The 72,089-nt window shown below is 43.4% G+C and overlaps 1 protein-coding gene across 2 annotated transcripts; it reads right to left on the reverse strand.

Moving 5' to 3' along the window:
* Positions 1 to 21,965: 21,965 nt before the first annotated feature.
* On the reverse strand, positions 21,966 to 54,370 carry kitlga (kit ligand a). 2 transcript variants are annotated; one of them, XM_068704537.1, is made up of 11 exons: positions 54,289 to 54,367; positions 53,996 to 54,092; positions 35,236 to 35,346; positions 34,499 to 34,555; positions 33,925 to 34,077; positions 32,055 to 32,235; positions 28,780 to 28,836; positions 27,743 to 27,834; positions 27,336 to 27,445; positions 26,695 to 26,763; positions 21,966 to 26,585 (listed from the first exon to the last, which is right to left on the reverse strand). In XM_068704537.1, exons 2-10 carry the CDS (start codon positions 54,008 to 54,010, stop codon positions 26,733 to 26,735), a joined length of 807 nt encoding a protein of 268 aa, XP_068560638.1. In that variant the 5' UTR covers positions 54,011 to 54,092; positions 54,289 to 54,367; the 3' UTR covers positions 21,966 to 26,585; positions 26,695 to 26,732. The 2 variants fall into 2 exon arrangements, with proteins under 2 accessions (XP_068560638.1, XP_068560636.1); XM_068704535.1 differs by having other exon boundaries at positions 53,996 to 54,370.
* Between the last annotated feature and the right edge of the window lie 17,719 nt (positions 54,371 to 72,089).

The following is a 72,089-nucleotide window of genomic DNA, read 5'->3' on the forward strand; positions in this document are numbered from 1 at the left end:
CGATAAGGCCTGGCTCACAGGCGGCATTCCAATGCATCCCAAAGGCTTGTACTGTGGAGTAGAGCTTAGGTCAGCTAGGTCTCTCCCAACCCTTTCACCAGGCAGGAATGCATATATTTATCGTGTGATATTGAACAATCCTGGAAAACTCTTGATTGCATTTGTTGAAAAGTTGTTTTGTCACGTTGAATGAAGTCCTTACTTTCTGTGATGTGTAGCACAAGGCATAAGCTGAGGTTGCGTTTGTGTCCAGTAAACTGTTTATCGTGTGGCTGGGTCTAGACAGGGGTTAAGTAGGGATCTGTTATGTTCGGGGGGGGGGGGGGGGGGGGGGGGGGGGGGGGGGGGGGGGGGGGGCTGCGGTTTGCGGTGGTGGTTTTTATAAATAAAAGCTCTATTTCTATGCTTTTTTTTTTTTTATGCACTCTGGCACTTTATTTACATTCAAAACACATGCAAATTGTAAATTGTGTAGCACAAAAACCTTCCAGATTAAGTATAAACTGTGATGTTAAAGATATTAGTAGTTGTTATTAGAGTATGGAGTTGAAACTAAATGTACCGCAACTGCTATTGCATTTATTGGCAAGAGTTGGAGAAAAGGTTGTTGATGGATACTTATCCAAATGATGCAATAAAGTTTGTATACATTAACGCATAGCCCTTCTGTAAGTATGCCACCAAAAGTTAAAGTACATGCTAATGCTATTTGTACTTGATGGACTAATGGAGCAATATTTTGCATGCAGGACGTTTAATGTTTAGTAGTATTACTACTTTTACTGAAGTAGAGATCTGAGTACTTCTTCCACCTTATATTGACTTTAATTTGAAAGGTTAAAAGGTTTTTCTTTCACTCATACAGGTACAGTCCACACAGCGTACTGCTGTTTACCTCTCCATTGTCTGTCTCTCTGTCCGTCTGTCTCTCCATCGTCTGTCTCTCCATCGTCTGTCTCTCCATCGTCTGTCTGTCTGTCTGTCTCTTTATCTCTCTGTCTCTCTCTCTATCTCTCTGCCTGTCTCTCTGTCTCTCTATCTCTCTGTCTGTCTGTCTGTCTGTCTGTCTCTCTCTCTCTCTCTTTGTCTCTTTATCTCTCTGCCTGTCTCTCTGTCTCTCTCTCTCTCTCTCTGTCTGTCTGTCTGTCTGTCTGTCTCTCTGTCTGTCTCTCTGTCTCTCTGTCTCTCTATCTCTCTGTCTGTCTGTCTCTCTCTCTCTCTCTCTCTCTCTCTCTCTGTCTCTTTATCTCTCTGTCTCTCTCTCTCTGTCTCTTTATCTCTCTGTCTCTCTCTCTCTGTCTCTTTATCTCTCTGCCTCTCTCTTTGTTTCTCTCTCTCTCTCTCTCTCTCTCTCTCTCTCTCTCTCTCTCTCTATCTGTCTCTCTCTGTCTCTCTCTGTCTCTCTGTCTCTCTGTCTGTCTGTCTCTCTGTCTCTCTGTCTCTTTGTCTTAGATTTTGAGGTGCCGATTTATCCCATATGAGCACAATTTCAGGGTTGATTATCCGTTTTATCGCTTTCAGGTGAATTAGGGGTCCAGACCGCACATCAACATGAACTTTGGAACGGACATCAAATCACCACCTGCAGATTTAGGACGCGTTTGTGCCGAGGAAGAGTTGGCAGCTTCAACAATAACATGGAAGAGTAGTGGAAAGACAGAAAGTCTGTCAATAGCGCGGTTATTAGAAGCGTATAAACTATAAACGACGGTGTCGACACTTGTGTTGGAAAATGTCCTCGCTCTCATGCTTAGCGTTTCGTTTTTGTGTGCACCTGTGCAGCGTAAACACATTGAAGTCCTGGATTTTAACAAGCACAACATGGGAACACATGTGGACAATTGAACTTGAAAGCCACATGTGATCGCTAATACCGCTTTAACAGCCTGGACTCTTCCGAGAAGTTTTCTTTTGGAGCCTGGCTACTGAGATTCGCTCCCTTTTAGTCACTACAGTCAGCCAATGGTGTTGGGCGACAAAGCCTGACTCACAGGCAGCATTCCGATGCATCCCGAAGGGTTTTGGATGGGTGGAGGGTGGGCCAGTCAAGTCTTTCCCAACCCTTTTGTCATGCAAGAACGTGGAGCTCCATGGGTGTCGGTATGGGGCTGTAAACCAGGCTGTTAATATCTTTATTCCTGCTGTAAAGTTGGGCATTTCAACACGGAGGTCTATTTTGGTGCCAGCCTTGAGGAACTGCAGTTTTTGGCAATTTGTCATTGTCCTCATTTTTGGGTTTATTCACACACACAACGTTGTTGTCTGAATCGATTTCAATAAAACATGATAATAATAATAATAATAATAATAATAATAATGATATCTATATAATAAAAGGAACCCAGACGGTGACATTTGAAAGTTGCCCAGTAATACCTGGTGTTTCAACACAGTAGTATCATTTAAATACAAGTTTCTACCGTTTAAATTAAGGCCTCACACACTGTAAAAAAAGTACCCAGACATGTAACAATGACTCAACATGTGGGCCGACGTAACATTTTACGACCTCGTGGCGGATCAGTGTTTACAGTTAGTATTTTAACATCTGTACGGAATTGTTTTGTTCAACAATGGTTCGTTGGTTCGTACCGGCTCGCCTATTGATACATAAAAGCATACGGTACGTCGCCCATAAATATACTTAAAATGTTTTGACTTACATGGCATCGTTAAACGCGCACAAGACACCACCCCCCCCCCCCCCCCCCCCCCGCGCCACACAGCACGTGGTGATCAGACTCAAACTTTTATCGGCTTCTCACTGCTGAATGCAGAGCGCCTGATATATATATATATAGTCTCTGGTGTTTTCAAGTCAAAAGCATATTCAATCATTTCTTCCCTTCTTTTTTTTTTTTTTTTTGAAGCCCTCAGCCCCACGAGGGGGTGAGATAAAATAAAACCAACCCCTTTATGATCACAAGTCTGACAGCTTTATGAATGAAGCCATTATTTAAAGCCAAATACTCGACTTTTACTCAAAGTCTCTCTGGAGAAACATCTCAGGTCAGGCTTTTAATACTGCCGTAAAGATTAGACGTGTGCAAGTCTTAAATCTATACGAAATACTGTTTTGTTGAAGCAAATTAAATCTGGGAGGGTCTGAAATCCATATGGTATGCAATCTTCTGGTCTCATACATATAAATATACAGTATATGTCCATGATCCCATGATAAGATTACAAGACGTCTCTCTTTCCATCCCACTTTTTTCTGTTTTATTATTCATCATTTTTTTTTGTTTCTTAGTTACTCAGATCACATAACAAAAAGCAACGATCGTCTGACAGTGGAGCACATGTTTGATATTAATAGATAGAAATCTGGATCGAATGATTCAACTCGTTTCATCCTCCTGTGACTAATGGGAGGACGCAGCAGAGCACGTCTTTCAAGTCCCGTCCCGTTTCTGAGATTCATGTTCTGTTTTGACAGATATCTGTTGATCGCATTCTCCAAACATCTCAGCCATCCCGTTTGGGCACCGAGTTTTTTTCTTTTCTCACAGCATTGTTTTGCCATTTTCACTGCCGTTGATTTCTGAAAGTGTCTTCCTCTCGCCTTTGGGACGATGCGGAGACAAAGTATAGACTCATTCAAAGAGGATCCCCGTCACTCGTGACCCACTGTCTGCCCACTGGCAGTGTCATCTATCTTCTAGAGCCTTTGCCCCCCCCCCCCACTCCCCACCCCCAGCCAATAACAGCACACAGGGTGTGTGCAGTGTTCAGGTTAAAATACCATCGCTTTTGTCAAGCTTTTTTTTTTTTTTTATGAGCAGCACTATGGCGTCTGTCTGCCTCGAGCACTGGATGCACCGCATGACGGGAGTCACAAGATTAGCGACGGTTTAAAACAAGAAGACTACAGTATCTTATTCTTAGGAGCCCATGGCGGTGGTCTTATAGCTCTGCTGCTGTGAGCCATCATTTCATCTCATTCATTTCCTATGTTGCAATCTCTATAGAATGAGCTTGTTTCTAAAAATAAAAAAAATAAAAAAAGTGGCGCCTCAACGCCGATATCTGGCCGATTCTGGCTCAAATAGCTGGAGTGGGTATCTGTACGTTTTCAAGATTTGTTGGTGCACGATTCTTTATTTTAATAATTGACTATTTAGTAGATATATAGCTAGGTATTTATTTGTTATTTGTTTTAAAAAACAACCGGGTGACCGTGGCTAAGTGGAGAGCAGGGGGTCGGCGGTTCGATCCCCGGCTCCTGCTCCGCTAGTCTCATGTCAATGTGCCCTTGAGCAAAGACACTTAACCCCGAAAATGTCTCCCGTAGCTGCGTCTACGGTGTGTAGATAGACACTGAATTGTAAGTCGCTTTGGATAAAAGCGTCTGCTAAATGACTGTAATGTACTGTAAAAAGGTAGGAAAGCGATGTTTAAGTCAACCCTGATGACGGAAAATAAAATCGTTACGAGTCTCTTCGACGCTATGAGGAACACAGCTCATTTATTACACAGCGGTACCGGATCGGTACTCGGTATTCGGCAGATACCCAGCGTCTGACAGTAACTGACGTGGCTCCTGTGATGACCTTTCCTTGAAACCAAAAAAAAAAAAAAAAAAAACCACTCCCATCCACAAATAGGAATGTTTCCAAGAGGAGGTGCTGACAAAACTTGAATGAGTACTTTACTGAAAGAAAGACACTCATCAATTCAACCTTTTCAATCGTCAACGTGTTTGAGGTCTGCTCTTTTTGCGTCCTCGTTTGCGCCTCAGGACGGTGCTTGAAGCGATCTGTGGCGAGGATCACAGAGGTAAAGCATACCAGGCCACCCATCAGGTGGACACGTCAGTCATCGTTCCGCTGCCTAAAGGCGCTGTCGCTCGCTAGTTACTGTACCACATGAGTGAATGATGACATGTCGTGTCAGAACACTAGGAAAGCATTATGCAAATACGGTCCATTTACCATTTTAACCATGTGGAGATGTTCTTTCTTTTTTTTCCTCTGTAGGCATCAAGTCAGCCACATCCAAGTGAAGCCATGCATGCTGCATAGATTTTTTTGCTGAATTGCTCGCTGTTAAACTTCTCAAAACCAGGGGGATTCCCACGAACATCCACAATTAGAATCAGAGACGTTTGTACTTATGTTAAACAAAGTATCATTTATTTTTAAATCAGCAAAATGCATATCTTTAAATCATGATTTAAATAAATAAAATGTTAAAAAAAATAGGACCATAAATGACTAAATCATCTTTCAGATGGAGGAACTATTCATTGGCCTGAGGCGTGACAGCCAAGAATGAAACGGGGCGGCGCCTTATGTAAGTGACACGCAGGATTGTCACACACTTGCAATGAATAAAATGCAATGAAAAAAACAAAAAAAAACAAAAAACGCAAAAGGCACCACGAGCGCAAAGACGAGGAAAAAAAACGAGGCACGAGACGCGACGCACAACCCCTGCACTAAAACAGCTGTGACCTCCTCTGTGAGAACATGACGTACAATACGGAAAAGATATTGTGCGAATGAAAAGTCCTCTCCAATTAAAATCCAAATTATAGACGTAAAGCTGAGAAAAACCCTCTCTCTCTCTCTCTCTCTCTCTCTCTCTCTCTCTCTCTCTCTCTCTATCCCTGGCAGATCAAACACATCTAAGACGCATTGCTTGAGAGTTTGAGAGAAGCACCTCACTTATCTTCTCCATCCGTCGACGCCTCGGGCAATTAACCATCACTGTCAAAAGTCGGTCTGTTATCGCAAGGACTCATTGGCTCCACGGGGAAGCTCTTCTCGCGTTGTTAAGCGATCCCCGCTGTTAATGTTGAATTATTCAAACGTGCAGGAGATTTAGGCGCGTTCATTCTACGTCGGCCGTCTTTCCCCCGAACTCCTCGGCGTGTCGGTCGCCTTCTTTTCAAACGGAATGCAAAGTAAGCTGTGATGGAGCAGCTCAGCTGATTGCGTATGTTTTCACTCAAAGGGATTTCCATAGAGTGCTGGGAGACCGTATACGACCGCCAAACTAACAGCCGATCGGCTTTAGTTTCACCTGACGAGTGCAGGGGACAGAGAGAAAGGAGACGATAGCCAGAGAAAAGGAAATATGTGTCTTAAGTTACAATAAAACATCTCCAATTAGCACCAAAGGGTTTCTGGCTTTCCCAAAACATATGAAAGGGAAGCGTCGAACCGTGAAGCTCTGTCAGCGCTGTTGCTGCAGTTAGCAAACGTTAGCCGCGAGCCGCCGGCTCAGTCGTCGCCATGTTGAGAGCCATATGGAGATGTGCTTTGAATTAGGTGTTGAGCACTTTTAAAAAGCGTTCCTGTTCGGTGCAAGCTTTGTACCACCCACATGTGAAGACGATAAAAAAATGAAATAAAAAGCGCGTTTTCTGCTCTCGTTTTCATAAATCTAATGGAATACGTACGATGAAACACGGCCATTATTTAGCCCTGTGACAGCTAGTCACACTGTTTCATGTTACTTGGAATTGAACAGGGCCGCTCGGAGATTGTCCAACAGATGACGTCAGTTTGGATATACGTCGGTGGGGAAAGGGGAACTTGAAAGGTGGAGGAGGTCCAGCTGTGGAGCAGACCAGCAGGAGGGGAGCAGGGTGTGAAGGACAACAGCAGGTCAGCGAAGGGACAACACGAGGTTGTTCCAAAGACGGGATGCACGGTAGGGAAAGAGCTGCAGTGCCGGAGGAGTTTGACACATTTCTTTTTTAAAACAAGGAGGCCTGTTTGATGAAGTGTTGCACGTTGTGCCGAAGACGTCTGCTCATTGTAGAGACGGGGGGGGGGGGTCTGATCCCAGACCAGGGGTTTGTGCTGGCTGGATTTGAGTTACTGCGACCGCTGACTGGCTGAGACGGAAGAGACGAAGGTGAGGGTTAATCCAATAAACAAGAATCTCAAAGTGAACACTGAGACTGAACTGTCCCATTTATAGCAAAGGTATGCTTTAGGGCGGGGCCACCTTGTGACTGACAGGTCGCTACCACGGCGTTGTCCGGTCTGGGAGTCGTCCGTGTTTTTTTTTTTGTCCGTCTTACAACTTGAATCCTTTCGCAGTTTGTTTTCAGTTCATGCAAGTTCATTGTAACATTTCGGTCGCCTTGCAAATGTCGCATTCAGCGTTCGGTTGTACTTAGCTCGACCCTCTCGTGTAACTTCTGGTTGCAATGAAACAAAATGCCGACAGCTAAAAAACCAAGATGGCGATGGCCAAAATGCTGAACTTGAGGCCTAATCCGCAGACCAATGGGTGACTATGTCCACTTAGAGAGTCTATATTAAAAACAGTCATTTGCTGTTTTGTTTTATAGTCCGTTACTAGTGTCTCTAATGTACATTTTTTTCATTGTTTTTAACTTTTTGCTGTTTTATTTTGCTGCCAGGATTCCCTCAGAAAAGACATTTTAAATCTCAATGGGACTATCCCAGATGAATAAACGGTCAATAAAAAAAAATTATCATAATAATAAAATAAAAAATATCAGCTTCAGGCGCAACAGATAAAAGTTTCACGCGACTTGAAACAGAGCTCAACAAATATCTACCACATGCCAGAGAGATGAATATTTGAGTTGTAGTTGCCTGACGAGTTTGACGATATCTTGTCAAAACTGATTTATGAGATCGTAAAGCATTGATGTACTAAGAGAAAGGAACACCATGTTCATCATGGGAAGTATCGGTAAGCACACAAGTAATTAATGTTGATGCTTTTTGGATTTTGGCCATATTACTTCGGTGACCGAACAGGTTACAGGTTACATCTCTCATCTCTCATCCCCGTAGGTAGACTTGGTTTGCAATAGAGAGCGAGGCATCCATCAGTCGATGGGAGCCGTCCTTTAAAATGGAGCTGGTTGTCCGTTGCAACTGTCTGGTGTACAGGGACTCCAAGTTAAGCTGTGACTCACCAATCAGCCTGCTGGACCACTTCACAATTTGATACGGAAAGGTTCTGTTCTTTAAAGAGAGGTTTCCAAACCACGACGCCAAAGAAAAAGATACAAATCGATTCAATAAAAGCACGATAAAATAAGGTCTTCATGGTTTTGATAATGTGGATTTAGGACAGTTTCCTCAAACAAAACAAACGCTGGTGCCCCTTTTTTGGACACGGCTGCACAGTTTGCTTCGAAGTTCACTTTTGAGTCGATAATTGTCCCAAGATATTTGTAAGATTGTTCACATTGCTCCGATTCTCCGGGCCAATCTCACGTTCCATTGTTCCCTCACTCGCGAACAAGACCCCGAGGTACTTGAACTCCTTCACTTGGGGTAAGGACTCATTCCCTACCCGGAGTGGGCAATCCAATCGGTTTCCTGCTGAGAACCACGACCTCAGATTTAGAGGCGCTGATCCTCATCCCAACCAATAAAATCAAAGGTATCAAAACGAATATAAAAACGATTGAGGGCATTAGCAAACTCAGTATCTGAATTGAAGCCATCCAAAGTGACATGACCGCTGTTCTTTGGATTCCCGAGGCCTGCTATAGTTTTCATGCTAGACCAGGCTGAGCCAAGGTTGTTTTCAGCCATCGTCTTCTCTAGTTCAGTTTTATAATATCTGTTTTGCTTTTAAAATGTCTATTTTCAGCTCTTTTGTAGCTCTATGCAGACCAGAGCCCAGCGGGGGTAGTGGGAGTGATTTACAAGCGTTCTTTACTGACCCATAACAAAGATCTAATGTCTTATCCCGCTCGGTTGGACAGGAGACATATTAATAAAAGTTTATAAGGGTCTTTTTAAGGGAGACATGGTTAAAATCACCCAATAAGAAGTTTGGTGCATCAAGGTGAAGTCGACTGCAGTTTTTTTGCACTGCATCAAAGGTAGCGCTGGAGGCAGAGGCAGCATCTGCCCTCGGGTCGATGTACACCGTTGTTATAAAAAGTTGTGGAAACTCTCGGGGCAGGTAGAAAGGACGCAACGATACAGATAAAAGGTCGACATCTGGCGTACAGATGCTTTCTCCGACAAGTCACAGAGCTGCAGTATTGTTTGTTTAAGTATAAACATACCCCTCCACCTTGAGTTTCACTTCAGCCTTTCGATCCAAAACGAAAAGGAGCTCCAAAACCAGGCAAGCAGTAGATATAACAAGATCCTCAAAGCGGCAGGATATAGAGGATCCATTGTAGATTAGATTAGCAGCACTAGAAGCACTCAATCATAACGACACGCAAACGATTCATTTTTTCCTGGTTAAATTTGTCCAATACAACAGCTAATAATCCTGTAAAATGTCTTTAAAGTCAGCTGCCCTTGAACAACTGTTGCATGCACCCTAGTCCAAGAGGTGGGACGTCTACCCAATGACCTTTTACTGCATGCATTCTTTTTCTGCATTACAAAAAAACAACATGAGAGTAAGACATGAGGGACTGCCACTAACCTCCACTCACACACACACACACACACACACACACACACACACACACACACACACACACACACACACACACACACACACACACACACACATGCACCACAGTGTCACCTGTGCAGTGAAATTTGAAAGAAAGCAAATCAGTGTGCGATTCTCAAACGGATGTTGTTGCACCGTCCTTCTTTCGCCACTTCTTGCAAGATGTAAAGAGTTCTGACTCGTGTGGACCGCCATGTCCAACTCACGTGCTCTTGCAGGCTTGTACTTTCCATGGCAAGCTACACAATGACGAGGCTCGCAGTGCGTTAAAAGTAGTTTAATCCATGAAAACATTCTGCTGGCAATAACTTAAATACAGTCTACAATCTGCTCCATCGAAGCTTGACTTGCACTTAAAAACCCACTTCAACCGAAGTCAACCAAGAATTATCCAATAGCAGGACAGACTGGAGCTTTAACCTGATACGCATCAAAGCACATCTTGCAACCTTAATTCTATTGTATGCGTAACATTTTAAAGGGCGTTACCCACTCATTACTTTTGCAATAAAAGTAAAATACAAAAAAATCTGTTAACAGTTTAACGTGGCTCTTACAGGGCCATTATGTCAGATAATGCACATATTGTATATTTGATTGATCAATACCAGGATTGCATAACGCAAGTTTGTGCAACCATGCAACAGCAAATTTTATCGACTAGTGAAATAGTAGTTTTATCTTCTGCAACAAATTCAAATCAAACAAATAACACAATTATGTTTTTTACATAAATTTGCATGAGGTTAAATGACCGACTGATCAAACTGGCGCTGACATTCGTGGGAAAAATAACTCCTGTACTGTTTATTTGATTGATGTTTGAAGGTTGCCCAACAGTACATGTTATTGTAAGTGTATTGTGTCTTACTCTACAACAGTCTACAACACCAATACGAGTTTTTCAAGGAGTTCTTGCCAAGGCATTGCTTATTTAATCTCCTGCGATGTAATCCTCTGCAGATTAAACTGCTCTGATCTCTCGATGATGGATTTAGTGTTTCGACTTTACTGGTTATTCCTCTGTGCTCGTGCATTGTGTTTGGGGATTTGCGTTTGTCATACTGTATTGTAATTGCCAGCTACTGCTGACTCACCCACTGACTCACACTAAATACCTGACTTAAAAAAAAAAAAGGTTTGTAGCCCCAGGTGGTGAAAGTGAAAATGTGGCTCCCTTGCTCAACAGCTGTCAAAGCTGCACGGTGGCAAACAATATCGAGAATGTTGAACTGCAGCAGTGTGACAAAGGATATGTCCAAGAAAGATCAGCAAATTGTCTAAAGGCACATTTTTTGTATTAATCTTTTATATATAAGGAATGGCAAATCATTTTGTGTTTTAAAGTTTGGCTAAATTAGGCAAAAAGTTTTGAGTTGAAGCCTCGCGGTCATGTTCCAGATTACGTTCATGTCTGTCCAAAATGTCATCACTTCATAATTCCATCCGATTAGACATTTGTGTGAAGTTGTCATAATATGACATCTTGAGTTATGGCCAAAAATAAGTTAATTGTGAGTTCACACTGACCTTTGACTTCTGCTCGAGAAATTCACTCTACGCCGATGTAAAAGTCATTATCACATGGTAGTTATTCTTGCAAGAAGGAGACAGAGGTGAAACACATACAAGTCACGCATCAAGGCTGCTCAGAGGTCTGTCTCTGAGTCTCTGATATTTATACCGCGGATAACACACAAGTGCGCCGACACGGAATCATTTGCATAAAGCTACGTGACCCGTCTTGAACTCGTTCTTCTCGCCTTCCGCACAAGCAAACGTCATCTTGACGTTTAGTAAGATATACAATCGCCCCTCACAGAAGGTCACAGCGACTGCAAAACAAGGAACATCTGAGGTAGCAAGTGTGAAGAGAGTTCACACAGGAGCCACAGACTTCACGGAGCCTTGTGTGTTAAACAATAAGAAAGGATCATTCTAAAAGTAATTTTTTCGCCCAACAACTTCCAAATTCGAATCACTTCAATCTTGATTGCAAGTGGACGTTTGTGGCAAATTTGAAGAAATTCCTGAGGTATCACGAGACCAGGGTCAACCTGACTTTTGACCTTCCAAATTCTAATCAGTTTCGTCCTTTCCAGCCAAATTTGAAGAAAGTATATGGAACTACGATACAATATTTTAACAACATGATATCCCCCCTTTGCTTCTATCTATTTAGGCTACTTTCTATTTGTTTGACATTGTTCGTTTTTTTACCAAGAGCACCAACGGTAGGACGCTTGCCAACACAAACGGCTCGATCTGACAGCCGTAACGGTAGAGCAAGGAAAGATTTTCACCTTCAAGCGCTCAGAGCGGCACAAAACAGGCGTAGCGCTGAGAAAACAAAAGACGCTGGGCGCAGTCGCATACACTCATCGGGAACGAGTTTTAAAATTGAAGAATGAGGCATTGTCTTATTTAATGTGGGTTAATTTGCAGAACAGGAATCTGAACATGGAATAAAGCCAGGTTCAAAAGTCCTGTTTCGTTATGTTGACGTGTTAGAGTCAAAGGTTTTCACAGAGGACATTTTGGATATCTCTTTGTATTACTCCATTAATCAGAAAATACTGTCAATAGACATAAGGAAAAAAAGAAAATGAAAGTGTAAAGTTTGGTGGATGTCAGAGCTACTGAAGTGGAGATTTCTGGATTAGAGTCTGAGAAAAAACTAATTTAGAGAAAATGGCCGTTAAAGAGACGTTTAGTTAAATAACATATATTTTGAAGACACTACAGGTGAATAGGGTAAACATACTAAATATCAGCATTAAACTTCACCAGCTTATCCCATACATTAAGACAATCATTACAAGTTATCTAATACTTTATGATGACATGCGCACGTGAGTTTTGGCGCAATCTACAGACGCAAATGAACAAATTAGTAAAATAAACATTTAAATGTATTTTGGATGTTTTAGTAGCTACACACTGTACGTGAACAATGACGTTTTTGCACGGGGTGTCTCTGTTTTTTCGTCTCTGATTATTTTGGTTCCTTTGCTTTCTGCTCTGATCACGGTGTTTCTAATTTGTGTTTGGTGAAACATCCTCATTTGTCCTGTCTGCTTTGTCTCTCAAGCATGAAAGTATGCGAGCGAGCTTCCCATGCGAACACAGAGAGTCTGGACCTGCGTGTCTAAAAATACATGATGAGAAAAAGTTTGAAGAATTCGTTGGGAGGGAACGTGTCAGAGGGCAGAGTCTTAAGTGCCTTTAAAAGTGCCTTTTATCTATCACTACTCTCATTCCAGAACCAAAAGGTTGAGCTTTTGACACTGAATGCTGTCGTTTAGACATAAGACATGGGCATTAAAAACTAATCTTTGAAATCAAGATTCACCAATACGAGTTTAAAAAAGTTCACCACGAGGGCTAATATTATTTTGTGAATCCCCAATTTGTTCCTCAATTGCCAACGCCAAAAGATATATATCGGGCGAACTGAACAGAGTAGAGTTAAAGGAGACTTGCTGGTGTTTGTGTCTTGTAGCCCAGAGTCATTTCAAGCCTCAGCTCAGTGGCTTGGCACTGAACCGGTGATACAGACACAGAATTCCCGATTCGTCGCAAGCGGTTCAGGCCGTGAAGCAGCAGAACATTAGTTCAATTTGACCATTGTCACTGGGATCCTACCCCAAACTTGTTATTCTGTCGGATGCGTTGATGGATTTTCTACAGTTTCTGCTTTTAATTCATCTTTCCGTAGAACGTTGTGCCAATGCTCCAGAGGATCATCATGTGCTTTTTGGCCAACATGAGACAAGGAGGCATTTATTTTTACCAGGGAGCAGAGATTCCCGCCACTGCACCAGGAGGAACCCAAGGCCCACAGCACCAGGAGGAACCCAAGGCCCACTGTACCGGGAGGAACCCAAGGCCCACTGCACCAGGAGGAACCCAGGGCCACTGCACCAGGAAGAACCCAGAGCCCATTGCACCAGGAGGAACCCAAGGCCCACTGCACCAGGAGGAACCCAGGGCCACTGCACCAGGAGCAATGCCAACATTACACATCAAAATGGCCGACGCTTTGACCACCCAGCGACGTTGATTTGAACGGGAATGTTCCGTCTTTTCTCGTTCTGTCTATGGCCTGGAAGCATTGTATAATACAGTATGCCAGACGTTAGCGTCTCCGAGTCAATCTCCCAGATGATGTGCTTATCTACGGTGGTATTCATTTCATATTTTTTGTGCCACATCTGAGAAAGAACAGGTGTCTTTCATGTCATAATACTAAAAGAGGGAGGTAGCTTTTGTTTGCATTTTTTTGTCAGCTAGCTTTCAGTATTATCACGTTACCTCTTTGAAATCAGTCAAAGGGGACACTGAATAGGGAAGCGGCGTGTTATTCAAGTCTAGATAATATGGCAACACCCATCCAACTCCTTTTGTTGACGCATTTGCAAATAAATTGTCTCGGGGGAGACGTTTGGTTTTGGCAGAACAATTTCATAGTTTAAAAGTTTGGAAAGCGAACAAATAGGCATTCCCCTGCATTTTGGGTTATTCAACATTGTTCAAGACCTTTTAAGGACAGAGTACAGGCCATGACTTTCGCCTAACTTGTACCTAAACATGCCTAAAGATGCGTGCATGCATATTAAGTGTGAGGGTATGTCTGTGTAAATCCATATACAGGGGGTAAACACAAGATTAAAGCCAGTGCAAAGCATATTGTGCAACGGTATGGAAGCTTCTGTGTGGTTCATTAATCCCTCTCTGATTGAAATAACAGCTCACCAGATGGTCTGATCAAACCTACGGCAGGCCCTCGCGTGGGGGCGAGGCGATGACCAATGTTCCCTTCGGAGCGGAAACACGGCCGCATGGAAACGGGATCCTCTCCAGGAATAAAAGGCTGAAGTTAAGTGATTCATCCTCGAGCAGAGCCGAACGGGCCTGAAAGCGGCATTCAGGAGCCACTGAGTCACACTGTGGAGGGGGTGACCTTAGATCAGATGACGGGGGCTGGAATAGCCGCGCGCTCTCACTCTGCACCGAGGTGACACCGAACAAGAGCTCTCAAGGCCCCCTTGTCTGGTCGATTCATCCACACTCCCCCCCCCCCCCCCCCCCCCCACACCTCCTCCCCTCTGTCGCCTCCTCCCACACAGGTGATCCATCTTCCTCTGTCACTGTCTCTCTACAGTATTCTGTTCAGTCTTCATTCACTTTTGTTAGATTTCGTAATGCTGTTCCAGATACATTTTTTTTTGCATTTAGTGAAACCAATGATGTTTATACAGTATATAACATTTTTACTTTTAAATGTATTTATTTGTGAGGGACTATGGGCTAATTAGAGCTGGGGTGATCTTCTATCACCATATAAGTCATTTTATATCTATATAATGATATATTATATAGAATAAATGAAGTCTCTGTATTAATTACGACATGGTTTTGTGAATTAAATACTTGACGAATGTATTTTCTCATTTAATTGAGAACTTTTGTGCAAAATAATCAGATTCTTCTGATAAATTGAATTTAGTGTGTTATTGTTATAATCAATTAAGTCGATGTAATTAGGTACCTTGATATCTCGATATATGATTTCATCTTATTATGATTCCATTGAAAGACGAGAAATGATTATCGATTAGGCTAGTGCTGGACTTTATGTCTCACATTAATATCACATCAATATTAAAAAGAAGGTTCTCCAATATCGATGTATATCACAAATTACTTATTTTGTGTAACAAACTTGTTTTAACCCAAACCACAATCTTTTATATATATATATATATATATATATATATATATATATATATATATATATATATATATATGGAGATATCGTGATACACAATGATGTTCGATCCAAATTGATAATAACATGCATATACTAAAACATATTTCTCAGAAAAATTCTCAGCACAGAGTATATCAAATCATGTGGGTATTTCAGATAATCTTTATTAATTGAATTACCATAAAACGTGCCGTATATTGTGATATAGATTGTTATCGAGGTATGAAATTATCTATATCATGATGGAAGATTTTGGCCCTATCGCCCAGATTAAGACTATGAGGTGCAGAAAAATAAAAAAGTTCGTGGACCTCGAACAGGGATTCTTTTGTCAAATATACATATCGCTCATTTTATCTGCAGTCCCTGGTGAGATCAACAGCGCTACATACACACAATGATGTACGAGCTCTCAACAAATAGGAGGCGACGCACAATTCAAAAGCTGTCAGGTTTGCTTCCTCACGCAGATCCCCCGGCTTACATTCATGACAAAACTACGATGCATCGGCGATATCGTGTGCAGCATCTAGTCTGTCTGAAAAGGCTTCTCAAACATTTACTAAACGTACAGGAAATAATGCTGCTTGTAGTTTAAACCCCAAGTGAACTTTAAGTCCAGCAGCAGCATCGGTATGAAGACACACTGTCAGTTTGAGGATGTGCTGCTGCTGGTTTGCTATTTCCTGCTCTGCATATCCTTCATCTCCAATAAATTCCTGTCTGAATCAAGCCGTGAACTTGAACGGCAGCCACCCTTATCTGCAAAAGAAACTAAACGGTAAGTATGTAGCTCTTATAAGTGTGTGTATATATATATATATATATATATATATATATATATATATATATATTACTCCAGTTTAGATTCCCGTTTAGATTCCCTATAATTTAAACTCTCTTTCATGTCTTGGTTTCTCATTTGTATTCTATTTTTCTCTTTTTGATTTAATGAGCACAGTACAGTTGAAGGTAGCACGAGATTGAAGAGATTAGTTATTGCCAGTGACTGCTTCTTTGTAACAGTTGCGCATTCGAGGAAACAGAGCTCGAGTCCCACGCTCATTAGTTAGCAAATTGAACGTCAGCGGTTCACATTTCACCAAAAACATGAGCGCGATCAAACCAAATATGGCATCAGTGCGCGCGGGAATCTAAATGATTAAGACAAGAAAAGTAGACGTTGCACAATTTCCTCTCTTAAAAAAATAAATGAATGTTTAAGTTTAAACTATACGTAACCACACTCTTACTCAATTCAGTGAACCAAAGGGGGCTTTGCCCTCACAGCCTCACTTGGCCCGGTATAACCTGAGGCGAAAGTTACGACGCGGTTTCTCTCGCTGTGCTGCTGTTGCAAAATTGTTTTGGCAGCTCGCGGATACATTTCACAAACATTAAAAGAAGTTGCTGGTGGGCATGTTTGTTGTTTTCCAGCTTGCGGTTTCCTCCACTCGCTCTCGTTGAGGGCGCTTAATGACAATGCGTCACTCAATAACACGGTGGGGAATGAAGACGAATGAATCGCGCCTCGGCTCTGATAATTGAATTTGAGGCTGAGTCTCTACGTCGCAGAGGCCGGGGTTCGAATCCAAACTGCGGCAACTTTTGCTGAACGTCTTCCGGTCTCTCTTCTTCCTGTTTTCAGTCTGTCCGCCTTCAATATGTCAACACTATATGGTTGCATGGTAAATCCTGCAATTGTCACTTTTGGCCACAGTGGCTTCTGTCCGGCAAAGGTTACACATTTTCAATTTATGATCAAAAGAGAACCACTCATTTAAAAAAAAAGAAAAGAAAAAAGGAATTTAATTACTTGACAATATCTGTATGTCTGTATGTAATGAATCAGGCTGTTCTCACTCACTGTGAAAAAAAAAAAAATGTATGCAATGTAATTAGTATACAACCCATGTGAATGTGAATGCTGGGACATGCAGGAAGTCAGGTGATGAAGTATGAACAAACACAGGACTTTCTCCCAGGAGACCGCTGCTCCTGAAAGCAAAAAATTCAATGCCGACTTTGTGCTCGTTAGGAAACAATGTTTTTGTTACGTAACGTTACATAAGTAAGTCATCTAGGGGCAGTTGTTATTCAGTTACGCTGGTGACACTGTCGCGTTATTACGTGGCATTGTTACGTTAAACCATGATGCTTTTTTCTCACTAAAACCAAGACGTTTGTTGCCTGAACCAAACCAATCATTTCACAACATTAACCATTTTTTTTTTTTTTTGCAATCGTGAAACCAGGCTCATAAAAAACATATTTTTGGTTCAGAAACTCTTTTTTATTTCTTGTGCCGACTGGGTTGGGAGACGTTGAATTAATTAAATTGACGGGTGTGGCCAAGACATATTCTGCCGTCTTGTTTATTTTTTTGGCAACAAAGGGACTCGATCTCACGATAGCAAAGGTCGGCGCGAGCAGCCGGGCAACAGTTCAAAGACACAGTGAGGAGGACAAAAAAAAAAATCAGTGAGGAATTCAGACCACACCGGCTGTGACCGGATTAACTTATTAATAGTCTGTTGTGGATGATAAAGAGTGATTGCCCTTTTTTTTTCTTAGTCCGCAACCTGTGTGTAGTCAGTTAGCTGAAAATAGTCCGCGGTCACCGGGTTACACAAGAGCTTTGTTTACGTACATCTTAACCTCGTCAGAACCAACGGCTGGGTGCTCAAGTCTTCTCTGTGTCTCTCGCTGTCTGTCCCTCTTGCTACCCCCCCTACACTTCTCTATCTCTACCTGTCTCCTTCTCCTCCCCAGCTCCAGTGCTGCTTCTGAGGGGGGGGGGGGGGGGGGGCCTTCTCGATTTCCCTCCTGCCCAGAAAAATCAATATTGGGAGGCGGCCCGAAAGACCTTTCACAGGAGTATTACAGCACAGCCCGGCGCTCCGATAAGCCTCCTGTTACGTCCTCCCGGGACGGGGCTGGCAATGGCCGCGCTCCCCACCTGGGGGGGAAGGCATTCTCCTCCGGCCGCGGGGAAGAGCGCCATAAAGGGCAAGACGTGGATCACAAGTCTATTGGTGTGGGCTATTAGTAACCTTAGATCCCCTGACCTGTGACTAGGGTCCTGTGCTGATTCCCACACACACACTCACGGGCAGAGAGTGGGAGGGGACAGGCACAAAAAAAAAAAAGAAAAGACAGTTCATGACGATAGAGAGCTTTGTCATGCACTCAAGAGAGTGGACGTTTTTGTGTGTGTGTGTGTGTGTTGTTGTTAAAGCATGTAGCAGAGCACGTAGCAGAGCATTCACAACCTCGTCGTCATGACGCCCTTTCACCGCATTTACCTGTAATGACTCTGTTGTTGCCTGCCCTCCCTCCCACACACACACACACACACACACACACACACACACACACACACACACAAACACACACCCACGCACACACACATTAGTCACACATGCATGCAGACTGACGTTGATGGGTGGCTGATAATTACAAAGGTGTTACAATTACATGACGGCAGTTATACAAGTCCGACCGATCGATCGCTCACATTGCCCTCCGGCTTTTTTAAGAAGCGTTCGCCCCAAAAAGAATTTGCTTTTTAAATTTAAAAGTATCTGAAGCTTGTAATAAAAAACCCTGTTTCAGTCAAGTATGTTGCAAAAATCCAGTGAGGCAACACAGTCTCACTGGAGGAAGATTGTCAGTGGAACTTGAGCAACAGTAGTCGGCGTGTCAGATGCTGAACCCAAAGTCTACGTCACCTGGGAAAGAAAAGAAGAAATGTGAATTGAGCACATTTTGGGATTTCCATAGAATGGACTGCTTTGGAGCCATAGACTGTACATCACTCATTGGTTTGTGGACTGCAGCTTTGAAGTCTCGAGTTTTGGTATTTTGAACGTCGCCAACTTGGTTTTTGGCCGTCGCCATATTGTTTTTTTGCAGGCAGTGAACGAAAGTGACTATATTTGGACTGCAGAGGAGTGAAGTAGAGACGCCGTATTGTAGCGGCAGCAACATGTCAATCACAGAAAGCCTAAAGCACATCCTGCTTTATGGTCTGTTTGACTCTAAATGGACCATAATGTACTAAATGAACATCATGCTGTATTGAAGAAGACTGTAAACTAGAGATTGAGACCATAAACTCATGTTTACAATGTTTACTGAGGGAATAAATCAAGAGAGAAGTAGAGTCATTTTAGACTAGACTTCTATACAACCAGAGGAGTCGCCCCCTGGTGGACACTAGAGAGAATGCAGGTTAGCGTAGCTTGGTCAGACGTTTGCGCTGCAGGCTTGCAGGGCTGTAATACGACACTAAACGAAATAGAAGAAGTAGAATTTGCAAACTGGAAACAACACAGGTGGTTTGGTTTGAAATCAACCCTTTCTGGCAGAATGCCCGGGAGGCAAACTTCTCGCACGTGCATTAAATGTTCGCCATGTCAGAATTTATTTGACAAAGGTGTTTCCGTAATCTGATTCGCCAAAGGCAAAAATCCTCAAGCAAGTGTGAAAACTTTGTTCGCAGTTTAGGAAATGTTATGGAATTTTTGTCGTTTCCATGCGGTTTTTCTAATGCACGATAAAAATATGCAAATGGAAACACAGCGTAACACATTTTTATTGTTATGGCTTAACAATACCATTATCATTACTATTAATCCAAAATGTGTTCCAGAAGGAGCGCATGTTGAAGCTGTACACTTGAAAGGTCATTTTAAAGACATGTCTGAGCCTGCCAGGCATCGGTGAGACAACGTGACAACGTTGGTACAAAATAATTAACCTGAAGTAGAAGTATGTGGCATCGTCACAGCTGAGCCTCGCCCGCTCCCAACCAGCACGGGAATCTTGAAGAAAAAAAAACACAAAATACAGTAATGTCTCTTGTGAAATACTGAATAACTGTGGAAGAAATGTGTGTGTTCATCTCACAACAAGGCTGATTGAGAAATTAAATGAGTTTCTCTGCTCTGTAAACTACTTTCGCATCAAACCGATCCATCGGTTGTGTATTATCACATACGTTAATATTCCGGGACCACATAAACACCCCGGATCGTAAACACAATGAGACATTGTCCCACTGCTCAGACTCAGATGTCCATAATGTTGTTTGCTACCACTCCACAGTTGCACTGCTTGTTGTTATTTCTGGATACGACCCACAGTTAAATCCTTTTCCAGTGACTCCATTTGAACTGCTGTCAGAGACAGTCGTTTTGCTCTTAATTCTTTTCAGAACTCTTATCTAAACCAGAACCGGTGGAGAAACTCGAGGCACATTTGTCTTCGCCTGAGACAAACCACAAACAGTCCCCCCCCCCTCCCACCACCAAAAAAAAAGGAAACAAACCCCCTTTTTGAACTCGCATCCAAGTCGCATTCATGATTACATGAGGGACAGATCTATCAAGAGCACTCACACAAAGAGACAACACACTGTGGTCCAAGGTCAGCTGGCTTGCAGTCACGAAAAACAAAAAAATAGAGAGGTTTGGTTGCCTAACGGTTTTCCTTCATCAATTTGTGCAGCTGGGAGCCGTCTGAGGGGAAGGATGAAAGAGCTCCTGGCTGTGAGGTGGAAACCAAAATTCCCAGATCGCCGCGGTCCGGTCTGCTTTCCTAGAAGCCCACGAACCCACAACATTTATGAAGCACTATGTTTTCATTTTATATCACATGCCGAGCATCGCACGGATTCTTGTTCATACACCTGTTGCCATGGACACTAGCTGTCTTATTTCGTCAAACATTTTCTCCCTCAAACTCTGCTGATATAATCTGCAGTGTTTTAAATATTATCGCTCAAGGCTGAAGTTGTTCTTGTTCTTTTTTGGTCTTTTTTTTTTTTTTTTTTTTTTGCCGCGCTTCCTCGTTCTGTTTCGTCGCAATCCTGACCTCCTGACCCATGAATCTGTAATCGGCCTCCTCTTATAGCACCGGGGGGGAAAAAAAACCGAAGTCATGGAGCCTGCGGTCGCTGCCAGGACGTAATTATTAAAGAGCAATCGAATCACTCATGGTCATGGGAGTGCCCTTTGAACCAATCATTTGTTCTGTGAGACTCTCTAAACTGGAACGGCATGATGTGGGAGACCTGTGTGACCCTGGGAAACATTTGAGCCACATGCCCACATACACGCCACCGGCTCAGGTCACTCCACTTGTTTATGTCACGTCGCACACAGCGACTAAAGGGTTGCTTACACTGTGCTATTCACAACGCCACAATTGCTCGTTCGTCTATACGTGTCTGTGAACAATGGACTTTTGCCGGACTTCCTGTCGTTTCCTGATAGCGAAGACGAGATCGTAACGTCAGTCAGCGTGATGTATGTCCTTGGCATCCACAAAACAGTTGATAAACCAAATCTATGGAAGTCCAAAAGCACCGGCCAAGTAAAACAAACATGTGAGTCTGAACAAGAAATGTTGGCATTGTTACGTTTCTTTAAACCACTTTATTTTTATGTAGCCATTTTTGCATTCGGGCCGAGCAAGTGACATACTACATTACTTGCAGCAATGTATGTAAAAATATGAAATATGAAAAATTAAAAATGCTTTAAGGAGATGGAAATGTTGCCCATCTGTCACAGGTAACTGCAGGGTAATTACTGTCACCATTCATTTTTGCCCAAAGCAAATGTCTGAAAGGTTTAGTGCACCCCCCCCCCCCCCCCCCCCCCCCCCCCTTCAAAGACAAAGTAAATTCCCTGCTCATGGGTTGTTAAAAAAGAAGACGCACAGAGAAATTCCTGAACAACAAAAACACAAAAACAATAAATAACAGTTGAATACGTGTACTTTATTCATATCTCATATATGTTTCTTTACATTTATACAAAAATACAGAAAACAGTAGAGTTTTCACCCAGAATACCAACCGGGCAATAATTACATTTGCTTTTTGGCACCCAGACTTATTTCCTGCCTAGAGCCATTTGATTCACCCACTGAAGTGGGATGGATTGGATCCCTCGAGCCCGAAAGCACTGTTCAGGATGTAGCTCCGCTCACTCTCAGACCACACAACAACCCACATAGGAACAGTATTTAAGGGCAGTCATTCTCTCGACTAATGCATGAAACTGCTTGGATTCTGGCTTCCATGCATCAGACATACGGACAGTTTGTGGCTCTCGCATAGACAGGAAAATGGGAGACCATGTTGTTTTTCTTTTTTTAGTTTTTTTTTTAGTTTTTTTGTTCACAGCTTAGACCTGTTGCAGCTCATGATATTCATATACTATGTATAATAAAAAAAAAAGAAGCAACTTTTGACCGAGTATACCTTTGTTTTGTTAGTTTGGTTGTGGCTAGACTAGCCTGTGTCTCTGTCAGAATACTGGGGACTACGCGTAATAGTCTTCATGTAGAAAAGCGAAAACCTAAAGCTGAACGAAGTGAAAGTCTCAGGTCTAGACTGCCATAGATAATATGCTCCGATATTGTTCAAAAAAATGCATTTTTGAATAGAAATATTCATCTAAAAGCTTTTAAATTACTCTTACGTTACCACACTGCTAATTTCAGAGATTCCTGCTAAAAGTATCGTTGTTGTGGACTATATTAACACCAATGTGGTATACTTTTTCTACCACAGAACCTACACTGCCATAGGAGAATATGGCACAGTTAATAATGTCGCCAATAGGGTGTTCCTCAAAAATGCATTTTTTGATTGAATAAAATCATTTTGCAGTTCAAAACAACAAACAATACTTTACCACAAAAAAAAAAAAAATCCCAGCTATTGACGCTGAAAGGTACTGTTGCTCTGAACTATATGAAAACCAATGTGGTATACTTTTTTTAATCTTTTTCTTTTCAAAAACAGTTTTCAATTTTGCACAAAATACTCCTCCTAAGTCCCAAATACACGTGAAACGAGCGGTTGAACTATTTCCTAAAGGTTACAGAGGGTAAAATGGAAAGAAATGTCACAACCAGCGCAGTTTATTCTGCTCGATAAGAGTTTTCACATACTGAAGCAACGCTTTTCCAGAACACTGTCTTCCGAAATCATAACTGGGCACAGGTCAAGCCAACTAAACTGTTATGAGTTTTTAAAAAAGAAGAAGAGAGAGAGAGAGATTGGGGAACATATCTGTTGGGGGTATCTTAGTGAGATTATTCTAATCTGCCCTGTAATCACCTCACCGCTTTCTGCTACCACACAGAAACAGAGGCTTTTTTTTTTTTTTTTTTTTTTTTCTTTTTTACATCAACACACGGAGTCAATCACACTCATTAAACAAGGCACAAAACCAAAAAAAGAATGGACATGGTACAATGTAAGACCACAAACATGATAGAAATATTTAAACTAGATCTAGAAACGGATGCTTTGTGTCCTGCCACTTGGTCGAGGTCATCTACCCCGCAGCAGGGGTCGGCCTGATTGGAAAGGTCACAGCCAGCGTGCCCTGTTCACACTCCTACCTCTTCACTGATCGTCATGCGCCATATCTTAAATACCTATAATCCATCATTGACCTACTTTACTTCGGGCAAGGCTTTGTGGGAGTCAACCCGTTTGGTATGGCGAGCCGTTTTTTAACATTTATTTAGCTGGATGTTCGATCGCGATATCTGCAACGTCAAAGCTCTGCTTCCAACACATCCTCGCACCAGTGGGTCACATAACGCAGCTCGGTCAGTGGCACTAATCTTCAAACAACAACAATGTACATGCATTGTTTTTTTTTGTATTTAGGGATAGGCAACAAAACCACTTAGTTAAATCTAGGAAACAAGCCTGGTGGACGATAACTTGACTGACTAACAACCCGACATGTTAACTTTGATTTTACGTTAGCGGGGGGACTCCAACAGCAGTCTCCTGAATGCAAGTCCTGTGTTTGTAGTATGTCCTGCTTTTCATTTACGTGATTTGATTTGTATTACCCTGTAAAGCACATTGAGTTGCCTCGTTGTTGTATGAAATGTGTATACAAATAAAGTTGCCTTGCCAAGATGTAATTCAGATGTCTACAATTTAATTCTGAGAAGTCATGATTCCAGTTTAAGACAACTTTAATTGCCCTCACATCAGGCTATGTTATGTGTGTGTGTAAGGGCTACTGAAGTGGAGATTTGCCACTCAGAATTTATAGAAAATGGACTTTAAAGCTATGTATGCAAGATTCACAATGAGCTGTTATCTAACTGTAACTTCAAGCGAATTTAGGATAAATCCTAAAAAAAAAGCAAAATAGCCCAAAAACCTCAAATTTGACCGGCGCATGAAAAAACTTACGTTTTTGCTTGTCTCCCTTTTAAAAGCCGTCATGTTAAATCCGGAGACTCGAACTTAAAGCTAATAAAAGTTTAACCGGCTTGCCATAGTTTTGATGTCTTTGAACCCGTTGCCTTTCCCCTCACAGCTCTGATAAGATATCACTGAGGCCGACAGCACCCTCAGCGCCCAACTGATCAGATCTGAGAGTGCATAAAGGAACGGAGGCGGGGGAGGCGGCGCATTGATCTAACATCGGAATGAGGCCGAGGGCTTCTTCAGCTCTTATCCCTGGATCCTTGTGAATTGAACAACCTTACGCCAACAGCTTGGATTTGACAACCAGCAAATGATTTGCTGCCCTCGGATCTCTGCACACCGGAGAGAAACAGTGCGCCTCCTTTAACGGTGTGTTTTAACGGTGTGTTTTAACGGTGTGTTTTAACGGCGCAACTTTAAGGCAAAATTGATATTTAGGTCTGCGCGGCATTCCCGCCGCGTGGGCGAGCTTTGTGGATTGCGAGAAACAACCAAGGTTCATGTCTGTAAAAACAGTGGCATCGTCCTCCAGCACTGCATTAGCATTTGAATCTCGATGAATGCACTAACTAGCTTTGTCGGATTGTCTGTAATGTGTCATATTATGCAAGCACAACACTGATACTGGACAAAGGCAAAATTAGTAAGAGCAGATCAAACCATACGAGTGAACAGTCCAGGCTAATGGGGTGGATTTGCGAGTATATTTGGTCATATGGAGTGAGCGGACAGTCAGGAATGGATAGGTTTTTAAAAAATGTTACATTACATAGCAATCGTATAATCACTCTTATTATTTCGCTCTCTTTATACAAATTTTTCGATTTAGTTTCTTTTTCGTCCATCGATGAGAGGCCATCGAACATCTCTGTAACAGCTTTTTTTGCTTTGCAAGCATAAAAGGTGAGACAATTCAAAAACAATAAAGGCATTATAGAGGTATCGTTAACTATGGGAGGCCCGTCGTTGTCTTACATGCTTTCTGAATTCACCTTTTTTTTTTTTTTTTTTAAATTCAAAATAAATCCTGGATCCACAGAAGTCACCCCTGATACTCGTTAGCAGAACGTCATTGCAGATTTCAATGGTCTAAATGTAAGTTAGTCAAAGCAGCATATCTTTGTATATATGTGTTTTGTTCTCCATAATATCCATTCACACGACCTAAATCACCCGAGTCATATATACCATATATAACAGCAACAACATCATACGAGGAAATGTAACTTGTTCAGGAATGGGGGGGGGGGGTGTTGGTGTTTTTTTTTGGGGGTGGGGGGTACGATGTGTTAGTATAAAGATTGTTCCTTAAATGTGACCTACTAGTAGAGGTGCTCTTAAATGATTGCTTGAAACATCTCAGTTGTAATCAACAGCAGCAGCTCAGTGCTGACACCAATAAATAAATACATCATACACCCCCGTGGAGTACATGCCTAAACCAGACAACGTGACTACAAGTTGGAACTACAATGTTTAACATTATATATTCTTGAGGGGAACCCCCCGGACTGAGAGGAAACCGCAGAGCTGTTTGAAGACCTGGTTAACGCGAGGGTCACCGGAGGTAGTAATTCATGCCTCAGTTCATACAGGAGATAACCAGCGTCAGTCACTCTCTGCACCGCTGGTTGATGAACTGGTGGGTCCAAAAAAAACAACAACAGAAAAAAAACCCCACAGGCAGACTGTTGCAATGTGCTGAAGGAGTGTGTGGGGTGGGGGGTGGGTGGGTGGGGGGGTCCTCTCCCAAAAGAGTTCATGGAGCAGCAGGTTCTGGTGGACGATTTCGCGGGAGCCAGAGAGACAGTCCAGTTGGGGTGGGAGGGGGGGAGGGGGGTGGGGTGGTGGGGTGGTTATGCTCTGCTTAAATCTTAGTCTTTGTCAGAAGCACGGGGGTTAATGCAGTCTTACAAGAAAGGCAAGCTTATCCATATGGTAGCAGGCGTGGTTCCTCCAGACGAATCCCGGTCACGGCGACTGTGACCGTTAATTAGGAGAGCAGTCAAAAACAAGCCGTTTACCTTCTGCGTTCAGCGCTATGGAATTCAGCTTCATTGTTTTGTTTTTTTGTTCTCCTCATCGCCCTCTGGACACCAACGGGGGGGGGGGGGGGGGAGTAGAGCCCTGTGAGAGAGAGAAACGTGTGTGGAGAGAGGTTTCAGAGCTCAGCTTGCCAGGTAAGGATTTAAAGTAGATTTGCTTCTGATTTTCAAAAGGGTACGTGAAATCTCACCAATTAACGCTGAAGGACGTCGAAGGGCAGAAGCGGTGTTACACTATTTCGATGACGTTCAACATGTTTCTGTAATTGGACAGAAAAAGAAATGTCAAGACGGTGAACTTCACTTCCCACACGGCTGATTAATCAGCAGGATGCTCTAAATTCTAAGCATACGCAGGGCCGGAGTAGCCTGCCGGGGAGCCCCCGGGGCTAAGGTGTGATGTGGGACCCTTTTTAAAAAAGGGGTGCAACTGGTATTGAGTATGTAAGTTCGGGGACTCAAAAGAGGGTCGAAGGGTCAAAAGAGGCCGAAATATCCTTAGTTCTGGTCCCTAGTATGGGTCAAGTTTGGAAAAGAAAATGTAGGATACAACAACAATTCCCATAATGCAACTGAGTACCATGTTTCTTTAGGCTCCCTCCTGTCTGCTGAATGGCCCTTTTTTTCCCAAATTTTTGTTAAAAAGGCGCAGGATTTTTGTTAAAAATTTTATTGAGCCTCAAGCCCAAACACCCTGATGACATCATCTGGGTTATTCTGGATATATCCACTGTCTGAAGAATGCACAGTTTTACTACTGAAATAAAGTCTACACTGCATTCATATTCACATTTATCTAAACAATCGATCAATGTCAAAGAGAACGGCTCACTTTTCTGATATTTCAGCATCTAGTGGAGGTGCAGTGGCTTCTGTTCCTGTGAAGAGTCCACCTTCTCCAGGATTTTGTTGCAGATCCTCCTGGTTCCTACATGATCGGACCTGTTTCGGGAAATAACTGTTAACGCCAAAGTTCCAAGTCTTGAAATCAGTTACGGCTAAAAATCAAGATAACGCTTTAGAGTTATCTTGATTTTTAGCCGTAACTGTGGATCTATAGTCTAGATCCACAAAGTCTGCACATCCTCTGCAGAAAGTTGAAAGGCCGACGCCGTCTCGTCGTAAATTCAACGCAACAAAGCGGTATCTCCCGACAATAATACAGGCCACTAACAAACCAGGAGTGCCTCGGGAAAGCAACCCCCGTCAAATAGTGACGGGGGTAAAAGGTCAGCTCACCTTCCACACAAGCAGGAATATGAGAGCTAGGAGTGGAATGAACAGTAAGGAGAGAAGGCTTCGCTCCACCACATCAGTCAGGGTTCCAAAATCTGGAAAAAGAAACAAACAACATCAAAAATAGTAGTTATCCCTTGACAATAATTAGACACAAACATGTAAGGTTGGAGATTTTGGGGTCGTTTTAACCTCATTCTAGTGTCACTTTCATTGTTCGTCTAACTTTTAATGTCTATATTTTTATTCCTTTTCCGCATCACAATTGTACAACGATTTTATTGTCAAGTACGTTAAACATGCAGGGAAGCCAAATTCCTTGTACGCGTCGCGCACTTCGGCAATGAAACCGTTCCCGATTCCGATTGCGTTTCTGTGAATCTCATGTTGGCGCGATTGCCGTCCAAAAAATGGTTCAGATGTCACAAAGCCACGGCGGTGAAACACACGCGTTAAGACACGTGAGTGGAGCGCGGAAAACGTACATCATTCAAATCATCTAGGAGAAAAGAATTTCAAGCAGAACACCTTTTTGAGTGGAGGGGGTCGGTCAAACCGTGTCAAGTGACCATGTACTTGAAATCAATTCACGCCGTCAAAACCAAGACACCAAAAAAATACTTCAATGAACCATATCTTCCATCTCACGAGGCAAAGTGCTCAGCCGAGCCATCATTGCGTTATTCTAACGGCTTCGCAGTATTCTGAAATTCCAATAAGCATACAGTATTTTTGTGTGAGTTTCTATGTAAATAATTGACATTATTTAAAAGTATAAATGTGGCGAATTGCAAGGGCCTCGGCAAGGTGGGTCGAAGGGAAGCCAGAAATGAAATGAGACACGCAGTGATGAGGAATTGGCCCCAGCAGAGCGCCATTACTCAAGTGACAGCAGCTCCGTGGGCAATGGGCTGACTTTGCTGTAGAATGTGGCGAAATACTGTCGCCGGCTTTGACACACCAGCTGGGCTGGTTTTGCCACCGGAACACAGAACCTGACACTTGACTCGTCTGAAATGCAGAGAATTGCAAAAACTCACGTGGTTTGCAGCTTGTTGTTTCACACTCTGTGTCTTTACTGCTGGACGGTGGTGATACTAGAGAGGGGGGGGGGGGAGAGAAAGAGGTGGGTCAGTGATTGCCGTATGGTGAAAACATTTCATTGTCAGGTGCTAAAAAGTCGAGTCAACGCTGCCTTTTTAACCCTCCCCCCCAACACTCCCACACACACAAAACATCTAATCCGACCACTCGGTCCAAGCTCTTGGGAAGATTGGAAGATTGCTCTGTAATCAACACGTACACAATCGGGTTTCGGCCCTTTTCTTTCCTCTTCACTTGTGCTACCTGGGGACACCTTCCCCTCGGTCCTGTGACTCAGTCGCGTCTCAATGGGCCGTCTAAGCGCGGAGACCGTTTTTCAGTTTTTATCTCTTCACAAGTTCTTGTGAAGAGATAATGGTTCCTGGACTGAAAAGCTTCTCGGTGCGGCCACCAGAGATCTGTCCTAAATGGAGCCGTGTTCACAATAGACCAAAAGAGGGCGGGGGGGTTTACAGGGTGAGGTCAACTGGAATGTGGCTGGTTTGAATTTGTAGACCGGCTCATAAATAACGAGAGGGAAGTGTGACCTAAATCGTCAACACGGACAATAAAACACTTGAAAGGTCCAGTGTGTAGGATTTTGCGCGCAACTGGTGGTGGGGTTCCAACTGAACGCACCTCCGCTCGCTCCGTTAACGTGGCGCGCCGTCTCTCAGGACTTTCACCTCGCCTACTTTAGACGCAATGAATTTGTTTCTTTCAAGACCTGGTGTTTGGTTTGTCCATTCTGGGCTACTGTAGAAACATTTTCGGTCCAACCAATGTAGATATAAACGGCTCATAACCACCAACGGTTCTTAGATATGGATGATTATACAGTCATGAAAACATATTACGTTGCTACCAATAGTTCCCTCTTAGTCCTACACCCTGGAACTTAAAAAAACAACATATTGTCTCACTAGCCTCAGATTGCTGAGGTTTTGGCCTCTGTCTTGGCATGTCCCCATCTGTCATGTGTCTCTTCTCACCTCGGTGTTAAGACATTTTCTTAGAATTTTCCCTATAAAGCCGTTGACAGTGAGGTAACAGATACATAACAGTCAACAATAATTAGCAACATAATATGACGCCGTTTGTAATCTTTACTCAAGCTCGATGGAAAATGATGAGCTTCTGCTGGTAACAATGCGACAACAATGTTGCGCAAATGTTCCCAGAATTATGTATTCAACCGTTGCAAATCGCATGCAGGACGTCTTGTTGGCAGCCATTCAAATGATCTTATCTTTCTCCTGGCAGGTTTGACACGCGATTCCAAACCCATCTGAACTCTCTTGAGAGAGATCATCATTTATGTGAAAAAAAAAACACAACAAGTTCTGACCCAAAACGGGGCTCCATCCCATCCCGCTTATCGGCACCATGTAGATGCCAGTGTTGATGTTGAGTCTCCGCCCCCTCCCAAGCCACATGAGGAGAGAAATCCACACTCGAGAGTCTCTGCCAGAGAAAGCTTGGACTGCCTGTTATCTTTTACCAGTCTTGTTATTTTTACTGTAGCATCCCGTGGCTTACATCAAACACCAGATGGGCTCATTGTACGGTTCATTGTGGGGATGAAACATGTCAGATAACTAGATTATAACACCCGAGATTTGCCAGTTCTCAACAGTTTATGTCGGAGCTTTTACTCCCCGAGAGTCAGAAATCACAGCTGTGTCTTATTTGTGTCTTAGCTGTGTCCCCCACCCCCCCCCCCCCCCGGCTGCAGAGCTGACAATTTTAAACCAAAAAGGTGATCAAACGTGCAAACGAACGAGCATCTATAAACCCAAACTGCCCGGTTTTATACATTAAAGTTGGAAATATATGTAGAAGAGTTCTGCCGTGTGCACAGTAAAGCCCTCAGTGAACAGATCTAGGCGGTGGAAATGATCTGCAGCTGATTCTGGAAGAGGCCATGGGGTTAATAGTGGCGCCAGAAACAAAACTTGCTCTCCCCCAGGTTGCAGTCACCAACAAGTCTGCAACTTAATCCATCCATCCATAAACAAAGCTGCAAGCACACAGAAGAGCTGCAAGTAATGGCAATTTAATCGTTCTTAAAAAGGTAGCAACTTCCTTGCTTTGTCCAACCAACAGTCCATTTTTTTTAGCATTGATTTAAAACTGAAAGAAGCTGCAAATTCTGACGGGTCCAAGTTACTTACTGCCCCTTTTATGTCTGAAGAGCACGACTGCTTGCTCAGCTTCGACATGCTTTTGAATCGAATCTAGCTACCGTGCGATCTCTACACGCGTCGGCTATCGGTCTGACGACGGGGTTTCCTGTGTAGCCAGCGGAGATCTGGGCCGAGACTTAGTCTAAGACTATAGTCAAAACTATACAGATACCAAGATCTTTTCCACACATGGATGCAGAATCCGTTTACAGAGATAAGCCACTGTTCATCGTAGTGTCATTGGCCAACGTCAACATACATATTACCCAGAAATCATCTTTGTGGTTGGGCGATATGGAGAAAATCAAATAATACAATATCTTTCGATATTGTGGAGTTGACTACTACAAGTAATGGGACAGCTAGAACGGGCTGGTAAATTGACAACCTTTACTGTGGTGCAGCCTTTAAAACAAGGAAAAGACAACACTTATGTCACGTTACAATCCATATCCTAAAAGAATATTTAAAAAAAGAAAACTGTGAGGGAGATAGGTTTGCCTTTTTGAGGCATTGAGAGCAAATGGCGTCATTTTTAATTTGACGTGAGGTTTTTTTTGAGGTGATAATCCGAATCTCTCCCAAGAGCACTTTCTCTGTCCAACGCATTTGTGGGGCCCACTCTCTTTACAGCCCCCCCGCACCACCCCCACTCCTGGGGCTACCATTGCGGCACGTCTATATTTACTTCTCTGGTTGATTGATTTACAATTTTTACAGTGAATATACCCAAAACGATCTCGTCGTAGTCATTTAAAAGATGATCATTTAATACTCATGTTTCTTTCTTATTAAAAGGAACTGGATCGGTAGAAATGGTAGAAAAAGCCGATTGCACAATGAAAATGATTCAGTGCTTAAGGATATTGAAAGATTGATCGTCATAACCAGATGCATTCCGAGAGACACACAAACCTGCTGTACGTCTTTGATGTCACACCTCAATTAAGTGCCACCGACATGCAAAGTCGCCAAACTACAAACTCTGTTAACGAGCACAAAGAGCAGGCCAACATATGTAGATACTGCGTATAATAAACATTTACCAGTTAAATATCCTTCTGTTGTTGCTGTGTATGGTGTTGTGGGACAGGAAGAAGGATCACAGTCGTCTGAATCTTCTTTATTCTGTGCGGCTATAAGGAAATCTTTGACGAAGTCAAAGTACCGCGCTGTCTGCCACCGCTCCTCCCTGTAGTGACACTCAAAGTCATACATGATCGGCTCCTGCGAAAGAAACAGGTCAAACAAAGAGACGTTTCAACATTAGTCACATCTTCTACACATAATAAGAAAAACTCAACAACAGGGTCTAAAACTCTAGGGTCATCACTGTGTGTAAGGGCTGACATTATAGTAGTGTAGAGTATATATATATATATAGGTCAACAGTGTAACCAAGTATCAGCGAATTGGAATTTATAGCAGACTATACTACTGGTAGTAGTACACTGACCTCATCTAACAACCACTAAGCCACTATGTTACGCATTATGGTGAATGTTTGTCAGTCATGCTAGCTTCTCAGGCTCCATCAACACAACTACGTTGCTGTTTTAAGACTCATATCTTTTACAACGTTTGTTCCCACCCTGAATTTAAAAACCCCCCAAAAAAACAGAGGCAATTCAAAACGCTACCGACGGCGTGTTAGTTTGAAAACTCCGGCGTTGCGTCGTAGTGTGGACGGGCAGAAACGTCAACCTTTGAAAACGATGCCGCCGGCGTTCGCTACTTGATTGTGTTTCAACGGTCACGGCGTGCCAGAAGAAAACAAACAGCGTTTGAAATCTATACTCAAGAATCCTGTATCTCCGTGGAAAATGATGAGCTTCTGCTGGTAGCAATGTGACAACAATGTTGCGCAAATGTTCCCAGAATTATGTATTTAACGGTCGCAAATCACACGTAGAATGTCTTGTTGGCCGTGTAGAATGTCTTGTTGGCGGCCATTCAAGCGATCTTATCTTTCTCCTGGCAGGTTCTTCACGGGCCAGTTCATTCCAAGCCCATCTGAACTGTAAACTCGCTGTCTCGCAGACATAGTCTGAATTGAATTTGTGAGATCATCATATATGTGAAAAAAAAAACCCACAGCAAGTTCTGACCCAAATCGGGGCTCCATCCCATCCCGCTTATCGGCACCATGTAGATGCGAGTGTTGATGTTGAGAAGAAAACAAACCTTCATTACCGATCGACTACCGCTGGTTAATTCAACACGGATAACGGATTACAGGCGTCGTCGACCTTGTTGTCTATACTAGCAGCTGTTGTGCAGTTAATTCCTGCATATTCTAATGCTTCTAGTGTCGACATGCGGAGGAAGCAAGCTATCAATGCTTCTTTTGTTCTGCACAACTATTGTGAAGTTCACGCAGAAACCGTCAACGAACAAAAGCCTAAATGCTCTCACATCAGAGCTCCGAGGGAAAAGACAGACGACAACGAAAACCGAGGACACGAGTGAGAAACGCGTTGACTAAATCTATTGACCCATAATCTCGTAAAACTTTGATTTGTAAGTGTCCAATCTACTTCCTGTTTACACCGGCACCCGCATCTCCCAGTGTATGCGAATTGTCATGTGATGTTCATGTTCAGGTGTGTTAGTATGGCCGGAATTTTTTTTATAAAACGGTGCTGAAACAGGGTTTTAAAACAAGAACGTATTGGTGTGGATGTAGTCTCAGCCTCATAAAGCCAAAGTCTGTGTATTTGCCCTGCAGGGGATCTATTTAGGATCTCGCTGCTGAAAAGGACGACAATTTATGGATTTCACCTTTTTGATTTTTTCTCCAAGCAAAACTGTAGTTTCAAACCTTCCAAATTTGTACTCGGCAACAACAACAGACTACGTATTTCCCCTCTGTTATTGGACATGTTTAATAACGGTACGACCACAATATGAACTCACCACAGACCCCATGTTGAGCCGCAGTTCTTGGAACATTTGGATGAATATGCTAATATCTTTTCTGTTGGATGAAATGTTTCCAAACTTATGCGCTAAACCCTTTAAACTCTCCTCCAAGTAGAAGACGTTTAATTTTACCCAACACATCCCTCCCTGGAAGAAGAAGAAGAGCAGAGACATGGCATTAATGGAGCAATTATTGTATCATCATTGAACGCATACAGTGTGCTAATCAGGTTTACCAAAACAACACCAACAAGGACGCTCTGAGTAGACTGCGTATCCACCAAAGTCAAATAATCCTCCCAGTCAAATGTTACTTTTGCAGTTAAGACTCCACTTGGCAGATGACTCAATATTTACACAGTACATTTGTTATGAGGTCAGCCAAAGTTTGGCGTCAAGGTGTAGCTGAGGAAAAGTTAACCGGAGGTTTCTTGCATGTATAGTTTGAGTATGAATAATGGTCAAGGACATCTGCTCATTTGCAAATTCAAAAGGTTTCTACTGTAAATTGTGAAAATACTAAATTTAACTCAGCAGATTTTGGAAATGTATTGCCACAATATCTTACCTCTTCTTTTGGAACGTAGTGTACAGGAATTTTGTAATCTTTAGGAATATTTTGCCTCTGTAAAAAAAAAAAAAAAAAAAGTACAAAAACATTAAATGGCAGACAAATTGCATTTTCATTTCTAAATAACAGCAGACCTGCAAGTCAATTGTGCAGCATGTGGACAAACTGTCACTTAATCTTTGCCAGAACAGGACGAATACTTTCATTCCGGAGAGCTAAATCCACTTACTTGTTGGAGCCGTTTACATTTATTAAAAAGGCAGAATGATTAGGATTTTTCTAAAAAAAAAACAATGTATGAACTCACACACAAAAATAACCCCTCTCAATCATCACTGTTGACCCACTAGAAGTCCGGGACATTTCTGCACGCCTCTATACAAATAAAGCAATTAGGTGCCAGATTGTGAGCAAGTATCCAAGAGGAATCTACAAAAATGGCTCACATGGCGCCTCAAAAAAATGCGATTATAGGGAAATGTAAAGCAGACAAAGCTAATTCTAATAAATCCTACTCATTGTGCCTTCAAGTTGATTTTGTTGTCAAGATGTTTTTGAGCTCCCTCTCTTTTTGACCTTTATTCATGTAAACTTTGCCAATAAAGCAGATGGCAAGAACATGGATTTTAACAATATCCTTCCAGATACAGAATTGATTTAGTAGCGACAGACATGATTATGATCTGATATATAAAAGCGATAGTGTTCATAATGAATTACAGCATTGTTCTTACCAAAACAGAGAGTCTAGAGATGTCATCTGTCACTGGGTTGACGTCAAATTTACTTGAATGTACCCCAAGCGTGATGAACAGCAGTATATGGACACAGACGCGTATCCAAATCTGCAGATCAAACACAACACAAGACAAAACACAAGATGTTCGGACAATTAGTCACATCCTCTCAACATGATAAATAACAACATGTGACACGATTGCGTCTTCTTCAGATGATAATCGACTCATTGTGACTGGCATGTCGGATGCACTGCGAGGTTCCTCAAAATGGCTTACAAGCAAGTCACCCAGCGTGCAAAGATGAAAGCTATTCTTGCTTTTAGCGGCTCATTGCACACCATGTAGTCCGTCCTGACTGCAACGTAAACACATACGGATCAATATGCTACACTCGGGGTAAGTGACAGGGTGTAAAAAGACGACTCATGGCGGGGTGGGTCAAACAACACGGGACTTTCAACCAAGAGACGTGTGTGTTCGTGTCCCAAAGTGTTATATTTTAGTTACTTTTGGGACTTTTTGTTTCTTGTGTTACGTACTTATTTCAAGCACAACTTTAATGTTTTTCCTAAATCTAACTATTGTTTCCTTAACCCAACCAACTGCAGCCGTTTCGCAGTAATGACATGGCGTAAAATGACACGCGAAAAAGCATAAAAATGCATCGTCATGACCTAAAATGTCCTGCTACCTGTACGCCTTTCCAATGAGATTGGGTCGAAAATCACAGACGGAGCATAAAATTTGCAGATTTGGCAAGCGACGCTGCAACTCACCAACAGGTTTGTAAAACTCTCGGCCACACCTAGCTATAGACCTACACCTATTGGCCTTCCCCAAACCACCTGACCACATTTATGGGCTGACGTCATACAGCATAGCGGCAGACATTACGAGGCGCTCTTGCACTAACCTGAAAAAAAAGAGGGCCACCATGTAATCTAGCACGAGTCGACAGTCAAGACCGTAACAGTCGTCACTGAAGTGTTATTACTGCCTGTATGCTAAATGGACTTGTACTTGTACAGCGCCTTCCGACCACTCAAAGCGCTTTTTGCACTACATGTCATTCACCCATTCATACACTGATGACAGAGTTCTACCATGCAAGGTGCCCCTCTCCACTAGGACTAACTGAGCAACACACACACACACACACACACACACACACACACACACACACACACACACACACCGTAGACACAGCCCTCGGGGGGCAATTTTGGGGTTCAGTGTTCTTGCCCAAGGGACATGGACGACCCGCCGATCTATTTATTAAAGGACGACCCGCTCTACCACTGAGAGCATAATTTAAGGCAATATTGACGCAAAATGCGGCAAACTGCTCATTGTTCTGAAGAACATGTGGAGATTTCGTATTCATTTCCTATTCATAGTTAATGATTTATGAGGACTTTGAACTGAAAATGATAAAAGAATGCCACCATGTCTGTGTTCCGCCGAGACATAACTTTAAAAAAAAGTAATAATAGTTTGGATGATATGGTGATTTAATTTCTCTAACTTCCACGTGTAAAGGCTCTACTCTTATTTATGGAACCACAACAGCAGAAATATGAACGTTTTCATCTTTCCCCTCCAGCCAAAGAGGGTTAAATGGCCCGGCCTCGTGCACGTCCTTTGCAAAGCAGCTTCTTCTGTCACACAAGTCAGCAATAAACAGGAATTTTATAGCAACTTAACTGGCAATAAAATAAAAAAAAAAACACACACATGGCTCAATGTCTCTGATGAAGATGCGCTACTATTTCACAAGCGAGCATGCCGGCATTGTAAAAGAAGACTTATCAGTATTGTCTCGGTATGGACCAACCTTCAGATCAGTGTCTGTCCTGAATTACTGTTGAAGATTAAAGAGAAAAAAGATTACATACCATCTAATGTGTTTGTGCTCTCTTTTAGTGCATTGATGCCACAGGAAAAGACATAACACTCTTCCAAGATAGACCCTATAAACGTTTTTATGTTTACAGCTGACCATTTTGACTTGACATAAGCAAGAAAAATAAGCTAATTGTTACACATTAACAATGGCTTCACTGCGCTCAAGTGTCCCAATGAGGTGCGACAGTACGCCAGCATGAACAACACCAGGATGCTGAAACTGAAGCAGCTAAATGGAATTCAGTCATTATTTATTGGATTTATTTCAAACCTGTGCTTTCCTTGCTGCGACATGTCGAAACGGTTTCTCTGTTAAGGTGCATTTGGTATTTTAAAGTTGGAATTCTGAGCCGGGTTAAGAGTGTTAACTGCTTTTCTGGACGTGGGTCTGTTTATAGAGGGCATGCAGGTTTCTGTTTTAAGTGGTCAGACCTGCAGTTTTTAAGCTGTGTTCAGCTGCTGTCATGCCTGCCGGCTCCTCGGCGGACCTTTAGGGCCGTGAGAAAAGTAAACTTTCAAATAAACTGACACGTCATGTTGCAACACGGCGTTGTTGTGACACGCAGGTAGATACGGGACTATTCAACTTTCAAAAACACATAGCAGAGATTTCTGACAGGTGGAGTTTAAATGATAAGACATCACCAGCGACCTGGGCGTCAAGGTCTGCGTGTGCATTGTCGAGCAGTCGGACGCATTTTGCTCCGCCACCGGCGTTGCCCGGGGGACGGAAGATGCAGTGATTTGTCTACAACTCGTCAGATCTTCAGGGCGGTAACAGTCTGACAGTTGCAGCATGAGAACCCTTTTGTCATGTTACTAGCAAATGAGTATTAAAAGGAACAAAGGGCCCGGTAGGTAGTATGTTGTAATCCATCGCTGTGGTTACACTCGTTTTTTCAATGCGTCTTTTTGTGCTTGGATGCGTGTCCATGCTTGACACTTCAATGTGACCTGCCTGATCGGATATATTTCCTGGTTAAAGTAGTGGCTGTAAAACCTTTTCCTACAAATTTTCAAATTAAAAGTCCCCCGTTTTCTTTTTGTTTTTTTTTGCTGCTTACTTTTCCTCCCCGCGGTGTCAGTGAACATTGAAGAACAGACGCCAACAAATGGATAAACACGTAATCTCCTTTAAATTCTTCCCAATAGTTTTATTTCCTCAGTTTTGTTCCTCTCTGCAGTATCAGTAAATGTGTTTTATTGAGGAATAGCTGCCAATAAAGTCCTATTAATTCTTCACAATAAAAGTCCCCCGTTATATTTAGCTGCTTGCACTTCCTCCCTTCACTCGTTGCGTTGAAGAACAGCCGCTGACAAAGCTCCGCTAATTCGGTAATAAACAAAAGTTTCCGATCTTGACAAAAGTTGCGTTGAAAAGACAAGTGTAACCGCGGCCTACGATGGATTCTTAGAGTGTCTTTGGTCTTAAAAGATGTGCAACACTTTTGAATGAAGCTTTGTTTAAAACAAAGTTATTCTTTGACCTTTGACCACTAGTAACACTATATGAAGCACTGTTTTCACGAGTGGCTCCCTGCTTTGATTGTATCGCGCACGAGGACAACATTGCACAAGCAAATTACCGACGGTTGATGATGATGATGATGAAGAGGTAAATGTAGTAATGCATCAACAAAACGGCAGCGAGGAAGACCGCTGGACGTAAACAATGCACGGATTAAAAAGTCTTTAAAATCGTTCTATGAGGAAGAAAAAGGAACCTCGGCACGGTTCAATTTGTTGTACACAATGCCGCCGATGAGGCATTTCACCGCCTAATGGAGCAGCACTGGCTTACCGTACGTTAACAGTTGCCATTCAGTTGGCTGACCTCCTTCCTCCTCTCTGACCATATTATGCAATGGGACTGCAATTCTCCTCTAAATAGAGATTAGGGCCAGCCAGGGCCTAACCCAAAAAACAATTCAGCAAGCTTGAAAGTTGAACCTCCTTGGTTGGCGAAACAAAGCTTTAGAGTGTTACACAAAGAGGGATAACATTATAATAGTGAGCTGAGCCATGTCTAATCTTCAGGCACCTCAACCAGTACAGCAGCATTTCATTCTGTAGTTTATTCAAGAAGGGTTTTTATGACCATGCTTGTGCTTTTTTTTTTTGCAGCAGCAGCAGCAGCTTGTTGCTTCTCATTCACAGTTACATTCATACTTTCTTTTTTCTTTTCTTTTTTTTTAAGTCAACACTTTCCCTGCCAGTTTGGGCCATTTAGATCAGTCATTGTCAAATCTTCAAGGCAGAGTCCGCCACCCACCTTCCTCCTGCTACTGCACATTTGGTCAAACGAAAAAAAAAAAAAGCCACAACAGGAAGAGAGAATGGAACAGCGATCCATCAACAGCGGGAAAAAAAAAAAGGCCGAAGGAAAAGAAAGAAAGCGGCATTTAAAAGCGCAGATGGGACGTAATTCAATTCCACCGAGCTTCTGCTGCTCACCAAAACGAATCGTCTCTCAATGGCAGACGGGGACAATGAGGGATTAGCAAAAAAAAAAAAAAAAGACAAATGCGTGGGGTATCTGGTAATTCATCAGGTACGCGTCGCCCTCCTGCATGTCGTGAATCACATGTGTACAGGACACAGTGGATACAACCAGAGAAGCTCCAGAAACAACAAGAGCGGGCCGCTTAAGATCCAGGACTTGTTGTTCAGGAAAAACAAAAACCACCAAAAAATCTTTAACAAATTTGAACAGATTCCGGTACTTTGTCTGTTTTCAAAGAATAGGATCTCTGTCTTCTCCAAAACATACTTTGAAGCTATTGTAATTTAAGGACTTCCAGACTCGAACGGTCACAAACGAACCTCAAGTGAGATCCCAACTCACCGATGGTTCATGCCTCTTGAAAGTTTCTCTGCCTCTGACTGGATTTTGTGTAATTTTAAAAGGTGACTGGTGCTTCCTGTCAATCAGGAACTGTGCAGCATCAAAGCGTCCAACATAGGGGAGCTTGTTACAGACGCATGGAGGCCTTATGGACAGAACTAATCCATGTGGTTTCTTCATCTCACGCTCAGCGAGTCAACGTACCTTTTTTTTTTTTGGTTTCCGTCTTAAGTTGGGTGCCGGTTTACATTTTTGAAAAAAGCCACCGGATAGAAACAAAGCACCAGACTGGATGCTTATTTCAGAGCTATAGCATCTGGTTTCACTGAATGTGAATTTAAATCAACGTTACCTGGTTTCACCCCTGCAAAGTCTGTTTAAAGGATGACTCAGTAGAACAAATGAAATGATATCCTGGAAAACAGGCTGGAAAATCACTGAAAAGAAAGTAACAACAACAACCATGTAATTAGGTTTGGACAGAATCCAGTGCAGAAGGGCTCCTGTGATCTTGAAAAAACGCGTCCAAAAACCGCCACTCAGTCGTGAGCATCGCCACTCGCTTACAGTGTGATCCTGTTTACAACATTTCACATGTGGCTCCCACACTGTCAGACATTGGTGTTCTTTCAATTTTGCAGAAAAACATGTTCAACAAAACCACATGCAAAGACTTGCATGACGTCCCTCTCGACATGTGCTGAGAGAATGGAGAGTAAAGCCAGTGGAAGGGTGGGGGGGGTACATATGTTCTGCACACACGTGTACTCTTCACGCTGAGAGCAGAGCAGCGGTAAGTAGCTAGCGGAGCGGCCATTATTCTTTTTAAAACGTATGGCCATCCCTGTGGCTTTTTTTTTTTTTTTTTTTTTGCGAGAGCAAGTAGGGCCAAGTAAACACGCCGCAGTATACGCAGCAGGGCGTGATGTGTGAGTGACGACGGCGAAATCGGCCCACATTCCCCGGGTCTTTACGAGACGGCTTCACAACCCATGAAACAAGCCATCTGAAAGCTGCTAACGGTAGAGGAGCCACTGGTTCAGACGACAAGCCGGGGGGGGGGGGGGGGGGTTCGAATTTCACCGGGGCTGTTCGGTGCTGACCGGAGCGTCCTTTCTGAAGCGTGAAAAGATTTTTCCGGAAAATTTTGGTGGGAAGATAGTTAGCTAGTTTTAAAATCACATGATGTTATGACTTAAAATGGAATCAGAGGGAATGTTACCAACGGCATTTTACCGTTTTTCTACATTGTTGAATTTAACTGTTAAAACACAGGATGCATCATTTACTCTTTACTGATGTAGTTGATTATGTCATTGATGCTGACCTAGGGTTATAGCTTAAAACAAAATGTCTAATGGCAGGATTCCCAGATCTGGATTGCCAACACAGTATAATCAATGTTTTCTTTTGCTCCAAGGCCGATTTGTACTCCAGGTTTTATGGAAATCCATTAATACATTTCTGAGATGTTGACAGACGAGCTGAGGGCCAGAGCTGTAAACGGTTTATTGGATATAACAAGTTGTATTTACGCTCAACGTACTCCTCAGGAAGTTGTTTGTCAATCTCCTTCGGTGCTTCTCACCGGAGGTTCAAGAGCGAGGATCTCGCACTCCGCTGACTCAGCTCTTTCTTGCAAATAGACGGCTCGTGCTGGACTTCTTAAAACCTTTTTTTCTATCCTGTTAAAAACCACCAGTGGATGCAGTAAGTCTACAGTTTTGAAGCCTTGCAGTTGCCATCTTGGACACCGCCATCTTGGTTTTTGGCTGGTGCTATTTTGGCTTTTTTGCAAGAAGGTGGACCTAAGTACAACCCAACGATCAGCGGTCTCCTGGGTGAAAGTCTTGTGTTTGTTTGGTGTAGATCAAGATATGGACATTTTTTAGGGTTCGTCATTGGATTACATTTGAATATTTCAAGGGAGTAAACAATAGAAGCACATTGAGCTGTTAGTATTACAATTTAACATATAAGGGGTGCGATCATATGCTTGCAATCGTTATTATATCCATCAAAATGTGTGGCTGTAAACTATTAGATTTGCATACCACGAATCCTTTAAGTAGTGGTTTTAAAAATTAAAGTGCGACTTTGCTTGTAATGATGGTGGTTTGCGAGCTACTGTAGGCATTTTGGTTTCTTGGCTAACATGCTATGAAGAAAGCGCTCTGTGGTCACGGTGCCACAATATTATTATTGTATTTGTGCTGAGCTTAAAAAGAAGAGGACGAATATGTTAAAATCACGACATTTGACGGCTTCAACAATTGCATTTATAGATTATCGGATGCACAACAAGGCCTCAAAGATCTCAAGACACAAAGAAGATGGCAAACAGGTGATTACATTTGATAAGACTGGAATAAGATAATTCATTAGGGATGCCTAATTAATTACTAAAATCTTTTTAGTCTCAAAAAGTCTAAAAAAGACTGAAAGTCTTAGTTAATTACTTTGATTTATCTATCGTAATTATAGCAGCAAATTCAAGTGGACACTTCAAAACATCAATATTGTCTGTCACATATGTAGCTTGTAACTTAAAAGATGATTCGGTTATTATGGTAGTGAATCTTTCTCGAGGTTAACCCATATCCACAATAAGGCTCACAACCTTATTACCAATGTTCTGTGGCGCAGTGCTGAACCCAAGAACCCAACGAAAACCTAGATGCAAAATAGAGCAATAACTCCTGTCTTATCGCGAGCCGCCTTATCTCAACAGGGAAATATCTCTGTGAAATAATTCCAAACACAACAGCTTGGGCCAAACACATCAATAAACAGCAAGGCTCCAGTGTGAAAAGAGCGAGATGACTTCAACTCACTCATTTGAATGTCCCCCCCCCCCCCCCCCCCCCGACGCTCTCGCGGTGACCTTTACAAGACTGAAGTCACAGCCGCGCTGACGGGGGAAAGGAAAACGGGCCTCACTCCTATCTGGGAACACTGAAAGCGAAATCAACCCTTTTTATGCCGACAACAGCCGAAAAACGTCCGCTGTAACGACGGGACGGCAAAACGAGGGATGATATGTTGCCATGGCAAGGAATACAACACATGAAGAAATAGATATTTCCGTACATCTGGTCTGCCTGTAAATGTGAATGCAGCGTTATTCTTGCGCCAGCTGATATCAAACCGAAAGAGAAGAACGACCAGGTGTAACCCTCCAAACTAAAGCCCTCTTATCCGTCATTGTCAGGTGCATTACAGTGCCTGCTCCCTCTCAGCATCATTTGCCATTTGCATCATTTGCCCCCCCCCCCCTGTCTCATTAGCCCGAGGTATCATTAGCCGAACAGGCTCTCCAGGCTGCAGGCCCCGTGGCCCTCAAAACCACATAATCTCATAAAAGCAGAAGACTCAGGTCCTTTGCATGACATCAGTCCACAGCGACATGCAGCCTGTTTTGTCAGAAGCGGGTATTCTATCCTAATCTTTCGCCGCCCGGCATCATTGTTTTGAATTTTGACCTTAGTAGGATTAAAACATGGCAGATGATGACGGCCGTGCGAATGAAAGACCAGGCGGGCCGTCCAGATGTTCTGGAGTTGATCCACGCTCAGGTTCACCAAGGGTTTCAAATTCAGAGGTTTGTTTTTCATTGGGGGTTTTTTTTGGGGGGGGGGTGGCCAAAGTATCTAAACATGACTTTTAAACATTCCCAGCCACACTACATCCCCCCCGATTAATAAAATGTTTACAATATTTATTGCGTATGACGTTGTTTGTATAATTCGGTCCCTTGTAAACGGTGCCAACATTAGCTATTCCCTCATGCTGTTTACTGACCAGACCGCACTGTAAAGACTCACCGGGTCACAGGCCACCAGGAAGAACCGCAGTCACATTCACACGTCAATATTTAACATCTTAATGGCTGAACTGCACGGAAAAGAGAGGGCTCAAAGTCCATCACGATGAGACTATAAAGACGGCTGCATTAGTGTTTCTCAGCTTAGTTTCAATCAGGAGTCAGATGAAGAATAGATAATTGTTTATTGTTAACCGATGATGTGACGATAAAGTCTTGACAGAGTCTTAGGCTGCTTGGACTCTACAGGGAGATTCGTAATCGAGGGGCGTCTGCCCTGAGCAGCAGCGATTAATCCCCCCCCACGTTGGAGTCCAGACACGTGGTGGTGGTGGTGGTGGTGGCTGATGAAGCTGATAGAAGGATGAGGTGATGAAGCCGATGGGAAGGGGAATGGCAGATGTGCGAGAAATGACCTACAAGCCTAAAAGCATACAAAGAGTACAGTCTTCTTGAGCTTCGGTCTCTCGTTTAGCTTGCAATGATTACAGACATTACCGGGGAACACCGACCTTCCATAACGCATTGAAGTGTGACCGGTTAAATGTCTCATCTTACGGCACGACGGAGAGGCTCACAGTATAGCAAAGTTTAGCAGTATAGTACTGGACGTACACGGCAAGGTTTTTTTTCCAGCGACAGGAGCTCACTTACTTCACGCGTAAATCAAATTAGCATCCGAGGAGCGTCGAGGCCGCAGCTGCTGCTGCTGCCGTCTGCCGAGGAAAGCGCCGACGACGAGATGCACTTCAAGGTAATGGAGAGAGGAGCCTGATGTATCGGATCAAAGTGGAGAGCGCAGCAGCTTAACAGGCACTTGTCTGACAAGTGCTGGGCGGTTCTGTGGTGGTGGGGACTGCCGCGGTATTATCTCTGGATGAGGAACGGCGGTTTATTTATACATTCACAACTGTGCAGCCACGGCTCATTGCTAAATTGCTACCGCATGTTGTTTTGATACCGACTATTACAAAGTGGTGGTTCGTGGTAGTAATGGTGATCGCGCCCAAGTTGTGTTTTCTCTGGACGAACACGGTGATTATCGTGCATTAGAAAAACACGACGTGACCCTTTCAGATTGAGTCTCGACGCACGGCTGGAGACGACAAGCGCTATTTAAAAACAAGGGGGGGGCTTTTGAGGAATATTTCAGACGGTTAAACTTGGCAGTCGCTCTTTTTTTTTTTTTTTTTTTTTTTCTCTCTCCCAAGACCAAAACCCGAGCTGGCAGATGGGATCGGTGCTTCCCGACTTGTGAGAAGAGCCAAATGCTCTAAAAAAAAAAAAGGACAGATGAGCAAAAAAAAAATAGTGAATACGCATAATAAACAACGGTGTGACTTTAATGAAAACTTTACTGAACGACTGAATCTTTTCAGAGGCAAAACATAAAATGATGTCACATCCAAAGACGCTCGTCTCTGACCTCTGACCTACAGCGTCTGGAGGAAATGCGTCACCAGCAGCTGGACAGACGGAGGTAGAGACCCCCCCCTGTGGGCTCAGTTCAATCAAACCCCCATCACGGCACCGGTCCCAAGTGAGTAAGTGGCTTCACGTGGGCCACATAGCTAGAACTCATTTTAAGGGATGTTGATGGCTCATTCAACATAAAAAAATAATAATATTTGTTTTGCTGTTTTGTGGCTCAAAAACAAACCTTTCCGATTGTCTAATGAGACCGGGCGTCATTGTGGCTTCGGCGGAAAAAAGAGACACCTCTTGTGTGAAACAATGGGCTGTAAAGTTAAGTGTGTACCAAATGCTGTGCCCTTTCAACCAAACAACATCAAAGTGTTGTGAGAGCTGGAGAGGATTAGAGGTTTTAACGGCGACGGAGGGTACAATGGGTTCAGAGAGGAGACACTGTCTAGAGATGCTGACGAACACGAGGTTCCCATTTGAACCAGTGAGGCTCGGTGACTTCTTGTTATTCCACATTTCCCGGTGAGGAAAATCTCCCCTGACATTTGGGCCGATCGCGCGGCGGCTTAATCAGATTACCAGATGTCCGTTGACTCGAGTCCCAATGTGTAATTGAAGAATTTTATCATGTCAATGTTTTTTTTGTTGCCGTTTTTCATTAATATGAAACCGCCGGTCACAATTTACCCAAATAAATGTGATCGTTTTTATTTGTGCGATGAATTTGCGCGTCAATGTGTTTTTTTTTTTTTTTATGAACTGTTGTTTTTCCTTGGAGCGCATTCGGCCGAAATGCAATCTCGAATCCCGCCGGCTACCGTCTTTGACGATGATTTACATTTTTATCGTCCTAAAATTAGCTCGTAAACTGGACACTTGTGAAACACTTAGTTCACATCGTCTCTCAACCTCCAACTTTTACGGATTGTAAACAACGAGCAGCGGACAGAACAGGAAGTCTTGGCCCGAATATCCGCTGGCTACGCCATAACCCCAGAAATATAGCTCCTTAGCTCCAGAAGATTGTCTGTATACATCTATATAATATATATGTATATATATGTATACAACAACATGGAGGCTTTGTAGTCCCAAACCAAGATTGCAAACTTAATTTCTCCTTTAAACCTTGAAAGAGGCAGCGCATACCAGATCCTCTCCGTCTGCGCTTACCTTTCACAATAAAATCCCTCGACACGTAACATTTGCAGGCGAGTATTTCACACTTTTGTGTTCGTCCCGCCTGAAGGCCTTTGGTCTCCCCGCTGATGTCAAGCAGGAAATATGATCTTGCTACTGAGAGCAAATAAAAAAAAAAAAGAAAAGAAAAGGGGGGAGGATGAAGATAAAGTGCATTTGACGGCCGTACGTTCTCTGATGTTTTCCTTGGAAAGGAAAAGCGTTATTTCATAATCCCCTTATCGTCCCTTTATAACAGCCACATCACTTACTATGTCAACAAATAGCTGCGAGGACAGATCTGGTTAATATGCACAGAGGGAACATTAGGCTTGACAACAAGGAAGAAAAGTTTGAGTTGAGCAACCGTGCTTTTCCCTCCATCAGAGTAATTCTGCTGATGTGACCTTCACAACTTCTCACCCACAGTTCAGCGCTCCATTTATCCTCTACCTTGTCTTCCTCCTGAATCATTCAATTGCAAAGTGAACTGAAGTGTGCACTGAAAAACTCCGGATGTGCATGACTGTGGTCGGTCATCACTGATGTTAACACGCTCACTGCGGTTATTCAAATGCGCCATCTATTACGCTGTCTGCTTGTATCGCGCAAGAACAGTGACGCTGAGCAGAAACATGTGCTCGACACTGTTGAAAGACAAGGAAGCCAAGGAAGTTTTCCGAGGGTTTCCTTTTGGTAATGAATGCAACCGTGACTGAGATGGGGGTAGAGGAAGAAGGAAATAATGTGCCGAACAAACTTCAGACTCTAAGATCCAGTTACAAGCTACCTTTTGGCACAAACAATACAGTGTTCGCAGCAAAGTTGACGGTTGAAAACTGTGAAGTGATAAAAAGAACAGGTTGTGAATTCTTCCTCAAATATCCCCTCCTCTTTAATTCCATGAGACAATTCCTGATGTTTCCAATTATGGCTGCCACAGTCGAAGAGATAACAGTTCACAAGACCAGTCATGCCACAACATGTCAAAAATAGCACTCAACAGTGAAAGTCGACTGCGCAAGATGTCAGCCTTAGAGCAATGCGGTCCTGACAAAAGCCACGAGCGACCCACGTGAACGGCCCGATTTCAAAACCTCTACATCAACCGTCCATCGCGGCCTCTCATCCTCGCTCGAGGGAACAACCCGATCACGTGGAAAACCTAATCCAGCCGCCCTCCGGATAGAGACGCGCACGGGGACAGCGCAACGCTTGAGATGACCCCACGCTCGTAAAACAGATATCCATTCGCACAGGCACGAGGCAATTGAAAGAGCCAGAACACACACACACACACACACACACACACACACACACACGTACAGCGACACCACAACAAGATGAATGCGCTTTTTAAACGTTGTGTTTCTTCGCATCTCAAAGGACGGGGGAAATCAAGCATTTGGAATTTGCTCCAGATGTCATTTACGCCACCGGACGACTTATAATGTGACAGAAGGGGAATCAAATCAACTAAAAAAGAAAACACACACCCTTTATGCTATATATTTATGTTTTAATTACACACACTAAATCCTGTTTAAGTAAATATAATTAAGCCTCTGGGGGACATTGCATTCAGACCGGGTGTGAGGGCTGAATCCACAGCTCCATGAAAATGTTTGAGAAAGACGAGGTTGCTCTGCAAAACCCCAAAACGAAACTATTTTATTTTTACATACAACTAAACAATTTAGTCTACAACATGTCATAAAATAGTGGAAAATGCCCATTACGATGTTCAAGAGCACACAGTGACCATAGCGCTAAACACAACCCCCTCAAGGCTGTTCAATTAACGATGACACAAAACAGAGAAACCAGAAAATCACATTTGAGAAGCAGAAAATGGTTTGCTTATTTTTTTTGTTGCTTTGTTTTAATAAATAAATTCTACGTTGGTCACGGGTTTTAAATCAGCGGTGCGATTTGAAAAACACAGAAGTGTCTCCGTTGTTCAGTATTTACTACGTTTAAGAAGACACTGCGTCCACATCTACAAATATACAACGGACATCACGTCGACTACAGTCATCATGCTATTCAGAACTAATAGATGACGGCTCCAGTTACCCCAAAAACACAACTTAAAGCCGACCAGTGAGGGCCACCACCTGTTCCCCTGATCCTCACACATTACCACCACCATCACCACCACCACCACCACCACCTCCCCGTCAACTGGTATCCTTCCTTTCAAACTTCAAACTGCTGTCATCACTCAAAATGAGTAGTAAGCGACGGCCGTGTTTCTCGATCCTCCTGGATTTAAATGCAGCCTTTTTCGACGGTCACTCGTTGGAAAAAGTTCTGTCGCGCCCGTAAAACATGGAGTCCCACAAGGTTCTGTTTTGGGCCCTCTTTTATTCCTGATTTACATGCTTCCTCTCGGCCAGATCTCAAATTCGTAAATCAACCGAGCCTCATCTGACCCACGCCTCCCTATCGCTCTCTGACTGATTGCTTAACACCAAAACTTGGATGCAGCCCAACGCTCCAGTACCTCCATCTTATCACCGAAGCCTTGGCGACGTGTTTGACAATCGGCTCTAATTTGTTTCACGTATTAATTTAGAGTTGTTTCCCCGGAGATGCCTCCAGGCTAAAAACTCTCTGTATTGAGTATCAGCGAGTTCACGAGTCGACGCACCAAACGGATGTCACATTATCATATAATTGATCATTTACGCTACACAGGAACAACAACATGTGTCGCTTGCTACACGATCTAAACATCCTGCCCGAGCATGTGCAACTGTCATGGGGGGGGGGAAAAAAAAAAAGCAAGATGGCTCCACTTGTTACTACTACTTTCCTCATCGGCTCCGGAAGCAGCGGTTGTGTTTATTCCGGTGCGGCGATAACCAAAGTCAGCAATTTAGCGACATCCCACCAGTAAAACTGCAACGTTTATGGACATCTGTAATATCAATAACATTACCGAAACCCCTTATTCTTCCATCTTCACACTGCTGCTGAATTAAGTCCTTTCTGAAGCAGAACAATTGGTTTACTCCTTCGTTACCTCCAGGTTCCGATTACCGTAACGCCGTTTCCTTCGGTCTCATGTTTCACTACTAAACTTCCGTATTTGTTCAAAACTGCTCTGCCCGTATTTTCTCACACGTCAACATATAACTCCGATCTCGCTAAACCTACGCCGGCTTCCTGTTTTGATTCCCCGTTGACTACAGAATCCTCACGCCCCAACGTGCAAAGCTGTTCACGGCTCTGCGCCCCCATTATCTCCCGCCCACCTTGCACTAATAGCCTTCCCCACTCTCCAGCAACCAACGGCTGCAATAGCAAAACCTACGGACGACAGATCATCTGTTGAATTCTGATCTTAAGTACATGTTGCAAAATGTGCACCAAGTAGGAAATAGGGAGTCACTTGAGACACCAGCCTCGGAGTTGAGAGGAAGGAAGAAAACAAAAAAAGAGAGTTTTTTTTTCCATGTGAAGTGCTGGAAATTGCCTCTGAAGAAAGTTTCACTGTTCACACTTCCTGCCAAGCCACAGAACACACCCCAGCAGGCCTGGCTCCGGCCGTGCTCTGCATCCATGTGACACCGATTTCCCCACCAATGTTCGCATTCACATGACACCCTCTCACGGCACTCTGTGTACAGAGACAAGCCCGAACCAACGTCTAATAAATTACTGAACCGATCCAACCGGTCATTTCAAACTGGCACGCCAGGTTGAAAAAAAAAAAGAAAAAAGAAAAGGCCTGCGGGAGTTTTCTAACTGACAGACCTCAGCGTGTCGCGGTTAATGGCGCGGAGATCTAAGACTTTGTTTCTGAATTCTGCCCGAGTGTTTTTTCCTGTCACCCGCTCGATGTTCTGAGAGCTCTGTCACTCACTCATCTTGACACATTTTTTCAGAGGAGGACCTGCCTGCTTTGACAAAGGGTCACAATAGCATTTGGCACGCAGCCGCTGTTTTTCCTCTGGATCTGCAACAGCACACCGATCATCACGCTGCTGCAGAAAAAAAAAAAAAAAAGATGTCAAATGCTCAGGCACGAGGCCCGACCTCCGTGACAGAGGCAAATCCTGTAACCCAAACCATGTCCGCTTTGTTGCTTTTATGGATTCGGCATGCCGCTTTATTTCTGGAAAAGAAAAATGAAAAACTGCAACATTTTAGGCTGTGACTCTCTAAAGAAAACAGCTTGGGGAACCCGTGAGTTTGATTGCATTTTCTGCCAGGAACTTCGTCGCTTAAACGAAGTTCTAAGAAACAACGTCGCATCAGCAGAGACCACCTCACGGAAGCGTTCTTGCATCCGCTTAACCACAACGCGACACTTTCTTAAGCATCTGTAGAAAAACCCCAACACTGCTGCACAACCTTGGTTCTGGAAGGTTCTTCTCTTGACTATTTCCTGCTCTGACCTGGACGGTGCAGATGAGGCCAAAAGTCCCGCTTCTGAGATCAAACGGGGGGGGGGAAGCTCTTTAATTTGTTTGTTGGCTATTTTCATTAGAGACGAGACGTTCAATTTGTATTCTCTGCCGTTACAGGTCGTTTTTTTTTTCTTAGCTATTTGGTCGAGTTATAAAACCTTGAAAAAGGTATTTCCAGTATTCTACAAATGAATGCGAAACACAAAAAGCATTCAGACTTCCCACAAGGCACGGGAAACAACATGACATAACCAAACCAAAAGAATTTAGTTTTACCAGCACCATGTGACCCACTTCAACCACACACAACCTTTTGAGAGAAAACGGCAGAACTGATTCCGCTGCTTAATGCCAGCATTGGTACCCAAGACACCCAAGCGGTTTGAGATGTTTTCATTGAACGTTGCAGCCACAAACAAATTCTTGAAGGTCGGGAACACCGAGCCTGTAGTTGAGCCGACGCACGATAACGTGGCGGTGATGCATCTCGGTGAGTGAAGCGTGAATCACGGGGGGGGGGGGGGTCTGTTTGATGTGCGGCACTGACAAACGAGCCCTAATCCACGAAAATATCTGTCGACGATTAGAAAGCGTCAGTAACTGAAAGTCTAGCGAGCAAACGTGGCTTTGAAATGAGAGGGAGGAAGTGATTCATTCATTTTTAACAATCAAATTTGCTTTAAACGCAAAGAGTGTAATTCTGACACATCGGAGCACCCTCCTCGCCCCAACGCCCCCACCTCCTGCCGCGTGACATAATCAATCTAATGATGCAGAGCGCCTCATCGCCTTCTGGCCTACCACCTATATTTGCATCTTTCGAAAAAAAAAAAAAAATTCTGAAACGATGAAGAAGATTTCCTGAAATAAAGAAAGAAATAAAAAACAAATCTCCTCGTCGTCGTGTTGCACGCCGGTCCCCTGAGCAGATAAAGAGGGCACAACAAGGTAAATCAAGCCAGACATTATGTGAGCAGTTGGCCCGTGGATTTACAGCCCGTGTCAAGAGGTCGACACCTCCGGCTGGACAACGCACACTCCAGCTGCTCGTCACCTTCGGCCAGCCACCCGGATGACCCACAGTCCTGAGTGACTGGCGTCTCTGACACTGTGCAGGCGTCAGAAAACGAGCGCTCCCTACTGGTGACGAGACGTCCTGTGGAGGTGGAGACGTGCTCTCTCTCTCTCTCTCTCTCACACTTTCTCTCTCTCACACTTTCTCTCCCGCTCTCACACACACACACACACACACACACACACACACACACACACACTCTCATACATGCACCTCGTGTGCCACAGCTAATCCGTTTTAGTCGTCCCCTCCGTTGGAGCGTTTCCAAAACCTTTACGATATCTGGGTTATTACAAAGACACCGAGAGACAAGTCCTGAACATCGTCCCCCACGGATTCACGAGCCGTCTGCACAGACCAGGGCATCCCTGGTGCACGTTCACTACAGACGTGTTCTACGTGCGACTACGTGACGGTGGGAGAAAAGCAGTAAATAAAAGATGAAAGGTGTCGGCTGATGCAGCCAGGCACAACTTATACTGTGGAACTTCATTAAAAAAACATAAAGGGAGAGTCTGCTGCGAATATGATTAACAGCAGCAGGGATGCAGAGATGCCCACCCTTCCTCCAGGAAACTTCAAAGACTTTTATTCCCAGATGCACCCACACACACACGCACACGCACACACACACACACACACACGCACACACACACACACACACACACACACACACACACACACACACACACACACCCTGATAAATCATTATTATTATATTTCATTTCTTATCTGTTTAAGTCATCGAAAAGGTGCTGGAATTGCCATTCAGAGTGAGGCAGAGTGCGTTCATGTGCTCAGAGGAAGATATGTTTGTTCTCACTTAAAACACAGTAAGTGTGCTTAAAAAAAAAGAAGCTTTGTTTAAGAGTAGTTGGTTGCCTTAAGGTGACCAGCTGCTGGTATGGATCAAACCTTTCATGAAGAACTTTACCACAGTCATAAAAATAAAAAAAATTAAAAAAAAAAGGACAGCAGCTGTTAGAAATTAAATGATCGCCTTTTCCTTTGATTCTCTTTGCTAAAAGAATAATAATATAGAGCAGCTTTGAAAGAAGCTATTTGTCGTCAATTTGTACTTTTTTTTCTTTTTTTTTTCTTTTCGGGGTCAGCCAAGATAATAATGGTGTCAATGCTCCCGGTCACGGAGCCTAAACTGGCCCCGCAGCGCTCCCTCACTGAACACACAGACGGATGAAACGCGCGTAGTTGAAGTCTCCAGATGGACAATGATCTGTTCCACCGTACACATACGGGACATACGGGAATATATATATATATATATATATATATATATATATATATATATATATATATATATATATATATATATATATATATATATATATCCACAGACGCACAGCCTGACAGCCTGACCTCGCAGTTTACCTGATTAACGCCGGCCTAATTTACCCGCCTGTGACTTGTGCCAGGCTGCAAAGGTGGATCAGGCATGTCTGTTCTCCACAGTGAAACAAATAAACATGTATATATGTATATATATTAAAAAAAAAAATCGGTGTAACGTGAGTCTCTAATCCTGTACCACATCCCTGATTACAAATCATTTCAAGAATAACTAACTGAATAAGCACGCGGGGACAGTCTGGCGTGTATTGATCGGAGAGGGGGGGGGGGGAGGCATCGGGAGCGCGCCGCTCTTTACAACGGAATAAGGAAGGCGTGGACCCGCACTGTATAAACTCAGGACAGGTGGAGCTTTTTTTTTTTTAAAAGCCACAAACTGCATGAAGGAAAGCAGGTTTGACGGCTCGGTAATTAAGCCACGCCACAAGAAAGGAAGTGTCGGAACAGATCGGATCCCGCTGGCTCTTACATTTCCATTTAATTCTGACAAAACAGCTCGTGGAGCCCATCTCTCTTAAAGCCAAATGCACAGCCTGATGCGAATTAAGAGGAAAAACAAATAAAGAAAAAAAGGTTAAACTACTCGTTTGACAGGTTAAGTTTGACGGCTGCAACGTGTCCAGCTGCCCTGCGTCACGCTGCAGCGCAGAACCCGTTTATTTCCTCAAGTAGAAGGAAAACAAACAGAGGAGAAACAAACAGAAACAATCACTTACTTTTGGCTTCTTCATATGGAACGACAGGAGTAAATCCAGTGTGAGCGAAAGCCTATTTTATTTTACTTCTACGGGGAGGAAAGGGGTTGTCATCATCCTGTGTGCACATATCCAATGCTTAAGTCAGCGCAGTATCCGAGCAGAGGAGAAACAAAGCCCCAAAGAGGAAGAAGAAGAAGAAGAAGAAGAAGAAGAAGAAGAAGAAGAGGAGGAGGAGGAGGAGGAGGAGGAGGAGGAGGAGGAGGAGGAGGAATAAGAAGAACGGCAAATAATGTTTAAATCAAACTTTCAACCTTTGCAACCTGCAGGCTAACGGCGTGTGGCATCTAGCCCATCTATCTACAACATAGATCCAGACTCTGAGGGCTCGCAGCGGTGGAGCGGGACAGCGCGCGGAGGGAGGGGGTTAAGCTTTTATAATGATGCGTAAAGAGCAGCCAAAGAGCCGCCCTCTGACGAGCCGCGGTGTGAAGAGGGTTCGCTCCGAAACCGCGGCCGCCAAGTGTAAACAGATCTAGATCAGACATGAAAGCGGGTTCACAGCTCCTCCGTTGCTGGTTGACTTTAATTGCATAATACATTTTTTTACGAGGCATTTAACCCATTAAGTGCCCATAACGTTTGACGTTTGGGCTAATCACGTTAGGGTTAGGGTTTTTTGTGGTTGTTGGTTTTCTTTTCCGACTTGGAATGATGTCCTGTTCTCAAATTCAAATGGGCAAATGCCTTTATTGGCGTGGAAGTCTTTCAAGAACCCTGTTGCCAAAGCAACAAAATACAAAAAAATTCACAATAAAAGTAATATGAACATTAACACAACATTAGGATTCATGTGTATTTGTGATGGCATTCAGTATATCCTGTGCATATATTTGGATACCATACATTTCAACACATCATATCACTGTGTGTGTGTGTGTGTGTATTTCATATTCATCAGGTTGTGGCATGTTGATACATATTTGGCAGCAAGCATGGATGGATTGCTGAACGGGCCTCTGGCCAAGGCCCAGGGGCCCAATGTGTCAGGGGGACCCCTGGCCTTCACCTACGAAATGACCTCAGAATGACAACAAAGTAACATACAACGATCACGAAAAGATGTCAAAGGCACCAAAACAACTACAGAGAGATACGAAACAGCTGCAGAGAGACACCAAGAGACTCACGACGACTATACAAGAAGGGGCAAAACAACCACAAAGAAACACAAAACGATTACAGATAAACCCAAAACAACCACAGAGACTCAATGTGATCACAAATAAACAAATAAACGATGACAAAGAGACACGAAACGACTACAAAGAGACACAAAACAACGACAAAGAGACACAAAACAACTACAAAGAGACATCAATCAACTACAAAATGATGCAAAACAGCTGCAAGGAGACACAAAGAGACAACAATTAGGATGAGTGGCAAAACAAACACAAATATACTATAGATATCATAAATAGATCATAGCCAATCATTGAGAATAATGTGTCATCTTTGCAGACGATACAAATTTATTTTCCTCTGGAAAAGTTTAAAGGATTTTTTTTTGTTTTCCATTAAAAGGGAGCTGGAGATCATTAAAACTTTGTTTGATTTTATTAAATTGTGTCTTAATATAAAGAACAATGTTCAGAGCTAAAACAATACATGAGTGTAAATATGATTTGAGAGATGTTTGTAAGCTTTCCGTACAAAAAGCTAAAAAAAGGGATTAAATGGAGATTTGTTTTATTGTCGGGGTTAAATTATGGACGTAAACATAAATATACATAAACATAAACAAATTACATGAATGTAAGAATGTTTTACTCATTTTTGGTTTTCAAAAGTATTTTTTATAAAGCTATTTTTGAAGGTGACAAGTGTGAATTAGTCTTTTCTTTATTTTATTAATATTAATTAATATTAATATATTATTAATTGATAAGAAAGTAGGATATATATAAGCATTATGCTTCTGCCTATGCCTTTTCAGTCATATTGTATACTAGATTGTATATAGGCTATAGACCACAAAAGACCACAAAAAGACACAAAACAACTGCAAAAAGACACAAAACAACTGCAAAGAGACACAAAACGACTGCAAAAACACAAAACGACTGCAAAGAGACACAAAACGACTGCAAAGAGACACAAAACAACTGCAAAGAGACACAAACGACTGCAAAGACACAAAACGACTGCAAAGAGACACAAAACAACTGCAAAAAGATACAAAACGACTGCAAAGAGACACAAAACAACTGCAAAAAGACACAAAACGACTGCAAAAAGACACAAAACGACTGCAAAGAGACACAAAACGACTGCAAAGACACAAAACGACTGCAAAGAGACACAAAACAACTGCAAAGAGACACAAAACGACTGCAAAGAGACACAAAACAACTGCAAAAAGACACAAAACGACTGCAAAGAGACACAAAACGACTGCAAAGAGACACACACAACATAATACAAAAGGGGGACAAAACAACCACAGACAAATATATACAAAAAGATTAAAACAACGACAAATTGACAACAAAGAGACACATTAAAACAACAAAAAAGAGGCTAAACAACTACAGTCCGTGTCTTTTATGCACATCTTGCGACAACATTGACAACACATTGACATTTAGTCACGTCACTCGTTAGTCACTGGACTCATTTGACATCTGCTAGTCCCGGTAAGTCTTTAGTCAGTGAAGTTAACACAAACCAAACATTGTTTTTTTGTTGCCTCATTGTTAACTTCCTGTCAAGACAAAGTGTGAAGTTTATTTTGAAAAGACCCTATGCTTGTCACGAGTGTGCGTTGACCACAAAGACACATCCATAAGTGATGCTGGAGGGATACGTAGTGCGTCATAGTCTGGTATGCGATGCAGTGGGGTGAGAGTGTGCTGCCTGTGGCCGGGGGCCCATTGTCTCAGAGTACTTTCTTTAAATTATGGGTATTAAGGGTATTATTTGAAATTACTGGGTTGTCAAAGTAAACGCTCCTTTCTTCATTGCAGTAGGAGGGAGAGCCTTTCTGTTCCAGCCTCACCTGTTGACCACATTTTCTGTTTTTTCCTCTGGTTGCCACGAGGTTTTGTGTTTTCCCGTTGACATTGCCAGTTTGTGGTCAATACTCGGCCAGGGACCCGCCTCCGCCTCATCTCTGTTTTAATGACCTTGTCTCCTGCGGAATTACGTTCCCTAACAACTAGACGGCACTCTCAATTACGCTTCGAGGGAATTCTGTTTTTTTTTTTTTTTCTTTCCCGGAAAAAACGTGGTTGACATGAATTGAAACAAAAGACAACAAAACATCAGGGGCTTTGGCTTAAAAATGCCTGAGAAATTGAAACGTAACAAAAAACAACAACAATGTACTTGATTATGTTGAGGCAAATTTTTTTTTTACTTTGTGCACAAACAGCGGTCTCCTGTGAAAGCCCTGAGTTCTCTGACCCATCCACCACCCCGACCTCCTCCTACACAGACCTCAACAGACTCCCTTTGAAGCTTCATTTGTGATATGCAAAAAAAAAAAAAAGTAAAAGTGATCCGCAACAACACACCTCTTAAAGGTAATTGTTGCGTTCCCCGTTTAGGGTCCGGGGGAAAGACAGCCAAGGGCAACAGATTGGACGACACGCTCACAATGAAAGCGACTGAAAGCGACTCTTCCCAAAAAGGAAGGCAGCGCAACGACTAGCGTCCTAATTCAGAGGACGGCATAATAGGGCCAACTAATAGGTCACACTACCAGCCTCGAGCTGAGAAAACACCAAACTCGCCCCACACACACACACACACACACACACACACACACACACACACACACACACACACACACAGCTTGGCAGAGACAAAGCTCTCTCCAGGTAAGTTATATTCCAGACCCTGATTAAAACCACCGGCCTGCATCCACCTCACTTCAGCTGCAAGGGTCGGGGAAAAGAGAGGACAGAGCAGACAGAAAAAAACCCCACAAGGCACATAACATTACAGGCTGAGACAACACTCTGTCCGAGTGGGTTTTTCTTTACATCGTGTCGTAATTCAGTTTCCTCTGATTGGCGTTTTTGCTGTGTGACTGAGAGGGGGGGGGGGGTCAGTTAGCCTCAGCACCAACTGATGCACGGGACTCTTCTCTTTTGTCCCGGGCTCTCGGCAGGCAACACCGATGCGCGACTAACCCGAGTCACTGCAGTTGTTTTCAAGCCGCATCCTCGCCCATGCACAGGATGCAGGCTTTGGTATATTCTAATGTACCAAGGCTACAGGTACAAGGTCACCCCCCCCCCCCCCCGCCACGTACGTGTGCTCTAAGGTTGCACCGCATGAAGCGCCATCGCAAAACCAAGTGGAAGTGGGTTAAATACAACTTTTAAACACCGAGTCTACGTCGTGGAGTCCGGGCCGGATTTGGAGACGGCAGTCCTGGAGTGACCTGCAGGCTGTGGACTCATCTCTCTGACCTGTTTAAACAAAAGTTATGACCACAAACCGCCGTCGCCACAATGCAACAATTTTGTCACCTTCCTGTCTGTGTGTATTACATACTATATGTGTGTATTCAACCTCCTCCGATGATGCACGAGCAGCGACTTTTACTCCGTGTTGCGTTGTTTTGTGTGAAATCAGCGCGCAGTCGACACGTAGCTCTGCTGCCTTCTTCTTCTTCTTCTTCTTCTTCTTTTTATTAATGTGGTTAAATAACAGTCAAATGAAAGATTACAGAGTGTCAAATGAAACTGACGTATTGCCTCGAAACCACAAAATCGTGCCCTTGTTCTGTGTGTGTAACCTAGTGAATGACTCAGTAACCGAACTGAGTCAAAGTGTGAGTCACAGTATCGATAACAAAAAAACCCAAAAAAACACGGGTAATTTCACAATAAACTGACTAAATACAGCAGCTGCGAAAGCCAAAAAACCTTAATCGAGTTATGTGACACGTCGGCTTATATTCAACCATAGCAGAGAAAAAACAAACAGCTTCGTACACACACTTATCTCATCTGTCTTCGAGATTATTATCCGGAATGTCATAGCTGTATGTTTAATAAATAAGCCAGTAATTGGGCATTTTTGAGGTGAGGTCAATTTGTTGCATGTGATGTTTTCTACAAGAGGCCTCTGTGTCCGTGTGACGCTCGCTGTAGTGACATGATGGCGGGATTTTACTTTCACGGGTCTGTTATTTGTGATCGTTGCTTAATGTCGATTTCACAGTGGCCTGATTGTTTTCAATGGCATTTCCTGTTGCTGTTGGGGGTCACGCGCTTTGCGTTGCATGTGACGTTTGGTTTTGTCCAAAACGTTAAGGAACACCATTTTTAATTTATTCCATTTCCAGCGTCGAAACGTGTATCTTCATTTTGCATTTTCTTGAAATAATTTGTCATCATATATTGCCTTAAAGATAAGATATATTACAGTCACAGATGATATGTTTGGTAAATATCTATAAAAACACAGAGACAAAGTTAAGATCAGCATCATTATGATTCCTCATAATGATTTCTGATTCTCTTCTATTCCTCCTGTCGAGGTTCTATTAGCAGCGCCTGAGGGGTGAACGCCTCTAATGATAGGATCACTAACGCATCTGTTTGAGCTTGAAGGAACAAACCCAGATCACTTACCCCCCCCCCCCCACCCTGGGTGCTCCTCTGCCGGTCCTGTCACCACCTGCATGTCGGGAGTCTCATGTCAGGTCATCCGCACATATTTCGAGCCCAGTAAGCTTTTTTTTTTTTTGCGGCATGGGTGCAAAACATTTGCACAACACTTTCGACGCATTGCAGAGAAATAATAGGATTAACAATCAGAGGCATAGTTGTTCACTGAATGGGCAACTCCTAAACCCCGAGACGCGAACCACCCCACCCTCGCAGAGCCGCCGTCTGACGGGCCTCCTTCCATAATGTGCTTATTTGGCAAATCTGTCTGTAAAAATGCGACGCCTCCATTGATATTCATCAATGAATGTAATCTAGACCTGCAAGAAACAGGATTTCCTGTACTTACAACGCGAGTCCCCTGTGGAATGTCTGGAGAATCTGGCACCTCGAGTCCACATTAAAGCTGCATTAATTGATTTTTGGCCACTATGAGGCTCAGAAGAAGAAGAAGAAGAAGAAGAAGAAGAAGAAGAAGAAGAAGAAAGCCCACCAGCTCACAGCTCTGGCATGTCGTCGTCTCGTAAAGCCGACGGTGATTTGTTAGCAAACAAACAGCTTACTCACAAACCTAGCATGACACAGAGCAACACAATCAGAGCCGGTCTGTAACAGTCGCTTCCTGGAATGAGGTCTATTAAAGATGGTTGAATAGGATATAGAAATATTAATCACACACGTTTCTGATATTTACTTTTGGGTGAATTAATTGTTGTATTAATCGAGAATTTAGAAAATGTTCTTTTTGATACTCGATAAATTGGTGGTAAGAATAATTGGCAAATTGTTCAAATTAATTATAAAAATAAAAAATTGTTAAATGTCCATTCAGAAAATTTAAGTTTGTTTGCTGCTAAAACGTTCATACTTGCCTACTATTGGATTTTGACTCCAGGACTCATTTTTATTAATGGAGCATTTTTTTTTTCTTCTTTTATTTTGTAATCTATCTTCTTGAGTATTACTTCCACAGCAGCACACTTCATTGCTCTTCATCATCATTACCTCCAACAGATAATCAAATACTGAGGCAATGGCAGCGTTGAGTGATGTATGCCTCCCCCCCACCCACCCCCACCCACGCACCCTCAAGGTGTGCACATTCCTTCAAATTAGATGCTTGAAGGCGCAACGTTTGAAACGTCAGCATGAATAAAAAGCTTCAGTGCACCACACCGGCGCTACAGTGTTTCAAGTTACACACTTGAAACTTCTGTGTTCAGTTGATCTTTCACACTCGGTCGTTTCTGTACTCCACTTCAGTGTCACTTACTGTAATCCCACGGCGGTTTCGTAGGTGTCTTATGTCGTCGTTTATCGGTAACAGATGTTGCGTGTTTTAATTTCATAAAGCTGCAGCCCTTAAACGCTGTAGAGCTGATAGTGAAACTAACCAGACTCATGTCGGAAAGAGTCCGACCAGAAATGACTGACCGGGTGTTGGAGTTGGTGAGTGTGTTACTCTGATAGACAAAAGTTCTTCTGCTTTAATCTTCAGCGTTTTAGGATGAACATCATGCTGTGTTGAAGAAGACTGTAAACTAGAGATTGAGACCATAAACTCATGTTTACAATGTTTACTGAGGGAATAAATCAAGAGAGAAGTAGAGTCATTTTAGACTAGACTTCTATACAACCAGAGGAGTCGCCCCCTGATGGACACTAGAGAGAATGCAGCTTCAAATTTAATTTAATTTGAATTCATACTATTTAAAGGCCAAGTGAAAATTGCGTCGCATCTGGCTCAAGAATAATAATTTTTAAAAAAAAGTAATAATTATATGTAAAGATAGATAGGATAAAAGTTGAATGTATGGAATTAAATGAAACTTTGTTTTAGGTGTTATTAAATGTAAATCACGCTAGCCTACTCAACACTTGCGTCATTGTTTTGTTATGCACCCCTACACACACACACGCACACACACACACACACACACACACACACACACACACACACACACACACACACACACACCCAGCATGCAACACTACTGATATACCACCGATGTTCATCACAACCCATCATCGTATGTTCTGTTCTCTTCATTTCTACAATATAGTTCATACTGATTCTACCCTCTGATTCCACTTTCTTTACTGTGTGGTCATTCGTTCCTTAAGGCTCTGTAGTTATACGTATAACCATCTGATACTAGACCAGAGTTAAGCCTGTTCATCTAGTCATTCTATGGTGCCTCTGTAGAATGTGGTGAGGATGGGAGGGGGGGGGGGTATGCTCTCCTCATCAGTCGCAGGAAGCGCAAGCGCTGCTGGGCTCTCTTGGCTAGACATGTCTGTGGTGTGCACCCCTCAGGGCCTAATGCACTTGACTGACTCCACAGCGGTGCCGCCGATCCAGGCGGTTGGACGACGGTCTCCCCCCCCCCCCCCCTGCTTCGTTGACATTCACCGACAGGTTGCTGGCGTTGCACACAGTCCGCCAGTTGTTCCAGCTCCACCCTGCGAGACGGCTCCTAGTCGTCGTCCCCCGATGGACTAACACCATTGTGTCGTCTGCAAACGTCACGATGTGGGTCATCGGAGTAAACGGTTAATAAGACTCGGGACGCGCCGCTGCTCCGGTAAGATGCTGGAAGCGTCGATCCGGGTTTTCACAGGGTCAGTGCCAAGTAGAGATGCAAAGAGGCCGACGGCTCTGCGCTAAGAAGCCACAGACTCAGGTGGAAGGTCGGTGCCTTACAATTGAATGTCTATAATTAAGCCGGATTATAACCTACTTTCTCTGTCAATCTGTCAGTGTGGCCAACGCTATAGTCGAGCGGCAGGATTAACTGCACAGAAATAAATCATGCTATCTTCAGGGCAGGGCAGCAGGCTCTGACATGTTCCAACGCAGCATCCGTGTGCAAACCCATAATTACTACCCCCCCCAGAGGGGTTTTTTTCTTTTTGCATTTAAGCTCACGACCGTCTCCCCCAAACTCAAAATAGCCTAGTGACCAAATAAACCAGTTCGGTGCGTCAGCGCCTGAATCAATACACTGCTGTTGTCGGTGCAAGAGGATTAGCTTGAATTACAGCGACTTAAACTAAAATAGTCACAATAGTTAATTGTGGCAATTATCTATTTGTTGTGAAGCCAAAGTGGCTAAATAGTGCTGACTCGGCACTGCAATTAATACCTGTTTGACCTCCCTACCTCGAGGGAGGAGAGAGAGAGAGAGAGAGAGGCGCTGAGCGGTTGGCTATTTTGAATTCCTTTTGTACTTCCTTCTTTTTGGTTCTCCGCTATTTCTCATATTTGTATAAAGCATTCTTGAAATGAAATGCTTCGTCAAGTGAAAAGAAGTCTTAAGCAGTGATTTGATCGAGCTGTACATTACCAGTCTTTCTCCTCTTCGGCCTCGGTCTCGCCTCTCCTTTCGTTTCCCTATTCCGTGCCTCCTTGTCTCCTCTCTCCTCTCCGGTCCTCTACGCCAGTGACCCGAAAAAGAAAAACGACGATCTCGACATCTTGATGGATGTCTCAATTCCTCGAACGCGTCTTGAGCGCAGACAAGGAGGCTTGCTGGAGGAGCTATAAGTGAGTCCTTTTGCGAACAACAACCTTTCGTCGGAGCCGTGACCCCGGCAACGTTGGACAGATGCCGTTTGATCGGCGGCGCTTTAAAACGCCGTGACCGCTCTCTGCTGTCTACGCCGTGGGTCTTGAAGTCGGAGGGCCTGTCATACCTCTTCCGCCCTCTAGCTGCCCTCCTTGAGTTGAGATCACCTGCCTGCTCATCCGTCTCACATTCCCTTCATCCGCCTCCTCCAGGACACTTTAGCGGTAGTGACGCAGAGGGCCGATGCTGACACGCTGCTTTTAGTTCAACATCGGCCTTGATTCTGTTACCCGACACATGCTTCCCCGAGTTCGTGACTTGTTGCGATCCACCGTTCATTTCCACGAGAACGTCCACTACATCCGTCTCGGATCTAGAGCGTCCTTTTGACTCGGCATTTTGCGAATACCGTCCCCCAGGGCGCTGTTGTGGCGCCACAGTCGCTCGCTCGTGGGCTTGCTCGCTTTACTAGACAACCTGCCTTTAAAACCGTTCGCTTTGGCTGCTTCGCTGTGGTTTTATTTGACTTGTAAACCAGGTGGAGAGACATCATCAAAGCTACTCTGAAACTAGTAAAGGTGTAAATACCGCGATAATAAAAAGCACCCAGCGGGAGCACACCATTTTCTCCCCCCCCCCCCCCCCCCCCCCAAAAAAAAAAAAAATGTGTTTCCTGTAGTGTGTAATGTTTAGGGGCCGATGCTCTCATCATATGAGGCTGAACACGGCAACAAGTCGTCTTTTTCCAATAGGAAGAGCAAGATGTCAAGGACCAGATGTGGGGCAGCGCGGAACAATAAATCCATAGTGGGTTCTTGAAGAAGTATGGTATGTAGGAGGGAAGAGTTAAAACAACTTCTACGGTGAGATTTAGGAGAGCACCGCGGGTTTCATGTTCACACCTATAATTCCTTTTATGGGGTTCCTAGTGGAGAAATATGCAGCATCGTGACCCTTTCATCGGGGATTATATCTTCCATAAACATTATCTCAATGTTGCTCATAACCGCTCTCACATCGTGTTATTGATGCTCCCTGAGTTCGGCCGCTTCTCTTCTCACGCGTAAATGTTTTGGGTGTCCTCTGTGCAGGTCTTCATGGTACAGCATGGAGGTTTCCAGCTCTAAAAAGGTGTCATTATGCCAAAAAAAGTGCGGTCTGACCATGTCTACAGGCAAAAAAAACGGGTTTATTCGGGTCATGGGTGCGCACAAAATAGTTCCACGTTCCACGTTTCCGCCCGAGTCGATCCTTAAGATTCCAGTCCCGGTCGACTTAGAAGCGAAGGAATTGTGGGAATTGTTTTTGTTTTTGATTCATGGCGCTTCAAGTTGTGTTGCGCTGTACCAAAGCAATATTTCCCGGGAATCTCGCCACAGTTTGTAAAAACTGCAACAATATAAATATTGCAATACTTTCATCAGTGAGCTCAAACATCGGTGTGTGACCTGACAGTGACTTAACGGACGTCTTCGGGATTTCCACCTTAAAAAAAACCTTGGAAACTTGGTTTAAAATCTTAAAGTCATTATTTATAACCTTATTCAGAGCATTAATAAAGCTGCAAACACGTGAGAGAATCTTTGCTTGGCGCTTTAAAATATAACTGAAATTAATTCACCCTTGTTTTTCAACAATATTGTTTCAGTTTCAAGGATACATTTTAGATTTAGTCTCAGTTTACTCAGAATACTTTTCACAGCTTATTCTTGTTTGGTTTTGGTTTACTACAATAACCCCGGTCCTGGTCATGATTTCCACGTATATATATATATATATATATATATATATATATATATATATATGGGGAGCTTTTTTCGATATCAGAAGGATTTCCCTGAATGGTAAAACCAGATGCTCAACACGCCATGACTTACTGCCTGCAGCGGTAATAGGGCTGTCGCGGTGAAGGAATTTCCCCTGTGGTGATAATGATTTGCCCAACAGCGCAGTATTATTGCCCTTCCCCCCCCCCCCCCCCCCCCCCCCCCACACACACACACACACACCTTCATTTATCCTGATTTTAGTTCTGTATAATACGATTTATATTGTTTTGGCTATTATTTGGTGTATTGTTGTTTTTTTTAAAAATGATTAAGATGACAGTTTGAAAACTAGTTTGGGTCGACGAACGCCTCAGGGGTTCCCAGGAAGAGCTGGAAAGTGTTGCTGTGGAGAGAGAGAGAGAGAGAGAGAGAGAGAGAGAGAGAGAGAGAGAGAGAGGTTAATAAGATGTGTTTAGTGATTTAGTAACAAAATGTTGAAATGCTCCTTTAGTTGCACTACTGACTACCTCACAGCCAATAGCCCTCAGTTGAGGTTAATCAGTCTGAGGAGCAAGAACACAGAATGAATCTTGTAACTTTATTTTTCGTCGAGTAAAACCTGTTTTAATAAAGTTGCCACCGCTGAAGACTCATTTTGCATGAAGCGTATTGCCGATACGCAGACTGTAACAGTAGTGGTTGTGTGGCTGACTGACGTACGGAACACCCCGCTGCCCCCCCCCCCCGCCCGATAAGCAGATTTTTGGATTTCACCCAAAACGTTCAACATGCTTCAACCTTCAGCAACCAGGAAAAGAAAAAAACCAACAATCACCAACTGTGCGGTGCTCAGCGCGGACGCTCAACACGCTGCTGGCGTTTATGTTGCTTAGTGTAAACATGTGGCGCTACCATAATAATACATACTAATGATAACTATATTTATATTGCACCTTTAAAAACAGAGTTTACAACGTGCTTTGCGACAAAAGCAAGGCGATAAAACAGCAGCAAGCTCAACAGTGAGGCCCAATAAAGCAAGATAAATTAAGGTCAGAGTTAAAACAGATAGAAAGATAATAGATCAAAGAATGAAACCCGATCGATACAATGCAAATAATGACTAAATGACATAGCGGTTGCTTTCCATTCCCTGCAGTTGGGTTGTTAATATTGCAATATTCAACGTGTCCTCATTCGTATGATACTTCGCAAAAAAGTTATTCCTTTCTGCTCGTTGCAGTGCAGACAAGTCCTTTTCAAAAATAAATCTCTGTCTTAACAGGAAACAAACTCAGTTGGCTTTAGGCAACACATTTTAGGAAACGATCGTCTTTCGGGTTTAAGTGGTGTTACTGAAGTAAAGCGAGTTACGCGACAAATAAATCAACGTTGACTTGTAGTTTGAAAAAGGTGAAAGATCACCGCCGGACCCCGTCCACCTCCACTAACGCCCGCCCACTGTGGGGCTTCCGCGGTCTTATTACTTCCCGATTACGTGGATGCGATACGAAATCATTTCGTGGGATATCTACGAAAATTACGGCGCATTATTTTTCGCAGTAACTGCAAAACCGCAGTGCTGGTCATCATCCAGCAGACGTAGCATTGACCGCCCTGAACTGGAGCTTAGTAGTAAGTGTAAGTGTGATTCATATCTAGTTACTCATCTAGTGTTTCCCATTGCCACCTATTCTCCACATTCTTGTTGTCTACATTCCCCCCACAATGCAGCGTGATCCCATTTCACCGCCACACAAGTCTTAAAGAGGCTCTCAGTGTCCTCAGTGGGAGGAGGGACTTCCAGTAACTCACTCAACAGGGAAGTTGCCCCGTTTCAAATTTGCGAGCAAGTTGCAACACTCACCCTTTGAAGGACACGGTGAAATGAGTTATACATTCTTTTTCAATGCTCCTTTAGTTGCACTACTGACTACCTCACAGCCAATAGCCCTCAGTTGAGGTTAATCAGTCTGAGGAGCAAGAACACAGAATGAATCTTGTAACTTTATTTTTCGTCGAGTAAAACCTGTTTTAATAAAGTTGCCACCGCTGAAGACTCATTTTGCATGAAGCGTATTGCCGATACGCAGACTGTAACAGTAGTGGTTGTGTGGCTGACTGACGTACGGAACACCCCGCTGCCCCCCCCCCCGCCCGATAAGCAGATTTTTGGATTTCACCCAAAACGTTCAACATGCTTCAACCTTCAGCAACCAGGAAAAGAAAAAAACCAACAATCACCAACTGTGCGGTGCTCAGCGCGGACGCTCAACACGCTGCTGGCGTTTATGTTGCTTAGTGTAAACATGTGGCGCTACCATAATAATACATACTAATGATAACTATATTTATATTGCACCTTTAAAAACAGAGTTTACAACGTGCTTTGCGACAAAAGCAAGGCGATAAAACAGCAGCAAGCTCAACAGTGAGGCCCAATAAAGCAAGATAAACTAAGGTCAGAGTTAAAACAGATAGAAAGATAATAGATCAAAGAATGAAACCCGATCGATACAATGCAAATAATGACTAAATGACATAGCGGTTGCTTTCCATTCCCTGCAGTTGGGTTGTTAATATTGCAATATTCAACGTGTCCTCATTCGTATGATACTTCGCAAAAAAGTTATTCCTTTCTGCTCGTTGCAGTGCAGACAAGTCCTTTTCAAAAATAAACCTCTGTCTTAACAGGAAACAAACTCAGTTGGCTTTAGGCAACACATTTTAGGAAACGATCGTCTTTCGGGTTTAAGTGGTGTTACTGAAGTAAAGCGAGTTACGCGACAAATAAATCAACGTTGACTTGTAGTTTGAAAAAGGTGAAAGATCACCGCCGGACCCCGTCCACCTCCACTAACGCCCGCCCACTGTGGGGCTTCCGCGGTCTTATTACTTCCCGATTACGTGGATGCGATACGAAATCATTTCGTGGGATATCTACGAAAATTACGGCGCATTATTTTTCGCAGTAACTGCAAAACCGCAGTGCTGGTCATCATCCAGCAGACGTAGCATTGACCGCCCTGAACTGGAGCTTAGTAGTAAGTGTAAGTGTGATTCATATCTAGTTACTCATCTAGTGTTTCCCATTGCCACCTATTCTCCACATTCTTGTTGTCTACATTCCCCCCACAATGCAGCGTGATCCCATTTCACCGCCACACAAGTCTTAAAGAGGCTCTCAGTGTCCTCAGTGGGAGGAGGGACTTCCAGTAACTCACTCAACAGGGAAGTTGCCCCGTTTCAAATTTGCGAGCAAGTTGCAACACTCACCCTTTGAAGGACACGGTGAAATGAGTTATACATTCTTTTTCATCACGTATACGTATCACGTGACCGTGTTTCGACTTCCCAAAAAGGAAGACGTACGACTTCAAAATTGGTCCGCAGTGCACACGAAAACTCTGCAAGACAGCTGTATTGCACGCCACAGCGGAATGCGCGCTAATCAAACAATTCTGGTGGGACGTCACTCGGAGACATATCCGACATAAAGCAGTAGAACACTCTACACAGCCCCAATCTTCGCCAAGAAAACTGTTTTGCAATGTCTCCTTGGTGCATCCCGGAGCCGACGGGCAGCTTCTGCCAAATCTAATCTATGGAACAGCTGAGTTTGCACACATGTGAAATCATTCAATGTTCCGTCTGTAAACCTAAGTTTATGCATGAGCATGAAGGGTCTCCCTGCAATGTTTTTGTATACGTTGTATCATTAAATGCATTATTCTGTGTTGGTATGTCCATCTCATTTGAGTCCAAACTAAGATATGTCAACGTGACACTCGATGGTTCTGTCTGCGATGAGACACTTGTTATCTCAATTCACTACCGATGCCTCTGTATGAGCTGCATGAAGGCCATCAGCTGGAAGATTGCCTATTTCTACATCGGTGTTCTTGATGCTGGTCATCGGTGCCATCGGGTTGGATTTCCTCCCGGAATCAGACAAAGAGATGCAGGTTCACGAGAAACTCCTTCAGCTCGGACTCCGGCTGACAGACCAAGACCCGGCTTCGCTGCCGCCTTGGTTTCCGGTGGAAGGTGGAGAGCTCTGCAGCCCCAGCAGCAAGCAGCGTCTCCTCCTCTTCCTCCTCCTCCTCCTCCTCCTCCTCCTCCTCCTCCTCCAGGAGCAGAGCTTCTCCTCTCCTCCAGTCCCCGCTGAAAAACCCAACACCGACGCCACGCTGCTCTAGGACCAAGGCCGCTTTGCTGGGCCCCCGCTGGAGGGAAGGGAGGTCATGGGAGAACCAGAACCAGTACCAAACTCACCTCAATGGGCTTTGCAATCTGCAAAAGAATAAGACACCGTCTGTCCTCAGAGACCCTCGATTCAAACGTAAAAGAAAAAAAAACTCCCCCACTCAAAAAAAGAACAAAAACATTAATACCCATCACACCATGGTCCTGGGTGAAATGATTTTGAAGAAGCGGTGCGTTGTTATTACTGTCGACCACATTCGGCCCCCGCTGAAATTCAACACCGACACGGCGCTGCTGGGGAAACGCGGGCCTCATTACTGGGCCCTCTCGAAGGAAGGGAGGCACGGCAGAACCCGAACCAGACTGTCAGACCCGGCTCCACTAAAACAAGATGTTTAGTAAAGGGAATGTGCTCAATCGACACTAAAGCTCTTCGTAATCTCACTCTGATAAGCTGAGAGAAACGGTGCTACGCCGTTAAACTTCAAACTGTGATTGGCGTGCGCGCTTGTCAACAGTCAAGTCTTTGGTATCTATATGGCCCAATAAACTTGCCTCGAGGGGCTTTAAACGCACAAAGAATAAGACACTGTCCGTGCTTAGATCCCCCCACTCGTTTCAAAAAGGCCTCGCACACCGTGTTCCCACCGGGCCTCTAACCCATCACGCCACGGTTCTGGGTCAAATGATTCTGAAGGGGTTGTGGCTCGGTATTACTGCCGACCGCTGTTGTGTGTCCTTGTGGCTGTTTGCTTGGTAACCCAGGGGGAGCTTGTTAACTGCAGATGTGAGACTGTAAAATAATATTAAGGCTTTAGCTGCAAGTGCAAAAACAGGGGGATTGTGACACTGGCAGGATGAAAAGAGGAGAAACAAAAAAAAAAAAGGGCTTCAGGCTAGAAGATTTCATTGCAACCGAGGTCATTCTGCCCACTTTATGTGGTGGCTCTGCTTCAATCCACAGGCAACAGCGATACAGAATGTTCTCTGTGCATGCCTTCCAACAGGCCCAATAGGACACAGATGGTTTTCAGAAACGTGCCGCACATGCACACTCACGCAGTAAAAAGCATTCGTATCTGACATTGTTCAAATGGGACGAACCCAGAGGACACATATTTGACGGTCTGGGTGAACAGACAACAAGGGGGGATGCAACCCAAAGGCGGACAAAACACGAGGAGCAGAAGCATTTATGAAACGTCCAAAACATTTGGGGCCGACAAGCGAGAGACAAAAGACAGGACAATAAATACACGAGAACACAAGAAACTAATCAGAGAGCAAGACAAGAGCAACAGAGCACAGCTAATGAGACAAATCCAACACAGGAGGGAAGAACCGCAAAGACAGGAAGTCTGAGGAACACAGGACACCAGAGGCGGGGGAACTTCAAAATAAAACGGGAAACAAACCAGATCAAACCGAGATCATCGTCAATCAGATTATTTTAGGCCTCTGGGATTCATGCTTTATGTGATAAATACACAGCAGCAGCTCGGATTTTTTTATTTTCCATATTTAGAACATCAACTCTTTTTCGACTAAAGCAAAAAAAAAAAAAACACCTCAAGAGAGTTTTAGCAAATTTTGCGAATATAAAAATGTTACGAATGGAAACACGTCTATTGAATATGTCTGTGGAAGATGTTGAAATGAGACTCAAGAGGGAAAAGCAATGGATGCAACGAGGATTAGGGATAAACGGGAGAAGAAAAACCCCATCAGTCGAAGCTCAGTTTGATAAAACAAAGGCTGCAGGAACTGCGGCGCGGAGGATACATTCCTGAACCGCTCAGGTGTGTTATGCATGCCGAAGAACAAACCAGCAGGGTAAAGGAAAGCTAAGGTGAGCAAGATGTGGAGGCCGACATGTGTTCAATGTGAAGAAAGGACGCCAAGGTGCTGCAGCTGCGGAGGAGTGCTTTGAGTTTGGAGAGAGACGAAGAAGAGTTAAGGCTCTTTACACAGAAGCACTAAATAAAGTAATGGGGCCGCAACAACCAATAGCAAATATATATAGTGGAGAACGGGCCAAAAGCATTGCTGGTCCAGAGTTGGGAGTGAAGATTCCTTGAGACGAGACACATGGAAGCAGACCAGACGCTGCTGGACGCAACCAAAGTTGGACGAAACGAGTGGAAACAAGCTATGGAGGAATGCGAGAAGCCTCACACAGCTGATGGCCAAGAACTCAAAAAGGTATATATATATATATATATATATATAAATGAAGTAGTCCCAGATGTAGCGTGCATGCAAGAACTGTTGTTTTGACCGGAGTGTAGTGTTTTCAATCACAGGGTTTCTAGTCCTATGAGGCGGAGCTAATAATCGGCCTTCAGGGAGTTTCTCTCTCCTGATGGGTTTCAGAGTGTTTCGTTGTTAACGGCTCGATGAAGGGAGGAAAAGATCAGGAATATGTCAGGGTAAAGGATCGCCGGTGTTCTTTGAGGACGGACACGGTGCAGGAGTAGACGTGAGGAGAAGACGGCGTCACGCTTGGGACTTCACATCGGCGTGTAGTAGATATTCTACTTTTGAGTTTTCATAAGATGTTCCATTCTTAATAATGCGAATAGTTCACAGCGGGTTAAAAAAGGTGAGACCACACGACATTTAAGAGCTCACATCAGAAGTATACAGTACAGGTAGTATTACTATTGAGTGCAAGTAAACACATCTGGCTGTGAATATTGATATTATATTCATTTTTACAGTACATTACAGTCATTTAGCAGACTTACAATTCAGTATCTATCTACACACCGTAGACGCAGCCACGGGAGCAGTTTTCTGGGGGTTAAGTGTCTTGCTCAAGGACACATTGACATTGAGACTAGTAGAGGAGCAGGAGCCGGGAATCGAACCGCCGACCCCCCTT

Source organism: Cebidichthys violaceus, unplaced genomic scaffold (genome assembly GCF_023349555.1).
Source record: "Cebidichthys violaceus isolate CVI_PGR_0920_01 unplaced genomic scaffold, fCebVio1.0.p SCAF_94, whole genome shotgun sequence".
NCBI lineage: Eukaryota > Metazoa > Chordata > Actinopteri > Perciformes > Stichaeidae > Cebidichthys > Cebidichthys violaceus.

What these genes read in the sequence shown, in the direction of transcription:
- kitlga (XM_068704535.1), bottom strand. An exon ending in TCTCTAGACTCTCTGTTTTG is followed by an intron (nt 34,556 to 35,235) that starts GTAAGAACAATG and finishes TTTTTTTTACAG; the next exon opens with AGGCAAAATATTCCTAAAGA. An exon ending in ACTACGTTCCAAAAGAAGAG is followed by an intron (nt 34,078 to 34,498) that starts GTAAGATATTGT and finishes TTCTTCTTCCAG; the next exon opens with GGAGGGATGTGTTGGGTAAA.